This window comes from Vulpes vulpes, chromosome 4 (assembly GCF_048418805.1).
Source record: "Vulpes vulpes isolate BD-2025 chromosome 4, VulVul3, whole genome shotgun sequence".
Classification (NCBI taxonomy): domain Eukaryota; kingdom Metazoa; phylum Chordata; class Mammalia; order Carnivora; family Canidae; genus Vulpes; species Vulpes vulpes.
This window is the reverse complement of record NC_132783.1, coordinates 87689412-87760919: the sequence shown is the minus strand read 5'-3', so window position 1 is coordinate 87760919 and position 71508 is coordinate 87689412. Positions and strand designations below refer to the sequence as shown.

General features: G+C 51.5%; 1 long non-coding RNA gene across 2 annotated transcripts; it reads right to left on the bottom strand.

Annotated features, from left to right (window-relative positions):
- Positions 1 to 13294: 13294 nt before the first annotated feature.
- On the bottom strand, positions 13295 to 67420 carry LOC112928397 (uncharacterized). 2 transcript variants are annotated; one of them, XR_003236730.2, is made up of 5 exons: positions 66867 to 67309; positions 43086 to 43295; positions 29960 to 30092; positions 19261 to 19399; positions 13295 to 13375 (listed from the first exon to the last, which is right to left on the bottom strand). It is a non-coding gene; the product is annotated as an uncharacterized lncRNA (long non-coding RNA). The 2 variants fall into 2 exon arrangements; XR_012001130.1 differs by lacking the exon at positions 43086 to 43295 and having other exon boundaries at positions 66867 to 67420.
- Positions 67421 to 71508: the final 4088 nt, after the last annotated feature.

Genomic DNA, 71508 nt, shown 5'->3' with positions numbered 1-71508 from the left:
CTGGTGCGGGGTCATGTCTGCACTCACCGAGCACCAGGAGGGGACGTTCTTATGCAGCCATAGTTACATACTACTGTCCTCAGTTTCTTGCTGGGCCACGCCCAGCTAGGTTAGTTAGAAATTCAACTGGACCCTACCTTCTCAGGACACTACGCCGCCACTACACCCCCCCCCACTCCCCCATCCCTGTTTTTTTCTTTTTCCCAGCTCATCCCTGAAAGCTGCTACACACCCTGTGGGAGCCCCAGCCACTGGGGGCCCCAGTCTACGGCGAGGGCCCACTCTTGAAGCTTTATCCCTCACCACTACCTGTACGCCTACCAAACAAATTTCAAATGTCCGCGAGCAACTAGGGGGCAAATGGATACCTAAGACGACGTGTTCCTTAAATATCCTACTGTATAAGCCAGGGTGCTGCACCAGCTGCAGGGAGGGCGCCATCCGTTTACCAGACTTTTACTGAGCACCTGATGTGTACACAACACTGGGAACAGCCATTCTTTCCCCACCTTGGAAACCAGGCCACGGGGAAGGGAAATGCCCACCCTCCCCTCGCCCCCATCAGACTCAACCTGTCTTGGAGCTAAGCCTCAGTTATGAGAACAATGAGCAGCCCCCAGGGATGTGAACTGCCCCCCACAAGCATTAAAGATTTCCACTTATTAAAATAAAAAGTGAGGGCAGCCCAGGTGGCTCAGCGGTTTAGAGCTGCCTTCAGCCCAGGGCATGAACCTGGGGTCCTGGGATCAAGTACAGTGTCAGGCTCCCTGCATAGAGCCTGCTTCTCCCTCTGCCTGTGTCTCTGCTTCTCTCTCTCTCCTCTCTGTGTTTCTCATGAATAAATAAACAAAATCTTAAAAAAAAAAAAAATTGAACTCCATAAAGACAGCTTCAGTGCTCAGGCCCTGAGTAACGCACCTTGCAGCACCCCTGCATATGCTCCTCAAGACCAAGTCACCACATTATCACCCTTTCCTGCCTCCTGGGAACTTAGGAATGTCCTGGAGTTGATCACTGATGTTTTCTCCGACACTGAGCAGCCCCCAGAGTGCCTGAGGTCCCTGCCTCTCCTCGCTGTCCGATCCTGCAGCTCCTGGCAGGTTTTCTGGAAACCCCATCGATGAACCGAAATGCATCATTCCTACCATTTTCTCATTATTCAAGCTCCATATTCAGTTATTTGTTCATTCATTCAACAAAGGCTCTCTGAGCACCTTCCCCTGTGCCAGGTCCTGCGGAAGAAGTCAGAAATGCGTCCAGCCTGCTGCTAATCCCTTCCAGCCGTGTTTGCCAATCTGGGGCAAACCCACTTTACCTCCCAGACCCTCGGTGTCTTCCTCTACCAAGATGGAACAGCTAGGGTTGGAACAGCCTTTAGAGATGATCTCGTTCAAAGGTCAGCGAAACCCAGCCCCCTGGCCAGCTCTCCCTCTGTTTCTGTACAGCCTGGAACCTAAGAATAGTTTGCATATTTTTAAATGGTTGGGAGGCGGGGGGACCAAAGAATGTTTTGTGACACATGAAAATTATATATTCACATTCCAGTGCCCATAAATAAAGTTTTATTGGCACACAGCCCTGCTCGTTCACTGACTTATATCACCTATGGCCGCCTGCCTCACTGCACCCGCAGAACTGAGGAGCTGCAAGAGAAATTGCACGGCCCACAAAGCCAAGGTCATTTTCTTTACAAAGTTTGCTGACCCCTGCTATCGCCTAGCATTACGTGATTTCTCCATCTCCATCTCTTTCCAAAACACCAACTTTATCCCAAAGGACTAAAGGCAGCCCACAAAACCCAGGCAGCAGGTTCCAGGTTGGGGCTACACGGGGCGGACAGGCTTTGGAACTCAGGGACCAAAGTCCTCTCCCAAAGAGTCCAGCATGCTTGCTCAGTGACCCCTCTTCTCTACCCTGCCCAGACACTGCTTTCTACAGACCTCCTTCCAAGAGGCCCGGCTGCCCTCGGACGCAGAGCCCCAGCGGACGCAGCCCGGTCCCAAAGCAGAGCCCTGGGCTGGGCTGGGTATCAGTCAGTTGGGCCTACATGCTGCTTGGGGAGCTCCCTGGGCAGTCCCCAGCCATTCCCATGGGGCAGTGTCCTGCTGTCTTGCTTTTACCCCCTTAAAGCCTTCACACTTCCAGCTTTCTGTCACCAAGAAAAGTAAACGAGACTTAGATGATCAAAGCAAACACAGCACCCCCAGCTCCGCGGTAGCCACCTCTGCATAGCCTTCACGCCTCCTCCATGCACTTGGGGATGACAGCCTTCTTCGAGGTGGCACTGCAGTCAGGGGACAAGGAGGCAGAGGGAAGCACCATGTCTTACACCAAATGTGTTCCTGGAACCTCCCTGCTGCGGGCCCACTGCTCCTCCGTCTGCGCCTTAAATCTTAACGTCTGCCCACAGCTGGCAACTTCAACTCTGTCTTCCTGTCACCTGAGGTTACACGCTCTGCACTCTGCCTTAGTCTCACGTGCCATCCCACTCTCTGGGATACAACCGCAGCCAGAGAGACAAAGGTGAGAGGGTAGAAAGAGCATCAGGGTCCGTTATCGCAGGAATGCCCCACACAGGGTTGTTTCATGATATTGTCAAGTTAAGAAACAGCCCCTTCTCTGCCCCCAAAACACACAGGCCCCGAGTCTGAAGGGGGCTGGTGTGTGAACCTGCCGGACGCACCACAAACCCACCAGGACAGTCCTGTGTTGTAACAACTGATGAGTACACAGAACCTAAACAAACAAATGAACAGCCAGGGCATTTGCAGCCAGGAATGTGGCAGGTGGATGAGATTGCACGGCAGAGACTGTGTAAGATTTGACCATCAGAGGTGGCATCTGAGAGAGGAGCCCACTTTGAGGGCCCTTGGGGAGACACCTGCAGACCAAGGAAAGAAACAGCAAGTGCAAAGGCCCAGAGACAGCATAGTAAGTACTCATTACTTTCTTTGGAGCTCTTATTACAAGCCAGGGCTTGCTTCTATAGAACATAAAATATCAGATTTTTCTTTCATCAGCCACCCTTGCAGCTAGCACCTGGCTCACAGAAGCTCCTCGATCAAAACCACTGACCCCAGACATTGAGTCAGAGTGAGTGACCAAAAGAAGCATGGGCTGTGCCAGCTGCAGGCTGGCAAGGATGTTCCCAATGCGGTAGCCGTGCAGTCATACTTGGGAGGGTGCCTGTGGCTAGGGCTCCAGTGACAGGGCTCATGTCCCATGAACCAGCACTGTCGGTGGGGATGGCCATGGCATCTGGGCCCAAAAGCAGCATGTCAGAGGTGCTCTGCAGCATGCTTTAGGGCATGACATCCAGCTGCAGAGCTGCCAAACTCAGTCTTCTGGCCATCCCAAAGAGTCGCTGAATTCCATAATGTTCTAATTTTCTTTTCTGCTAACACCACGCAAAATCACTTTCTGTTGCTTGCTACTCAGAACCCTGACTGACACGGGCAAGTGTGGCAGAGGCGCCTTTCCTTTGCTCAGCCCTCCTTGAATTTATGTTGGGGCCACGTGACTAATTCTAACCAACAAATCATGAGTGCAAATAACAAGGGTTGCGTTGGAGCCAAATGAATTTCCTACCTTGGCCGCTTTGGAAGCTACAGACTGTGACAGCAGCAGCATGAAGTGGAGGGAGCCCAGATTCCTGGGTTGCCAGATGAAAAAGAGCCCATGTCAGTGAGGACATAAAGAAGAAACAAACACGTGGGGGCCGCATCACAGAGGTCTCGGGGCTTACTTGTTACTGCAGCATGGCTCAGTCTATCCTAACTATTGTGGCAAGTTTCTGAGGTTCAGAAAAAGAGGCAGGGGGCATGGAGCGTTGTGAATAATGGAAAGTAAAATGGAAGGGGGGATGAGGAATGGTCTGACCTAATATTGAAGTTGTTAATAATGTGGGAAAGTTTTCAGGATTTTATTCTAAGGGTGATGAAAAGCCACTGGAGGGTTTTAAGCAGAAACAGACACGGCCAAAACACCAGGGCAGATTGTCCTTCCCACGGCTCACAGACCCAGGGAGCTTGAAGGGGTCTCTGAGGACACCCACTCGTCCCTCGGCTGGTGTCCTCCACTCCCCCCACTTTGCTGTTTGCAAGGACTCACCTGACCCCTTCTCCTATGTTTCCACTGACAGAAAGTGCACTTCCTTCTGGGACCTCTCATTTTATTTTGGGATTGCTCTGAAATTTTTCATTTTCCTGCAGCCCCTCTCTACTGGCAATGCATAACAAGTCTGAACAAATTCCCCAGCCTCAGAGGCCATGCACAGGGCTTGCTGCCCTAGTTATGCTCTGCTGAATACACAGCCCCTGGATACTGGTCTCCCAAATCTGTCTCTAGCAGAACAAGATCCTGAAAGCAGGGGAGGGTATAAGATCAGGGATGCAGGATCCCTGCTCTGAGAGTGTACCCAGCCCAGCACGACAGTGTGACATGGCAGTGGTGGGTTCACAGAATCTCTTATACTCCCGTAGCCTCCACGGGGGCCCTTCGAGTCTCTGGGTGTGTTTCCTCGCCTGCCCTGCTCTGCGTCCCCAGCCTAACCTTCAGCTTCATGAGCTGATGCAGCAGGAATTTATTTACAAGCTCATTATCCCTGTGAATCATGTCCAGCTTGAGTTGGGGCACAACAAGGAGCTGAGGAGTGGTCCTGCAAGCAGCTGTGCCCATGAGGCTTAGGGAGGGCACAGGCCAGAACAAGCAGGACCTCACTGCGCCGAGAGCCAAGAGGGCAGATGGGAACAGTGGATGGGAGGTGGTTCGTGCCAGCCCTGGAGTTTGTTCCGGCTCCAGCAATTCCAGGGCTTTTCCAAACTCTGGATTCATTCCAACACAGAGGCCCCAGATGGAAGATTTGGCTGGCAATCATTCTTGACTTCGAAGTCCCACAACGTACCACAGTACTTGAGAAGGTAGAGAAGTGGAGACCAACATCCCTCCGACTTGTATCCTTCCCATCAGGGGGGCTCTTGCTCTACAGCCCCTGCTCCACCAGCCCCTAGGATGAAAGATTTTACACTACCCTGTATGCAAGTGATGACCATTATCATTCAAACTCCTCTTGGGAGTTATTTATTTGATCGCCACACATAAATTTATCAATTTTCATTTGAGAGAAAAAGGTTTAGGTCTCTGAACAGCAAAGAGATTGGCCTGATGTCAACTTGTTGTAAACGGTGCAGCCCAGGACTTAAAGCCAAACCCTTAACTTGGTGCCCACACTTAATACAAATCTCACTATCTGCCTCTGCTTTCTGAGTGCCTTCTGAAATGCAGAATGCCACATACACCTGTTCAGGTTGACTCGAGAACACAGAGATTTCCCAGCTCTTTCAAGAAGGAAGAGATTTAAAACAGGATATAGAAGCCATGGTAGGTGGTTTGCAAAATTGGCCATGACTGTTCCCCTCCCCGTGGCCATGTGAAGTGCTTTGAATTGGGGCCAGTCTTGTAGCTTAGTTTGGTCAACAGACTACAGTAAACGTTATGTCGCTCCACTTTCCCACCTACCCAAGAAACCTTGTGTCCTTCCACTGCTCTCCTGGAGCCCTGTACCATCACCATGTGTACAAGAATGAGAGACCCTCATGGAGGACAGTCGAGTCATCCCAGCCAAGGATGCTCTAGACTGTCCAGCCTATCGACCATCTTGCCGCTGATTTCCGACGCATGAGTGAGCCCAACCAAGGCCAGAAGAACTGCCCAGCTGAGCCCAGCCCAAATTCTGATCCACAACATTATGAGCTAAATATGTTACTTTATTTTAAATGACTAACTTTTTGAATGTCTGGTTATTCAGCAAAAGCTAACCGATAGAGAGCTCATAATGCTTTTATTTTTTTTATTTTTTTTTATTTTTTTTTTTAATTTTTATTTATTTACGATAGTCACAGAGAGATAGAGAGAGAGGCAGAGACACAGGCAGAGGGAGAAGCAGGCTCCATGCACCGGGAGCCCGACGTGGGATTCGATCCCGGGTCTCCAGGATCGCGCCCTGGGCCAAAGGCAGGCGCCAAACCGCTGCGCCACCCAGGGATCCCCTCATAATGCTTTTAGAATGGCTAAAAAAGGAAGGTTATTAGATATTTAGAGAATAGAGGTTCTCTGCAAACTTTCAGGAAGTAAAGAAATCGTGAGATGTGTGGGAACTGCTGCAATGTTCACAGACACCACCAACGTTGTGGACTCGCAGGAAAATTCTGAGCTTGTTTTAAAATCTCATGTCTGGGGACCTGGGTGGCTCCATCAGTTAAGCATCTGCCTTCAGCTCAGGTCATGGGCCCTGGGATCGAGCCCACATTATGCTCCCTGCTCAGCAGACAGCCTGCTTCTCCCTCTCCCTCTGCCCCTACCCCTGTTTATGTGCTCACTCTCTCTCTCTCTCTCTCCCTGTTTATCAACTAAATAAATAAAATCTTTAAAAAATAAAAAGAAAATAAAATCTCACATCTGCCAATGCCCACCAATCCACCTGCCACAGCTGATGGGACAATGGTATGGCTTCTGCTTCTTTCCCACCTTCTGAATCTCATGCAATTGCCTCTCATTAGAAGAATCTAATCCAGAACCTGCAGGAGTGGCAAGAATTCTTGGAAATGTAGTTCTCGGGCATCTAGCCCCCAGCATAGACAGGAAAGTGTGGAAGCAGAAAAGTGAGACTGAGTTGCCCACCAATGACCTCCACAGACAAGGGGTCTACCCTGCCTCAGACATTGCTTCTGAAGATGCTTCATATTGGGAAGGATGCTTGTTTCCATGTAACTCCCTCTACTGCTCCCCACCGTGACCCTTATTTCTACCTCCAAGATCACCTTGGCATTCTTAGCTCATTTCATTCTCATTGAAGGTCTACAAGGAAGGAATGGATGAACGTTCAGCTTCCCCAACTTACAGGAGGGTTTGGCCAAGTCCCCAGAAATGAGGACAATCTGGACAACTTCCCCCAGCTACCACTCGGCTGGCTCCATCTTCTTGATTCTACAGCAGCAACTTTGTGATGGAAGCAGCAGACAAAATCCAGTTCTCTCTCCATTATAGGGAAAGGAAAACTGGTCCAGGAGCACAGGCAAAGCCTAGTGATGACGAGGTAAGCCTAAAGAGCTTGGCACTGTGAGTTTTCTCCTACTGGGGACTAATCCTTAATGGCCCAGGTTTAAGATAAACTGTCAGGATTTGAGGGTAGAGGAGCTTTCCCTGGAGGAGGGAAAGCAGCTACTTTGGGAACTCGAATTTGTGAGAAATGTGGACTAAGTGCCTGCAGAACCTGTGCTCTTGCAGGAGGATTCTCTTCTCTGCTTTCCCTCAGGGTCCAGCTCCCAGGGCTGCCTTGAAGCAGACCCTCTTTGAACAACCTCATATACTCCTATGGATTCAGTTTCCATTGAAATACTGGTGACTCCCAGATCTAAATCTCCAGACCCTTATATCCAGCTGCCTGCTGTGCTTGTGCCTGGGATTGCCTGCATGGTCCTCCACTCAACATGACTCAAGCTCAGGCCCCTCCCTCTAAACCAGCACCAATTACCACCAACTCAATTGGTGGCATCAACAAGTCACCCTCACCAAGAATTTTCCCAACCCCACTCAGTTTCCATAACCAGCTCCCCATCTGGTCTCTTGGCCTCCGGTCTTGTGCCTCTCCAACCAATCTCCAAGCTGCCAGAAGGAGCGTCCTACCCACACACCTGCCGTGACACTCTCTAGATTGAAACACCTTCTTAGCTCCCTGGCACCCACAGGAAAACATCCCAGCAACTTGGTCTGGCATGCAAGGCCCTCCCCCAGCTGGTCCCTGCCAACATCTTCAACGCCACCCATTCTCACATTATTTCCTAGCCACACTGAACTGCCTGGGCCACCCAAGGAGGTCAGGCACCTTCATCCTGCCTTTAGTCTGCAACAGCCTACCTCCACGTCCCTGGGTACAAGCTAGGTGCTCTTCCTATGGGCTGTCACAGCACCACGTTCTTACAATCCCTCGGTAGTTATATCTTAACTTCATCTACCCCACAAGACTGGAGATGAGGCCAAACTTCCAGATTCATCTTCATATCTCAGTCTCCACCAGGAGTGAACACTAGTAAGTGATGGTTAGACAGGACCATGAGCTCCCCCAGACTCTGTCAAGTTCATGGCAGGAAGTGTGTTCAATCCATAGTAAAATAATAATAATAATAATAATAATAATAATAATAATAATAACAATAACAATAACAATATAATAATATAATAATAAATAGCTAAACATTTTTAGCCCTTACTATGAACCAGAGAGTGTGCAGGCATGATTAGCTCAGGTCGTTCTCACTACAAGCTCAAGAGCTATTACTGTCAGTAGCCAAGCTTCAGAGAGGTGAAATCACTTGCCCAAAGTGTTTAGCAAGAATGTGGTGGAATCAGACACTAGTTCTTTCTTTGGGATCACACAGCCGTTTAACTCATTTGATCTTCATTGAAACCCATCTGCAGCCTCCAACCCTAGTGATCCCCATGGAAATAGAAGATGACACCTATGTGCCTGCCCTTCTCCAGGCTGAAGAAGAGAAGGAAGCGAGAAGACCTGTATGTGTCACCTAGATACTGTGCCTTAGGATCTACCCCCTGCCCTCATCAGTCTAGTCTAGAATTCACAGCAAGGAAGGAAGGAACGGCTGGAAAGATTCAAAGTCAGGTGGTCCACACTCTTGATCACTAGACATACAACCCCTCTAGCATACCCCTCTGCATGGCAAAGTCTGCTCCATCACGACAGGATGAGGGCCAGGGTGACTTCCTCGATCATGCCGTTAGCAACTATACTTTGCAAATATCTGGGGGAAGTGCTTGGCTAATTAAATAAGCATTCTTGCTGCAGGACTTATCAGAGCCTTTAATATGCCAGCGTGCCTTGAGCAAAAGACGTGTGGCATTCCCCAAACTCATTGGACCACAGAGCACTTCATCTCCTCAGGCATCTGCCAGGGCTAGTGACCCACGAAACACGCTCTGGGCTTTGGCAACGTTGACTCCTACACCCCGTGCCTCCAGAGGTCTGGCTGCACTTGCCTTCATGAGATAAACCAGATTCTTTCCAAAGAATTTTCTTCCTTGCTGAAGTTAAGTCAGGTCAGTTTCCATTACTTCCAACAATAGACCTGGACTGAGACGTGCCCTCACTTGCCCTCAGAAAGGCCAAACCTCTGGAGCCTGCTGGGATTTACACGCCGGGGTAGAACACAAGAGAAGGATTTGGGGAGACCAGAACAGTCAGATGTGGTCAGGCAAGCTTGACAGAGACCTACCACGGAGGTCTCATCCTCAAAAAATCATGCTAAAGTGCTCCAAGCTCTTTTTTGTTTTCAATTTCCTTCCTGATGAGAAAATTTGCCATTTTTAGATAAAGAGAATGGCAACTTCTGTTTCTGAATCCCTGTGGGCAAGCTCATGGCCTTCTGACCTTTCTGTCACACTTCTGGCTGTCACAAAGATGGGCCCTTTCCTCCAGAACGTTGAGGCAGCGAGTCGCACATCCCTCTCCCCTCCACTCGCCCCAGCTCTGGCACATACACACACGAGCACCCTATTTCTGCTTGCTTCCCCCCAAGTTTACCGTCTAGGCTGGTGGGGGGTTTGGGCACAGGAATACCGCCCCTCTTGGGCTGGTGGATGCTCCAGACGGGCTGCAGGAGGCCTGGCCTCCAGAGTACGGCCCTCCTCCTCACCATTCCCCGCTCCCAGGTGAACCAAAGTCCTGTTCTCTTAGCCAACGCCACCTGCTAGACCGTGACTTGAGGTGGCTTGCTTGCACCAGAATGACCGCTCAGAAGCTCACCATGGAGGGCGGCAAACCTAGAATCATTCTAGATCTCTCCAACCCGCCTCCTGCAGTCTGTCCTCACTGCCCGAGCCAAGCTGCACAGCCACACCAGCACCAAAGGAGGTGCCTCGAGGACAGAGCCAGACCTGGTCCCCCACCCGGGGGGAGGACACTGCTCCCAGAGCCCTGGCCAGGGAAGATGGCAATCCCACCCCCACACACATGCCACAAGCTGAGATCGGGGTCCGTTCTCTCACTCCACGTCACCACTCACCCCATATGAGGCTCGTGCCACCTGGCTCCAAGACCACCCCTTCAACCCTCTCTGAGCCCCCCGCCAGTCTTCCAGCCCCAGCCCAGGATCATCGAAGACGTTGGCACTGGGGTCACAGCCCTCCTCTCCACCCAGACCTCACCCTGGGGACTTGAGTTTCCGCACGGATGTCCCACCCAACACCACGGATGCTCAGTTCCTTAACCTCACCCCGCAGCAACTTTCTCCTCCTCCTCTCCATGCCAGCCACCCACATCTCCAGCCACACTCTCCAACTGGCCTACTTCTGCTACCCGGAAATCCTAACTGCAGACTAGCCCCTTCTTTCCAGTTTGCGATTTTTTTTTTTTTTTACTGTGGTAAAATACCCATAGCATAAAATCAACCATCTTAACCATTTTTAAGTGAACAGTTTAGTGGCATCAAATCCATTCACATTGTTGTGCAACCATCCATCTTCAGAACTCTTTTCATCTTGCAAAACTGAAACTCTGTTCCCAATAATACTAACTCCCTGTTCCCCGCCCCACCCCCCCACCCCCACCCCCCCCCCCCCCCCCCCCCGCCGGCCCTCTAGCCTCGGCAACACCAGTGGCGGTCTCTGTGACTTTGAAGACTCTAAATGCTTCAGACTTAATAAGTGGAATCATCCATTGTTTGTCATTCTGTGATTTGCTTATTGCACCAAACATAATGTCCCCAACATCCATCCATGTTGCAGGATATGTCAGAATTTCCTACCTTTTTAAGGCTGAATTACTAATTCCGGTGTGTGTTTCTATGCTATATTTCGCTCATCCATTCATCATCAATAGGCCCCTGGGTTGCTTCCTCCTTTGGGCTCTTGTGATCCATGCTGCTACGAGCATGGGTGTGCTCAGAGCTCTCTGAGATTCCGCTTTCAGTTCTTCAGGGTATAAGGCCAGAAGTGGCATTGTTGAACCATACAGTAATTCTACTTGTAATTATTTGAGGAAACATACTGTTTCCCCAGTGGCTGCATATTCCACATTCCCACCAACAGGTCACAAGTGTTCCAATGTCTCCGCAACCTCCTAATACCAGGTGTTTTCTGTCGAATACATCAGCCACGCATCTCCAAGTCTTTACCTAAACCCTTAATGTCTTTGTGGCATTTCACACCATGAGCCACTGCGTCTTTCTCAAAATGTTCTCCTTACCTGGCTCCTCCAGGCTGCCCTCACCTGGCTTCCTCTCTAGCATCAGACGGCTTATTCTTAGTCTCCTTCATCACCACCATATCTTCTGTCCACACTCTTTGTTATTTTTTGCAGGAGCGGATGGAAGTAATATGTTTTTGACTTTCAAAAGCTGTAAAAGTGTGTACAGTGAAGAATTTCCTTTCTCACTCCTGCCTCTTAACCACAAGACTCCCGTCCCCAGAGGCAACCAATATTACCAGTTTCTCATATATTATTACACATAAACATGCAGACAACTACAAATTCTCCCCCACACAAACACACACCATACTTTTTCGCCACAAGAACGGCAGCATTCTACATGCATCAAAACTTCCCTTGTTTTCTTCACGACTGTATATCTCGAAGGTCTTTCATATCAGCACATCACAAACTTCTTTGTCCTCTCTTCCACCTCTAGCACACTTCTGCATGCACGTGCCCGGTTAATTTTATCATCTCCCTTCGGGTGCCTTTTGGGGTTGCTTTCCATCTTTTGCTATTGCAAACCTTGTCGCACGGAGCTCACTGCGATGATGCAATGTTGTAATCATCTTACGTGCATCGCTGTCCACCTGTGGGGATCTTTCCACACAAATCCTCAGAAGTGGTGAGGCCAAAAGCAGGTGTCAGCGTCAGAAGATCTTGCCCTGATCCCCCGCACTGAGCCTCACCATCTCCACTCACATCAGCAGTGATGATGTGCATGGAGGGTCTGATTCTGCAGACAACGTGCTATCAAACGTTTTGATTTTAGCCAAACTGAGAGATGAAACAATGTCTTAGCAAAGCTTTAATTATATTTCTGCTATTAGGAATAATGGGGCATCTTTATTTATTTTTTTTTTTTTTAGGTTTCAGTAAGTCTTTGCATCTTGTCCGTCTTTCTTTCGTATTGTTGATCTGTTTCATACTGATTCGTGGACATTCTTTATAAAAGAGGGAGATAAACTCTTGTCGCTGGAGTCACAATTACTTTCCAAGTGTGTCTTTTGACTTGGCCCGTGTTGGGCTTTGCCGCGCAGAAGCGTTGTTCTCACAGTTAAAATGATCAGTCTTTTCTTTTACAGCATCGTGCTTAGGAACTTTTAAAATTCTCTCATGCTTCTGGTACTTTCAAGGCTTCATTTTGTTACATTTACATCGTTGTTTCATATGGAATTTATTCTACTATAAAATATGGGGTATGGATCCAATTTTTTTTCCCAGATGTTTCTCCAGTTGTCCCAACCCCATCTGTTCAATAACATATTTTCCCACTCAGTGCAAAATACCCTATTTACCTCAGACCAAATTCTCATGTATTGTTTTTGGGATTATATTTTGTTTCACTAAGTTTTCCAGTACCATACTGTTTTATATAATAGAGCCTCACAGTACAGTTTAATTTCTGATACAGCTGGTTCTCCCTCTTTACTATTTTTTTTAGAGGCAGGAGAGGGGCGGGTGGGGGGAGAGAATCTTAAGCAGGCTCCATGTCCAGCATGGAGTCTGACACAGGGCTCCATCCCAGGACGCTGAGATCATGACCTGAGCCGAAATCAAGAGTCGGATGCTTCACCGACTGAGCCACCCAGGTGCCCCTTTACTATTCTTCCTCAAAAATGTTAAGGCTATTAATGCCGTCAAGGACTATAAAGAGTCTGAGTGAGTTTTTAGTCTTCTTGCAAGCCAAGAAGTTAACCTGCCTTGTTTCCTGGATGCTGGCAAAAGATCTGAGGCTTTAGGGTCAGGGACAAAGGACTCTGTTAATCTTGACAACAGCAACAGCCAGAGTATCAGCATTTGTGACAGTTCTACGAGCCCCAGTTCCCACAGGGTGACACGAAGAAATCCAGGGGATACCCTCACGTGGGCGAGCTGGGTCACAACCTTCTTGAGTCTGGGGAGCCCGAACCTTTTACAAGGAGCATAAGCCCGCCTGGGCTTTGCCCCAGAGGGAGACAGTATCATTATTACACCAGACAGGAAACAAACCTGTGCTTTTCTCCAGAGGGAAACACTGTCTCTACTTACCAAGCGTGTTCACTATGCAAACAGCCCGGAGGAGACAGTCTGGAACAAAGGTGGTCACTGCTTCTGCTCATCCAGAAACATCTACAGAGAAGTGGTGTTCAACACTTGCTGATTTTCCCACAGGAACTCGAGAATCAGTTAGTCTAAATAACAACAAAGTCTTCACTTTTATGGAGAAGCTTATTAAATTCTAAATTATCCGAGATAGGACAGGCAATTTTATGATGTTAGTCTTCCTATCCAAAAACATTATTCAAATGCTTTTTTGTCCCTTGGAAGCATTTTAATGCTTTCTCCACTTAGATTTTGCACATCTCTTGTTACATTTATTCTTAGGGTTTTTTTTAAATCTTTTTTGTTGCTATTATAAATGTTTTCTATTCCCATTTTGATCTCTAACAGGTTGTCATTAATTCTTGCTCTTTAAATGAATAGTTTTCCTCCAGGGTCCCTCCTCTGCCTTCCTCTCTCCTAACTGTAGGATTTCCCTGAATGAGCTCATTCTCTCCCAAAACTTCAATGAGCATCTGTCAGCCGATACCTCCTGTACTGTCATTTTCAGCCCTGGTCTCTCTCAGGAGCTCCTGACACAGATGCCACGGACACCCCATGGGCACTTCACACCCAGGCAGCATTGAAATTAAACTCCTCATCTTCTCCCTACACCAGCTCCTCCCTCGTACTCCAGCCTCTGCCAACAGCATAACCATTCCCCGAGGCTCCCTCCATCTCACTCCCGCAGAAGAGGGAGGCTTTCCCTCACCCTCTTTTCCAATCAGCCACCAGGTCCTATCCATTCTTCCTCCTCAGTTCCTCTTTACTCCATGCCCTTAACCCCATATTCACTGCTAGGGCCTGAGTCCCACACAAATGCCTAGGGAGCCCCCTGAGTGACTGCTTGCTCTTGCATCTCCTCTCTGTTACCTAATCCTATCCTCCTGCAGGAGCAGCCCACAGATTAGATCATGCCAATCCCCAGAAGCTCCAGAATAAAACAGAGGCCACCAGCATAGCACCCCTGGCCATTAGTGATCCGGCCTCTCCCACCTTCCTGGGCTTCGAGCCTTCCCCAGCCATCCCACACCCACACTTTTGCACATCTCTGTGCCTAAGCCCTGGCTTCACCTGAAATATCTCAATCCACTAGGGCCCTCTTTCCCAGCTACCTCCTACCCCTCCCTGAGAGTTCAACTCAGACACTAACTCCTCCAGAAGACTTCCCAACACCCTCTCATCTGCATGAGATGCATTCACTCTTTCATTCATTTCTCCACTTCGGCAAGCATTTATTTGGTTCTCTACTTGCCAAGCTCTCCGCTAAGTACCAAGGACACCAGGATGAATTGTGTACAAGCCACTGCCCTCTAGGGATTCACTAAATTCTTGTTATTCAAAATGTGGCCTGGGACCAGCAGCATCAGCATGTATTAGGGAACTGGCCAGAAATGCAGACATTCAGGCCTCATCCCACACCTGCTGAATCAAATCTGCACTTGGACGAGATCTCTGAGAGGTTCGTGTGCACAGTAACATTTGAGAAGCACTGATCCAGGTGACATGTAAACAGAAATAAAACAAACCGAGTAAGAGGAACCTCAGAGCCACACAAGGAGGACAGGTGAGAGCTAAGGGAACAGGAAGGGAGGACGGGAGGGAGGGGCAGGACAGGTAAGCTCAGGACAGAAAAGCGGAGCTGGAGCTGGGAGGAAGGGGCTTTCAGGCGGAGGACACAGTTGGAGCAAAGGCATGGAGGAGAGAAAGCACATGCGCCGGACTGGGGCTGCAGGAACCGCTGCCGCTCAGCATCATGAGAGAGCGCACTCCAGCTTCACTTCCTAACCCTCCACTCTAGACCCACCCACAGGCCCGTCTCTTCAACCACGCATGGTCGGGGGTAGGGGACAGGGAGCACAGCTCTGCAGGCCAGGGGTGACACCAGACCAAAGCAGAGCAGAGGCAGCCCAGGTGGAGGAGAGAGCACACATTCCAGAAAGATTTGGGAGGTCAGATTGGTGGTGGGGAGTGTGGGGAAGATGCAAGAGGAGAGCAGATTTGAGTCTCAGGACCCAGGCTTGTGCGGGTGAAATTAGAAACCAACAAGGCCGGGAGAACAGCAGGAAGAACAGGCGTGGGAGCCAAGTTGGTAAGTGCCCATGTTTATGCAGCACTTGTTCGGTGACGGGCACCAAAATCAGCACTCTGCATGGGTTTCCTCAATGAGTCCTCATCCAGCAATCCTCGAGGCGGGTATTGTTACTGTCCCCGGGTTACAGAGGAGGAAAGAGGCACCGAGAGGTTAGACTCCTTGCCCAGAGTCACACAGCAAAAAGTAGGAGAGCTGGGAGCTGAGCTCAGGCCACAGCCAGTTTGTCATACCACTTGGTGGGCTGGCTTCAGACACAGTGGGAGTTAAGAGCCTGCAGACTCCAGGTGGAGAAAAGTGAGTGGACCGGAGGCTCAGGTGAGCCACGGGAAGAGGTGCAGGCCCACAGAGGTTGCCAGAGCCCCTGGGTGGATGAGGCAATGCTGGGGGCAGCGCTGGCAGGCAGTCATCGGGGCTGACCAGTGCCCTCCGTGGGCTGCCATTTGCTGGTTTAGCCAGAACCCGGCACTAGACAGATACCTCCGGAACCTTCAGGAACCAGCCTCTTTCTCTGGGACCCAGGCTTCCATGGGGGGGCAGGGCTGCGGGGAGCCAGAGAGCCTGATCACGGCCTCAGGGAGAGAGATGTCCCAGAGGCAGGCAGACGACAGCTTCAGGAGGCACAAGGGAGAGACCACTACCTCCCCTACCTTCTCTACCTCCTCATCCTGGGAGGGAGAGCCGCAGAGGGACTCTGCTCCCACCCACCCCAGTGGGGGACGGAGCACCCTTTCTGCACTTTCTGACTACACAGCACTCCCAGCCTACCATCTTCTCAAGTGTAAGGGGGTGGCACCCCACTCCCAGAGCTCCCAGTACGATGAATGGTCCTTATGGCCAGAAGGTACCATGCAGATCGCAGAGTCTCCCCATGGCCGCAGCACATGCCAACACCCTAAGGAGGGGAGGGGCTCCTCACTATGGGCCCCAAGGGCTCCCCACTCCCTGCTCAGGCCCGAAAGGCAGGGCTGGGGGTCCAGGCTGGAACTCCTGGCTAGCTGACAAAGGCTCCAGGGAGCCGGGGCCTGCCATCTGGGGGGACAGGCTGAGGTCCCTGAGAGGGTGGGGGGCGAGCTTCAAGCATGGGCGGGAAGGGCTGCTGCTGCGCAGGCCCCGCCCCCGCCCAGTTTGGCCAGCGGGAAACAGGCCTCCACCGGCCTGCTTCCAATTTTGCAAGAGAAGGTAGAGATGCAGATCTCCATGTGAAATCTCCAGGTTCTCAAATGTAGATAACAAACTGACAGTGTAAACGTGAGGTGGCTTGGATCAGGATCCAGGGATCACCCTGCGCGCCCTGGATCAGGTCTAGGATTTGGATGAGGCCAAGGACCCAAGGACGGGGCCTGGCTGTGCCCGAGTGTGCATGGGCATGGCCCCGCGTGTTCCCACAGACGAGCGTGTAAGCAGGGCACGGCTGCAGCACCGAACAGGCCATGGAGCGTGAGCACGTGTGCGCAGTCCTCGCCCGGGCCTTTGGGAACGCGCGGCAACAAGCACAGGCACAGCGTGTGCGCTCACACGGTGCACGGGGGTTGGCGTGAGCGCGCACTTAGGTGTCCGTGCACGTGCCCGCGGGCTCCGGTCAGGCCGTGTTCGCACACACCGAGCTCCCAGCTCCAGCCGCAGGTTCCGGGGCGGGGGTGGGGGGCCGGCGGGGGTCAAGCCCACACCACATGCGCAGCAGGGCATGCGCATGCACGTGCACGGGGTGGGGGCGGTAGAGGGGAGGCGGCAGCGGCCCGGGCCTCGCAGAGGGCAGCGGTGGGGGGGGGGGGGGAGGCTGGGGGGGGCGAGGCCGGCGGAGGGGAGACCCGGGGAGGGAAGGCCCGTGGAGAGGAGGCTGGCGGAGGGGAGGCCAGCAGAGGGGAGGCCGGCAGAGGGGAGGCCCAGGGAGGGGAGGCCAGCTGGGGGTAGGCCCTGGAGGGGAGGCCAGCTGGGGGTAGGCCCGTGGAGGGGAGGCCGGCGGGGCGTGAGGCCCAGGGAGGAGAGGCCGGCAGAGGGGAGGCCCAGGGAGGGGAGGCCCACAGGGGGTGAGGCCCGGGGAGGGGAGGCCGGGAAGGGGGAGGCCTGGGGAGCGGAGGCCGGTGGAGGGGAGGCCCGGGGAGGGGAGGTCGGTGGAGGAGAGGCCCGGAGAGGAGAGGCCAGCGGAGAGGAGGCCCGCGGGGGGTGAGGCCGGCATGGCAGCAGCCCCGGGCACGGCGGGAGGAAGGAGCTCGCACGCCGCCTTGGCCATCAGTCACCAGATGTCACCTTCTGCTGCCGACGCAGCGCAGGCCACCCCCCCCCCCCCCCCACGACCCCACTGCCCTCATCCGCGCTGGGCCTCCCCAGCCCTGGGCGCCCCGCCTGGCGGCCACCCCCTCCTCCACATCCCCTCCCCTTGTCCGCTTTCAGGACAGGGCTGTCTCCTCCAGGGAGCATTTCCGGGCCTCCTTTCTCTGGTCCACCCCGTCCCCGAGCCCCCAAACTCTGGTGTTTGTGCTGGGGCCACCTCCCGGCGCGGGGCACCGGCCTCCCAGACTGCCGCTGATAGGAGACCTTCTGCCAACTAGTATCTGCAGGGAAGGGGGGGAATGGATGAATTAGGAGAGTCACCATTTTGCAAGGCACATTAATGGAAGCACCTAGGACACAGTCACAGTTCTGTGACGGTTGCACAGGAGTAGACCTTACACTAGAGGCAGCAGCCTGGCACCGTCTTGGCACCACTAAGAACGGGGCCAGACATTGTAGGCTGCATGACCAAGTATAAGAAGTCCACGCACCACCTATGCTGTCCTCTTGCCAAAATAATTAGCCTGGGATATAATCACGTGTCTGGAACGAACCACCCAGTATGGGTAGTATCATTTGGATCCTGACTCAAAGCAAAGGTAAAAAGACTTTTTCGAGATGATCAAGGCACACTGACAAGAAATAGGTATTCATGACCTTGTTAAATGGTAATGTGTTAAATCCCTCTGTGGACAGTCTAACTCTGGGAAAGGTACAAGGGGTAGTGGAAGGGGAGGTGGACGGAGGGATGGGGTGACTGGGTGACAGGCACTGAGGGGGGCACTTGACGGGATGAGCACTGGGTGTTATACTATATGTTGGCAAATCGAATCCAATAAAAATATTATAAAAAATAAAAATAACTGAATCCCTCTGTGTTAGAGATATGAGGAATTGTATTTAAGTGAAATGCGTTGCCTGTTATAAACAACTCAAGGGAAAAAAGTGGGTGAGGGAAGAGCTAAAACAAAATTTAGCAAAATGTTGACAGTTGGTGGATGGCGGTGATGGGTACATGGGACTTCCTTATACTGTTGTGTCTACTTTTGTAAATGTTTTAAGATTTCCAAAGTGAAAAAAAAAAACACAACTGTACTAAATGTCTGCAAACTTACTTGAAAATACCTACGAGTAAGAGATTGAGATTGGTGGATGGATGGAGGTATGGGCAAGATGGACAGATTCAGGAATGATGTAAAATGACAACAGCAGATCTGGGTGGTGGTATATGGATGCTCACTATATATTGCCTTTTACTTTTCTGTCTGTTTGGAATTTTCCAAATACAGTATTTGGGGAATATTTTCTTTTTTTTTTTTTCAAGATTTATTTATTTGAGTTAGAAAGGGAGAGTGAGAGGGGGGAGAGCAAGTCTTAAGGAGACTCCACCCTCAGGGTAGAGCCCATTTGGGGCTCAGTCTCACCACCCTGAGATCATGACCTGAGCTGAAACCAAGAGTTGAACATTTAACCAGATGAGCTACCCAGATGTCCCAGGTATTATTATTATTATTATTATTATTATTAAAAAAAAAAATAAAATGCTTACCTGTACCACAGCCAGTGCTTTTGGTACACAGCCCCTGCTCAGGTATGACACTGAGACTGCCAAGGGTGGACAATGAGGACGCAGGCCCAAAGAATTCTCCATGAATCTCAGGATCCTAGGCCAGACATCCACAAACGTTCTATAAAGGGCCAAGAGGTAAATATGTGAGGCTTTGTCAGCCACGTATTTCTCTGTCACATATTTTTCTTTGATTTTTTTTTTTACAATCCATCAGAAATGTAAGAACAATTCTTAGCTCAGAAGCCTACCCAAAACGGGCAGCAGGCTGCATTTGGCCCTCGTTTGCATCAGTTTGCCACACCTGCCCCAGCCCTACAAAATGTCCATAGCCAGGGAAGATCAGAAGTGTGGCAGGACACTGGGGTGAGGAGCAGGTCAGACCATCCCAGATTGGAATCCCAGTTCACCCTTTGGAGAATCACTTCGCTGGCCAGGCCTCCAAGGTAAATGGGAATGTCATTAGGATAAACCACGTGGGCTTGCCAAAAGAGAGCACGAGTTCTGACACAGGGTCTGGCACATGGACATCCAGTAACCACCCCTCTCCCCCTCCTCACCTAGTACATGTGTTTATGCACATGCACACACACACACAGCCCTCCAGGAAGAAGAAACTCACCTGTGATCTTTGGAGACCCTGCCACAAAGTCAGAAAGGCACTCAAACCAGAGACTATGGTTGGAATTCTGGCTTTGAGCTCAATTGGCTCTGTGACCTCCAGTAAATGTTGAGCCTTTCTGAGCCTCAGTTTCCCTCATTTAAAACCAATATAATATCACTACCAACTTCCTCCTGATATTGTCAGGGTGACTCGCTGAAGTTACTGATAAGGGCAGTTAACATAATGCCTGATACGGGATAAGCTGGACAAGTGGGGGCAATGTCCTTTTGGCTACTATGTTGTTCCAAAATGAGAAAGCAGCTTCCCTGAGAAGAGGTGCAGGATGCTTGGCCCAGTAGATCACAGCAGGCAAGGGACAATGACAGACCATTCAGGGAGGGCTGCCTGGATGAAATGCCAGCATGACCTCAGCCATGGTCATGCTTGGAGTCCCCTGTCTCTTTCAGTGGAGGGAGCAGTGGGAATGGGGAGGATGGGTGACTTATGGAGCCATATCTTTCCCTTGGGATTAAGAAACCCCTTCTCCATACTGATGGCCTGCTGGAGCTCCTTCTGCCCCCTAGCCTCTCCAGAGAGGACTACCCAGGCCCTGGAGATAGCAGGTCCTTCCCGAGTCCCGAAGAGACTTGGCCTTCATGATATTTGGTTTTGTTTCCTTTTTAAAATAATGCCTATTTTAAAAATTTTTTATTACAAAAGTAATGTATATGGTTTGAAACAATTTGAAAAAGAATAAGAAATTTTTCCTAAATTACCCTTTATCCCATCATCATTGAGAACTGTTATCTTGTGTAAATTTTCCAGGCTTTTTCCTCTGTAGTATACATTATCTATTTATATAGATATGTATTTTTGCAAAAATAGAAACATATGCTGTTTCTTTTTTGAAGGAAATCTTGTTTTCTTTTCACATAACACAGCTTGAGCACCTCTTCATATCCTTAACTCTGCTACATCTTTGTGTTTGATGCCTATATAGTAGTCTACAGTGCAGATAAACTCCTAGTAAACCAATCGACTATCACTAAAAGAACACAGATATTTTATTTTAAAGATTTATTTATTATCTATTTATCGGACAGAGAGAGAGCACAGACATGCGCATGAGCTGGGGGACGGGCAGAGGGAGAGGGAGAGAGAGAATCTCAAGCAGACTCCCTGCTGAGTGTGAAGCTGGACATGGGGCTGAGATCATGAGATCCACGACCCTGAGATCATGACCTAGGCCAAAACCAAGAATCAGATATTCAAGCAACTGGGCCACCCAGGTGCCCCAAGAACACAATTATTTTAAATGGCAATTAGTCAACAGCATTGCCAAGTCTCATGAGCACTTGCATCAAGGAAGATGTTTAACTCTGAGCTGAGTACTCAACCCAGAATGCAAAAGGGGCTTTGCATGGAGAGAGTGTTCATCACCTTCTCCCAAGGTTCTCGGGTTCCTCCCCACCAGAGTAGCGCGTGCTGGCCTGGATGTGCAGAGGGCCCCTGCAGCTCAGCTATTTTCTGGAGAAACTTGTTGGCCATAAACAAGAAGTCATGGTGAAAGGAAGAAGAGAAACAAGTCTCTCACCCCGGCCAGTCCTGTGCTGCCGCGGAGCCTCAGTGCTTTGCTTCCCTGATATATAAAACATAGTGCTCACCTGAGCATTTTCCCTCTAACTCAGCGAGGGGAACCCAGCTATGAACCATGTGGGAAAACACTGAGAGAAGAGAGAACAACTCTGCAAGGCCTTTAACAACTCTTCAGCCAGCTCGTGTGGCAAAGAGCAAGTGTGACGAGGAGGCTGAGGTTGGATGCAGTCTGAGGTCTCTTGCTGCTCTGGGCTCACACCAGAAAATTCTCAGCCAGAATTTGACCTGTGATCTTGGGCAAGTCAGTTCCTCTCTCAGGGTCTCTAAGAGTGACACAGAGATGTAATACCTACACAAGGTCACCATGAGGATGTATAAACACAGGAGGGACTCTGAGATGTCCCCTCCCTACCAGACTCCGACCCCATCCTGGGTCTTGACAACCAGTTGCTAGGTATCTACTGAGGCCCTGCTGTGGATGAGGTGCCTGGGAGGCAGGAACGAGCAAAACAGATGGAACACTTGCCCCCATAGCACTTAAGATTAGTGAGCAAACAACAAATAAATGATGACAAGTGTGTAGTATGGTGTGAAGAAGCACAAAGTGTCCCTAGAGTTAAAAACCTCTCACCTAAAAAAACAAAAAAAAAAAACAAAAAAAAAACCTCTCACCTAGTTGGGGGTCCTCAGGAAGAGCTTCTAAGAAACAGTCATTTCCATGAGAGGTAAGAGCTAGAAAGAAGGAAAGTCCAGGAAAGGGTGCTAGGGGCAAAAGAAACAGCCTTGAGGGGGGAAAGGAACATGCTGTGACCCAGGACTGACCACAGGCCAGCAGGGCTGGCGTGTCAAGAGTCAGGGAAATGGCTAAGGATGAGGCTTAAGGAGGTTGACCAGGGCCACCATGCAGGATCTTGTAGGCCACAGAGATCTCTCACAGGAACATGTGTGAAGTGGCCACATCTGAGGAACAACAGAGACCACCAATGGGACTGGAATGGAGGGAGTAGAGATAGACACAGGTCAGACAAAGTCTGAGGCTAGATCTTCAAGGCCTTGAGGGTCTTGTGTGGATTTCAGCTTTTAAGTGAACTGGGAGCCACTGCTGGTGAGAGCAGTTGAGAAAAAGAGTGATATGGTCTGTGAAATTTTAAAAAAGAACACTCCAGGCGTTCCACTTTCAATACAGTAGTATAAGCTCTTAACAGACCCACCCTCCCTGTAACACCTATTCGCTCTGGATATAATACCAAAATAACCACTAGAAGGCTCTAGGAAATTCCCCAAAACAGGCAGACTTTGGAAGGGTGTCAAAACTTTCAAGAAGGGGCTGGCATGTGGTAGGTTTCCCATGTTTATGGCTTTTCCCAGAGGACAGGCTGCAAACACCTAAAAGTCCAATAGAAGACACTGTTTTTCAGGACACCTGAGTGGCTCAGTGGTTGAGCATCTGCCTTTGGCACAGGGCATGATCCTGGGGTCCTGGGATCGAGTCCTACATTGGTCTCCCAGCATGGAGCCTGCTTCTCTCTCTGCTTATGTCTCTGCCTCTCTCTCTGTGTCTCTCATGAATAAGTAAATAAAATCTTTTTTTAAAAAAAGGAAAAGAAAACACTTTTTCTGGCCTGAAGAGTCAGAGGATGGAACCTCGGGCAACCAGAGCCACTGGAAGGTGAAGGGGAAATCCTGGAAAGGAAAGTACAAGGGAAGGCCCAAACTCAGTTAATACATTCTGACAAGTGTCCACTCAACTCCCAAAGCAACTCGCAGAGAAAAGCCTCAAGACAGCCTACAACTAAGACTGAGAGAAACCGAGCTGTGATTTAAGATGCCGCCCACTGCAGGCAACACAGACTGTGGTCTGACTCTAATCAAGTGAACTGCCTGCTAAGACAATGACATCAGTGGTCTTTGGAAGAATATAACATATTCCAGAATCTCTACACCACATATTTTCAATTCCAGAATGTAATCCAAAATCACCCTATAAATAACGTGGAAAATATGATCCATCCTCAAGGAGACAGATAACCCACAGAGTCCAGCCTGAGAGCATCGTGAAGTTAGAGTTACAAGGCAGGAGCTGTAAAGGAACTTCTGTAACTATGCTCTACCGGGCAACAGAAAGCACACACTTAATCAAGGAAGAGATAGTAAACTTATAAAGAGAAATAGAAAATATGAAAAGAATCAGATAGAAATTCTAGAACCAAAAAATTCATTATCTGAAATGTTTTTAAAGTTTCACACTGTATGGGCTTAAAACAGAATGCAGATGATAGTGAGCTTAAGTAGATTAAGCTAAAACCATGTCATCTAAAGAAGTCAAAGAGGGAGACAGGGCAATGGGGGTGGGGGAGAGAGAGAGAAAGAAGATTGAAAAAAATGAACAGCGTCAGGAATCTGTGGGGTAATAGCAAATGTCTAACATATTCGTAATTGGGAGTCCTAGACAGAAAAGAAGAATAGAGAAAAAATATTTTTTTTTGCTCAAAATAATCTTTTGAAGAAATAATGGCCAAAAAAACTCAAAATAAAACAGAAATAACAACAACAAAAAACACCTCATTTTCCAAATCTAATGAAAGACATAATTTCACGTATACACTCAATCTGCTAAAAAATCAAAGAGAAACAGCCACGAAAGCAGTCAGAGACAAAAGACACATTACATCAAGGAACAAAGATTCAAATAACCACAGACTCCTCATCAAAAACTTTGGAGGCCAGAAGAAACAAAACAGCATCATTAAAGAGCCTTTGAAAGGGGAAAAACAAAAACAAAAACAAAAACAAAAACCCTGTCAGCCCGTCAAGGCTCTAGAGCTAGTGAAAATGGTCTACAATAACAAAGGCAAAATGAAGACATTTTCATTTAAAAGGAAATTTAGCGAATGTGTCATCTGAGGACCCAAACTATAAGGACACTAAAGCAAGGTCTTCACATTGAAGGTAAATGACACAGAAGGGCACGTGGATCTTCAGAAAAGAGCGAACAGCCCTCGATGGTAAATATATAAAATCATAAGAGATTTTCCCTCTTAATTCCTCTACTCTGCATAGGACAGAGCAAAGCAAAATGGTGATGCTGTCCTTCTGAGGTTCACAATGTACTGGAGGTAGCACCTGCGAACACTGTAGCTTACGGGATGGGAGGATGGCAGATGTTTGCAAGAATTTTGTAATTTTCTGTAGAGTGGTAAAATAGTGACTCTCAATTGACTGTGAAAAGTTTAGGATGTATATTGTAATCGCCAGGAGGAAGGAAAAAAAATAAGACTTTTAAAAATGCAAACAGGGGCATCCGGGTGGCTCATTCCGTTGGATGTCTGCCTCTGGCTCAGCTCATGATCCCAGGGTCCAGGGACCTGAGCCCCATGTCGGGCTCCCTGCTCATTGGGGAGCCTGCTTCTCCCTCTCCCTCTGCCCCTCCCACCCCCCTGCTTGTGCTCTCTCAAATAAATGAATAAAATCTTTTTAAAAAATAAAAATGCAAAGCAGTACAGCTAAAAGGCCAAATAAGTGCATTAAGATGGAATCCAGAAACAGCCTGGAGGGGAGGAGGCTGACACCAGGACAACCGGTCAGGGTGTCAGTGACACAGGCCAGCTGAGGGGTCCTGTCGGCCAAGGCTAGGGTGGGAGCAGTGGATGTGGGGAGGGATGGCAGGTTGCGGGTGTGTGCTAAAGGCAGAGCCAAAAGGATGTGCTCATGGATGGGATCTGGTGTGGGAGAAAGCCAAGGGTGGCCCTGGGACCAGTGACCTCAGCTGCAGGGATGGAGCTGCCGTTTCCGGTGATGAGAGTGAAGGCCCCGCTGCAGCCTGCTCTCCTCCCTGCTCTGTGCTGCCTGGGACTCGCTGCAGCCCCTGCGCCTCTTGGAAGCCTTGCTGGGCTGGAGGCCAGGTGAGGAAGGAGGAGAGGACAGAGTCATATGCCACCCACCATGGCCCTCGAGTTGGAGCGGGGACAACAGAGCATGTGTGCCTCTCGGCAAGGTTCACACCAGATTAAAAAAAAAAAAATCATCCTTATGGCTTCTTCCAGCTTCCAGAGCCCCATCTCCAAGAGTTGCTTTCCAGTTGGGAAGTAATTGAGAAATAATTGCTAATATTTCACAGAGGCAGCAGAAGCCTCGGCCCCGGCCTCTGGAAACAAATTAGAGATGAGGGCGAGGCTTAGAAGCGGAGAACGGCCCTGCTTCTCATTAGCAATTGCAAATCAGATTACGGAAAAAATGTTTCTGCAGTGAGGATGGTGTCTGCCTGGAAAAAATTAAACCGGCTTTGGGGCCAAGCGGAGACCCTGAAGCAGGATTCAGAATCTGGGTCTAAGGGTAGGGCTCGAGGATCCAGTTGCCCAAAGTCAGCCAAAGAGCACACTCACCGCGGCCTGAGCCTCAGTTTCCAAGTCCATTCAACGGAAGGAGGCTGCAGGACTCAAAGGTCAAGCTGGACGGTGGTGGCTCCGTGCTGGGAGAGACCGTCTGCTGCCAGACACTGGGGCCCAGCCCAGCAGCTCCGGGAGCCGGGGTGGGCAGGGGGCGCACAGCAGAGAACACTCGCTCTGACATCTGTGCCCCGCCTTGCCCCTACGTCCTGGATCCCTCCCAAGGAGTGACGACAGACACTGACTGAGCGACAGGCCCAGTTCTAAATTATCTGGCTACATTCATTCAATCCTCATACAACCCTACGACGGAGGTACTACTATGACCCCCGTTTAACAGAGAAAGACAAGCAAGGCACAAAGGGCCCAGAGTGGGCCAAGGCCACAGAGCAAGCTGCAGAGCCAGGCTGATCTGAAATCCCGCGCGCTCATGCACCGGGCTTTCCAGCCATCCAAGGACTGTGCCTCTCCCTGACTTCACCCCCAGACTTCTAGAACCTCACAGGTTTTGGCAGTTGGCCGGCTGAAGGATACCAGGCTCGGAAGCCCCGCAGACCTGGGTGTGAATCCTAACTCCACCACTGGCAGCTGCATCACCCATGGCCCGTTTTCACTTGTGTGTTTTTAAAATATAGATTTGGCATCGATTTGCTCTAAGAAAGGAAGCAGGCCAGGGTGTGAGATACCAGACCGTATCTGAGGGCCAGCTCCTCTCCTTTTTCTGCAGCCCAGACTCGGGCCCAGGGCTAAGGGGCCCTTGGGGCTCCCTAGAAGCCTCTCTCCTCCACAGGCTTCTCCGTCCTTCCTCTGACTGAGAAGCCTCCCTGTACCCCACCCCCCGCCACCCCGCCACCCGCACCGGAGCTCCCTCCTGGGCACCTGTCGCTCCAGCTCACGGGACGCCTCCTGCATGGCCCTCCTTTGCCATCCAGAAATGCAGCATCCCGTGGTGACCTTAGGGGTCTCCCTTCCCTCATTCCCACTAGAGGTGGTGTTGGAGGGAGATGGATCCTTCAGCCTGGCATTCAAGGCCCTCCCTACCCAGGAGGCCCTTGTACTCTGGAGAAGCTGACCTCCTTTCAGTAACCTCCCCAGGCTCCGTTTTCCCTACACACACAGGAGCCTTTGTCCCAAGTCTGTTTCCCCCAGCCCCCCCTCCCCCACCTCCCATCCCCACCCCCACCCCCACCAACCCACCTCAGGGGCCAGGAGCAGGGCATGAATTCTGAAATACACAGATACTCTGGCCAGAGCTGCCCTGGGGACAAACCCCAAAAGAGAGACCAAAGCAAAAGGGTCAGGTTACTGGAGAGATAATCTGATTATATCTAGTCAAGTGGGGAGGGGGATGATGGGAGGAGGAGGGGAGCCCCGAGCCCAGAGACATGGGAAAGAGACAAGTCAGGACGCCAGAGCCAGAAGCTGGGGAAGAGCGACAAGAGGACAGAACAGAACACACAAGATACAGGCAGCCCTGGGTTCCAATTCTCACTCCACCGTACACCTCCACCTGCTGGCGAATGAGCCTGCACCTAAATTCCCCGAGGCCTTGTGTCTTATTCTTTTTTTTTAAGATTTTATTTATTTATTCATGAGAGACACAGAGAGAGAGAGACAGAGAGAGAGGCAGAGACAGAGACACAGGCAGAGGGACAGAGACACAGGGCTCCATGCAGGGAGCCTGACATGGGATTCGATCTCAGGACCCTGGGATCATGCCCTGAGCCAAAGGCAAATGCTCAACCACTGAGCAACCCAGCCGAGTGTGTTATTCTAAGGTCAGGCCAACCCACCCAGCCGCCCAAGGCTTGTTAGGCTAATTATGAGAGAAAGCACAGGACAAACAAGCCAGGGCCCGGGCCTGGCCCTGTCCGTGCATCCCAGTGTCACTTCCCCTCGTCCCCTCTGCACAGGGCAGGGCAACGTGGCCCCCCACCGCACCCTGGAAGCTGGCAAGTACCCCCACAACGCCGCTGGCAGCTGGTCTGTCAACCTGAGAGCGAATCTGCCCCCAGGGAGGCTCCTAATTTAATCAGCACACAAATCAGCTCGATGGGCTTAATTGATCTTTTTCACTCCTAATATTGTCGCTGTCACTTTCTGAGCTGTGCCTCCTCCAGCCACCCTAGACGTCATGCTCAGCCAGCTGGAGAGGGAGAGGGAACACTGGCTATGGAGCCAGGAAGCTCGCCGGGAGGGAGCCGGTACCCAGGAAGGAGCGCAGGGAGGGGTGGAGGGGGGCAGGTCAGGACCCACGCACCCCGGGGCCAGGTGTCATGGACCACGGGATTTTCACGCGAGTGTAGAGCAGAAGGGCTTCCTAGTGAGCCATCTGCTGGGGCCTCAGGCAAGTCAGTCTAAGCCCTTCTGTGCCTCAGTTTCCCCACCTATAAAGGCCATAGCAGGTACTCTGCCCCTAACGATCTACAAGTGCTTCTGGCACACCTACTATGATCCAGGCACAGTGCAAGGCATAGGGGATGGTGGCAAGCAAAAACTAACCTGTTCCGCCCTCATAGGGCACTCTAGACATGCCCCCCACCCCATGGAGCACAGCGACCAGTGGGGTACACTGACATTGACCCAATACACACATGACCAAATGGCAAACGTCAACTGTGAGAAGTATTGGAAGAGAAGGTTCACGGTGGCATGAGGGAGATAACGGGGCGGGGGGGGGTGCTCGAGTTGAGGTATGAGGAGGAGGTGGTGTTATCTAAGTGAAGAGGCAAAAAGGACATTCCAGGAGAAAGGTCTCTGTCTTTGGTTAAAAGAACGAAGGAGCGTGGGCAAGATGACGCTAGACCAGAGCCTCCTCACCAGTGGCTTGGCAAGTTTTTGACAAGGTTGTAAGAAATACATTTTGCATGGTGACCGGGAACACAGAACATACCCATGTGTTCATATGTCTAATTACCTGCATACACCAATTTTAAAAGATGGGTTAAAAATTACTCTTGGGACACCTGGGTGGCTCAGGGGTTGAGGGTCTGTCTTCGGCTCAGGGGATGACCCCAGGGTCCTGGGGTCGAGTTCCACATCGCCTGCTTTTTCCTCTGCCTGTGTCTCTGCCTCTCTCTCTCTCTCTCTCTCTCTTTGTTTTTCATGAATAAACAAAATCTTTAAAAAAAAAAAAAAAGTTACTCTTGCCACCTTAAATGTGATCAGCTCTGAGAATTTCTATTTCTATTCTAGCCTGTCCTATTATTGCTTTAAGAAAATGCAGTTTACCAACCACTCTGTTGATTTCCCAGCCGCCTTGTGGGTCATGGCTGCAGGTTAAAATAAAAGAAAATTAAAATTAAGAAACTGAAAGAAAGGGAGACATTGTGCTTTGCGGGGCCCTGTGGGCTGCATTCAGGAGCTGTGCTTTTTCCCCACGAGTGACGGGAAGTCCCAGTTCTCTTCTGCGGGGCAAACTAAGGAGACTTGCATTTTGAAAAGGTCACCCTGGCTGCTGCCTGGAGGAGAGGGAGTGGAGGCAGAGAGACCAGAATCGAGGCTGCTACCATGGCGAGCCAAGAGACAGCAAGGCAGGGGATCTGTGGGTGGCTCAGAGGTTTAGCGCCTGCCTTCAGCCCAGGGTGTGATCCTGGAATCCCAGGATTGAGTCCCGCATCGGGGTCCCTGCATGGAGCCTGTTTCTCCCTCTGCCTGTGTCTCTGCCTCTCTCACGAATAAATAAACAAAATCTTCTTTAAAAAAAAGAGAGAGGGGATCCCTGGGTGGCGCAGCGGTTTGGCGCCTGCCTTTGGCCCAGGGCGCGATCCTGGAAACTCGGGATCGAATCCCACATCAGGCTCCCGGTGCATGGAGCCTGCTTCTCCCTCTGCCTGTGTCTCTGCCTCTCTCTCTCTCTCTCTCACTGTGTGCCTATCATAAATAAATAAAAATAAAAAATTAAAAAAAAAAAGAGAGAGAGAGATAGCACAGCGGCTTGGAGTTCAGTCTTGCAAAGCAAATGAGCTAATGGGTTTGAAACATTTCGTGCCAATTAAAAATATATGTATGTTTTATGAAAAGTCGCAAGGTGCAACCGCAAGATCTCCAAATATAGATTTGGGCAACAGCGCACAATCAGGTTTCCCAGCCGTACCATCTTGGGAGAATCACTTTGCCCCACTTGGTCTCAGTCTCATCCCTGTAAAATGGGTCCCAAGAGTTCGTTCCTTCTGGAGCCATTGCCAGGTTTGGGCACAATGGTGCGGATCCTCAGTCAAATCCCAGACCTGTAGCGAGAACCCAATAGATCACGGTTATTTAATACGAACAGAAATGTTAGAATGTATCAGCCATCCGTGTGCGCTCAGCGCCTGTTTGGTGTCAGGCATGGGGGACACGACGGAAGATAAAATCACAGAGCCCCTGCCCTGTGGCAACGCCTGGCCCAAGAGGAAATTTCCAGAGCCATGACCGATTTAGCCAGGTTGACCCTGAGCCTCGGTCTGTGACCGCGCCACACAGCTCACCTGATCCAGCTCTCCCATTTGCAGGCGAAGCAAAGGAGGCTGCAGCCCGCAAAGGCTCATTTTTAAACAGGTCGAATCTTCCTATGAGCATTTACCTGAGCTCAGTGCATTTCTGCAGGGAACTGTGCCAGGCCTGGTGGATCTGCTTGCCTGTGGGGTGGCTCTTGCACATCCAGCCTCCCACACTCGCCCCCTCCCTCTCGGAAGCTTCCACGGTGCAGATTTATGAAGAAGCCAGAGCAACAGCAGTCTGTGCAGCCGGAGCTGGCACCATGAGGTAGGCCGTGCATTCCCCGAAAGCCAAGCTGGAGCAGCAGATAGGGACGGTGGCCGGGGGCGCTCTGCTGGTGAGCACCACCGCCTCTCTTGGCACCTCTGAGCCCCAGTGAGGTGGCCACGGGCAGCTGCGCTCAGGTCCGTACTGCCCACCCCGCACTGGCTTCTGGACCCCCCGGCACCCATGCAGATGGGAGGTGCGTCCTCCCTTTAGCACCTTCACTGCAGTCAAGACTCACTGGCCCTGATTTCGGAGCCACGGGGCCCCTGACCATCAGCTGATTCTTCCAGAGCCTGCCAGGTCTTCATCCAACAAAACACTTTCTCCACTCCTTGGCCCACTGGAAGTGGGGGAATGACCCTCAGGTCTGCGTGGCTGGCTCTGCAGCCCTGTTCTGCCGTATCCACTCCTCCATATCTATGAGGAATGTCCCTCCTATGTCTCCAGATTCGTCTCTCTGGCCTATTTCTCATCTGTGTCTCTCAGTCTGGGCAGATCTCTCGGGCTCTGTCTGTCTCGGGGTGTTTCTCTCCACATCTCTGGCCTGCATGTCTGCAGATGTCTGGGAATGCTCCTCTTGGTTGTGTCGGGTGCCTCTCTCTCTCTCTCTCTCTCTCTCCTCTCTCCCTCTCTCTCTCTCTCTCTCTCTCTCTCTCTCTGCGTCTGGGGTCGCCTGTCACTTTCCTTTCCATGTTTGCCCGTCTCTGCCCACATCCTTCTTTGGCTTCGTGTCACTGAGAGAGCGTCTTTCTGGTACCTCCCTGGGGCGAGGGAGTAGGAGATGTCTCTTTCCTGGGCCTCAAAGCACCAGCCTTCTGGTTCTTAGAGTGAGCCAATCAGACTGCAAAAGTCACCTCTCCGCCAGCCGGCCCTCCAGCCCCCACCAACTCATACACAGACTCAACCACTTCCCTAAGCTTTATGCCAGCAAAAGGTCCAGGGGACCTCGACTCTGCTGGCAAGTTATCCCATCCACACTCCTCGCAGTCAAAATGCTAATTCTGTTGCCCTCCATTGGCCCTCAAATGCTCCTCCCACACTTCTCTGCTGTGTGACTTCCCACAAGTCACTTAACCTCTCTATGCCATCCCCACCCCCCACGCCCAGGGGTTATCTACACAGACTCATGCTGCCTTCTCAACTGATCCCTCCTGTAGAGGATAAACAGGACTAATCACTCTTGGAAGGTCTCTCTATTAAAGAAGAAAAACCTGAGTTTGCCAGTGTGTGAATCTCCATGTTGGGACAACAGCTGCACTCTCTGCATCAGGTGTGGGATCAGCCACTCTACCTGGAGGAGAACCAAGCTGTCTCCTCGCTCCTTACTAGGCAAGAGAGAAAGAGACCTGTTCCCTATGAGGCTGTTGCTCCATGAAAAATAAAACTAAATGCAGCCATAGGGAGCCCACTGACGGTGGGAAGATCTTATTTGATCACCCTGATGCTGTGCCTTTTCAAGGGTAGGAGGCAAATGCAAGTACTAGCTGGGACTAGGCCTCTACTGATTTTCAAACGTCCCCAACAAGGCTCACGAGACAGTGAGCAATGATGCGAATGGTTTGTCCGGGCAGGATTTCTGGGCAAGGGGGCCCGGACCGTGCAGCCTGCTGAGCTGCAGCGAGGTGTTTATAGACCCCACGCTCTGGATCAGGAGCTGCAGTGGGGCCAGAGACAGACAAGCTCCCTTCCTCCAGCCGCAGCAGGGAAAGCTTTTAGGTCACAGGCTCACACCAGACACTAACATATGGTGCTGCATTAGCCAACCTCCAGTGAGATAGGGTGCTGGTCGTCGCTCCCATTCTATAAATGGACAAGGTGAGGCCCAGCAAGGGTAAGTAACTGGCCCAGAGCCACCCAGTCACCCTGGGTAGTCTGGTTCCCCAGTCTTGCTCTTAACCTCCTGTGTAGTTCTAAAGACCAGAGGGTACAGAAGACCAGTGAGCCACTAAATTCCCCGCATGTGGTGCATGCACCTATCAGGACTTTTCAGGGATAAAGACAGGACCTCACTGTCCTCATGTTTTGGTTCTCCTAACCATGTTTTCTTCTTTGTGTCAAAACAGAGTTACCAACACTGTGGATAGTTTCACATGTTTATATTTCACAAATTAATGCCTTTAGTCCTCAAAGTGCAATGCAGTAAAAATTATACTTCTTCCAAGATAGTTAGTTACATTATTTACAAAGATGATTTGTGATTTCATAGTGCTCCACACAATGTGCGCTGGTGACATAAGCTAGAGCTGATCATTTCTTTTGGGGTGTTGCTTCGAGGTGACAAAAGTAACCTCTTTAGGGGGGTAGTATCCTAAGTTCGAGGTGGGAGCCATCCACCCAGGGCTGCTAGGTTCAAAGATGGAGGGAGGAGGCCGTGAGCCAAGGAATGGATTTCTGATGGACAGAAAGAACTGTGCAAGGTAATAAATGTGTTGTTTTAAGCCAAAAAGAAAGAGTCTAACCTGGACACTTCTCCTGAACCTGAGGCCCTTTTGCCCACCCCCACCTACCCCCCAGCTCCCTTAGGAGGTACTAAATATTAACAAGAACAGAAGTAGTGTGAGGAGGAGATGTGATCAATTCTCTCAGGGGTGAGAGTCAGGCACCAATCAGGATGGCTTCACAGAGGTAATGACCACCAAGCAGGGGTTCTGCAGGATGAGTGGCAACTCATGAAGCAGAAAAAAGGAGCAGGAGCATTTCACGTGGAGCGAAAAGCCTGTGTAAAGGCTCAGACTCAGTGAACAGTCTGTGTAGAAACACCATCCCAGGGCTCCGGGCTACCTGGATTCAAGTGCAGAGGAAAACTGTGGGTAACGGTGAAGATAAAGCCAGAAAGGTAGGTCCAGATCATGCAGGGGCTGCAGAGGTAAGACCTTCTCTGCAGGGAAGAGAAAGAAAGGGAAGAGCCTGGAGTTCATGTTCTTGGAGGAAGTTTCAAATATGCTGGAAATGTTTAGCCTGGAGATGAAAGAATTACAGCCTGGAAAGGCAAGAATGTGACAATGTCTATGGGACAACTTCCCCATGCTTGTCAAATCCTTTTACTCCACACCCCAGGCACAGGGTTTAGGACACACCTGGACATTAGGAAGTGACTGGTACAGCTTAGAGGTAAAGATGAATAACCAAAGGGGCCCGAGAGAGGAGTGGGCCACGGAGGTGAGAATGAATTCCCCATCACTAAAGGTATTTAGGCAGAAGCCAAGGGGCCACCTGGCAGAGATGCTAACAGGAGGTTCTAAGATCAGGTAAGAGCTGGACTAGTTAATTTCTGAGTTTTCTTCCAGCCCTAAAAATCTCAGATACTATTTTGTCTTGCATTAGAATAGATTCAAGACATTGCCTTTGGGGGGAAAATAGTAATCAAAATGTAAATACCATGGGAATAATAGATTTGGCCTAATTATCAGCGATTACTCAGAGTTTGTCATTATTTCCGTACAATATATCCCAAAGTTCCGGAAAACAAATCAAAGAAAGTACCACGGCCGGTGCCATTAATAGAAGCAAAACACTTCAAGACGAGAATTTAATTTACTGGGTGAGTTCTTGAGGCACGTTTTTGTTGATGAATATTTATAAAAGTGGGTTAGGCTGGACCTGGTAATGATTGCGAAAAATTTTAATGCTGTCCCCTCATTAATTTACTTTTAATGAATGACTTGGTAAAGCGTAACCATTTGTACGTAATGATTTCATTAATGGCTATGGCATAGGCAACCGTTTTTCACACGTTCGAATGTCACTTGAATAAAATGATACCTTAAATTATACAGTATAATAAAGTATGTTTGTTGAAACATGACAAGCTTCTGCCTCTTTGTACTTGGGCTCCAAGAATTCCTTGCATTTGGAATAGCAACAGTTTAATGGGACTACAGTGATGGATTTCTTCCATTTCTGAGGTTTCTCTCAAAACTAGTCCCTGGGCTTCCACCATGTGAACTCTGTACATGGAGACTTGGAGCCAGAGAACGCAGTGAGGTGAACCCCACCTAGCCCCCACCCCGACTTTCCTTCCCCCACCCTGGGGGCTCCCTTAACTGGACCTGAGCAGAGGCCCAGCCCGATTACCCTGCCTCAAGAGGACTCCTCGGGGCAGGACCAAGCCAAGGGTGAGGTCAGCCCAGGGCCGAGGCCGGCCTGGGGAGGAGCCAGGGGAGGAGCCAGGGGAGGGGGGGTTTGGCCGGGGGAGGAGCCAAGGGAGGGAGCAGCCTAGTGGGGGAGGGGCCCAGCGAGGGGGAGGAGCCAAGGGAGGGAGCAGCCCAAGAGGCGGGGGGGGGGGGGGCGGGGGGCCTGGCTGGGGGGGAGCCAGAGGGGGGAGCAGCCTAGTGGGGGGGGGGGGGGCAGTGAGGGGGAGGAGCCAAGGGAGGGAGCAGCCCAGGGGCGGGGGTGGGGGTGGGGCCTGGCTGGGGGAGGAGCCAGGGGAGGGAGCAGCCCGGGGGGTGGGGGGCGGCCTGGCTGGAGGAGGAGCCAGAGGGGGGGCAGCCTAGTGGGGGGGGGCCAGCGAGGGGGAGGAGCCAAGGGAGGGAGCAGCCCAAGAGGTGGGGGGGGCCTGGCTGGGGGAAGAGCCAGAGGGGGGAGCAGCCTAGTGGGGGGGGGCCCAGCGAGGGGGAGGAGCCAGAGGAGGGAGCAGCCCAGTGGGCGGGGCCTGGCTGGGGGAGGAGCCAGAGGGGGGAGCAGTCCAGTGGGCGGGGCCTGGCTGGGGGAGGAGCCAGAGGGGGGAGCAGCCCAGTGGGGGGGCCTGGCTGGGGGAGGAGCCAGAGGGGGGAGCAGCCCAGGGGTGGGGGGTCAGGGGGACCTGGCTGGGGGAGAAGCCAGAGGGGGGAGCAGCCCAGTGGGGGTGCCCAACGAGGGGGAGGAGCCAGAGGAGGGAGCAGCCCAGTGTGGAGGCCCGGCCAGGGGGAGGAGGCAGGGGAGGGGCAGCGTGTGGCCAGGGGTGGGGCCCACCAGGGGGAGGGAGCAGCCCAGGGGTGGAGCCCGGCCAGGGGAGGAGCCAGGGGAGGGGCGGGGCCTGGTAGGGGGCGGGGTCTGGGCCACCGCCTGGTCAGGGAAGAAGCACAAAAGATGTCCTGCTTGGATTCCTTTCTGCTCCTCCCGTTGTCTGGGTCTCACCTGCTGCCTCTCAGCGTTTTCCAGCTTTGGGCATAAGGGCTGCCATGACAACACACTTCCTTAAGCTTTTCTGAAACCGTTTTGAGAGAACACAGAGGCCTCATCCTATTTTAAATAGGTCCCCTTGACAAACAAACAAGAACAGAAAGGGAATCATAAATACAGAGAACAAATTGATGGTTGCCAGAGGGTGGGAGGATGGGCGAGACAGGTGAAGGAGGTTAAGAGGTACAAACTTTCTGTAATAAAATAATTAAATCACAGGGATGAAAAGTACAGCATAGGGAATATAGCCAATAAGATTGTAATAACGTTGTATGGTGACAGATGGTAACTATGCTTATCGTAGTGAGCACAGCATAATGTATAGAATTGTCGAATCACTGTGTTGTATACCTGAAACTAATATAACATGTATGTCAACTGTATTTCAATAAGAAATATATATTAACAGTGAGCTTCAAGAAAAAAATTCCAGGAAAAGTGCCATGACTGCTTATTGATGCATGCTCCAGAATAAAGACTGTATTAATATTGTTCAAAAAAATAGATCCCCAACTGCAAAGTGCTTATCTGGTTTGTAACAATCTTATTTGTCTGTTGTTTGTTTAGTGCAAGGGCCATGCCGCTGGTGCTCACAACGGAGTCTCCACCCCTGGAACATTAACAAATGACCAGAAAATACTTATTGGCAGAGACAGAGAAAGGAGGAGGAAGAAAGGAGGGAGAAAGACCAATTGAATGAGATCTGAAGCATAAAGCAAAGCAAGCCACCCGCCTCAAAAAGAAATGTCGAGATCAATGTCATTGGCTCTGTAGAGCAGCCACTTCCCTTCCCGTCACCCACCACCCCTCCCAGCAGGCCTATGCCCCTGCCCCGGGTCTCATCACCCCTGCTCCCCATAGTTACTTATTACCTCCTGGCATGAAAGTGCTCCTGGAAATGAATCAGGTGTTTGGACAACAATGAGAACAATATTCCTCAGCAGGTGTACGGTTATAGGAGCTTTTCAAAGTGTTTTCCTATCTCTGATCTCCTCAAATTCTTGCGGGCCCAGTCTCTCTCACAGGCTTGTTTCATCATTCCCGTTTTCTTCCAGGGGAAACCAACTCCATGGAACGAAATGCCGGCTCAAGGTCACAGAGCCAGGAAATGCCGAAGCTAAGAAGACTTCAACTCAGGTCCTGGATTATGTGGCCAAACAGCTTTTCATGTTTCTCAGGTCCTTAAGAGGATACCTCTCCCAAGGGTGTTTGCATCGTAAAAGAGAACTACAAAGACAGCGGAATGAATTGCAAACAGCAAAATGCCCTGTCAAAAGTATGTGCCCAGGGAAGAGGAGCGCTGGGGCTGGAGGGACAAGGTGGTCCCGGAAGACTCTCATCACACAGACACCCAATCTCAAACAGATCTGGGTCCATATCTCTTCCATTCCATTGACTAATAACCCTGCAATCTTGAGCTACTGGTTTCCATCTTTTGAGTCTTTCTCAATCGGTGAAATGGGGATGATAATCTCACCTCAAAAAATTTATGCCAGACTAGCATGCCTAGAAATTTGCACAGGTGACCAGCATAGATTAGCAGAATTACATGGAACGCCCCCTCCACAGTTGGCCCAGGCAGGAATCAGGCGCTGAATGGAGCCTGTCCTCATCCCCAGAACCCCTCCAGTCCTTGCTGTGTAGGGGAAGGGGTGGGGAAGATGGGACTGTGAGCCCAGACCTCATGCTCCAGACTCATCACTGCCCTGCGCTAGAGACTGGACTCAGGCTTCAGGATCCAGCCCAAATAGGAAGGGCGGGGGTTCCTCTGGCTACACTGCAGCCCTCATCTCTTCTGAGTCTTTCCCCACCTCCTCGGAAAAGATTTATGGAAAGATTAAGGGGCCTTTTTTTCAATATCTATTAATATTCATGGCAGTCTTCACAGCCATCTGCTTTTAACGATTTTGTTTGCAAAGACCTGAGATTAAAATATGGCCTGCTAGTGCTCTGAAGCATCTGAACTGAAGGCGATAAAACAAAGGCCTTTTCAGGAGCTCCGAGCTGGCCTGTCACTCTACCTGCAGCGGGGGAGACTAATGACTAGTGGGAAGGAGGGGCGGAGGAGGGGGCACCCAGACCTGGCTGAGATTAGATCCCGGGGCCAGTGCTCCCCCTCAGCTGGCAGGGTTAATTGGGGGGGAATGAAGGGGATGAGGAGCCCCAGCTCCCTCCCAACCACCTTGCACAGGGGCCCTGGCATGAAGGGGCTTGCATAGGGCAAGAGGAAGGCACTAGCTGCACCTCAGGGGAAACCCAGTGCTTTGAGGGCTCCCAGCCCTTGGGACTGCATACTAAAAAGAGGGCCGACAATGCCAGAAATGTCCCAGGGTCCAGAAAGGGCAGGGGGAGCCTTCACGGTGATGCCGTGACCCAAAGCCACCACCGTGGCACCCCTTTTATGCCTCCATGATGTGCACTTGGAAGCCCAGGGTCTTTGTCCAGATTTTCAGTCAGTTACTCTAGTACACTTCTGCCTTGGGTGGAACCCTCATTCTCCTGCCAATATCCTGGGGTGCCTTTGGCCAAGCTGGTGTCCCTCTCTTGACCTCATCTGGAAAGGGAGTTTTCAGTGAGGTCCCAGAAGGTGATTTGGGGACAAGGGGGGGGGGGGGGCAGGCTAGTACATGTGGCAGTGCAGACAGTGCTCTGCACAACCCCAGGGGCACCTGTCCTAGCCTCTGCAGCAGCCCCGAGCCTCCTACCAGAGCTCATCTGACTACAAGCACCTGCTGTCAGAAAACCAACAGAATCCAGTCACTTCTCCCATCAGACAGGCCCCTCCCTTTTCTGGCTCCCCTAGATTCTAGGTTCCATGCTCCCCAGCCACCTCCAGGGGGGCAAACGCCTGGGTCTCCTCGTGCCTGCCCAGCCTCCCCCTCCTGCCAACAGGGCTGCCACCGCGTCTGAGTCAAACTTGCCGTCCCAGGCTCCCACCCTCGGGGAGTGGAAAGGCACCATCTGTATCTACCCTGGGCCTCTGGGGGCCAAGACCCCACACGCAAATACCAGGGAACCCTGCCTTGCAGCTCTGCTGCAGGAAAGAAATATTTTACAACAGGACCCCCAACCAAGGCTCCCACCTGACTGCATCAGGCCAAAGGGAAATGATTCGGTCTGAAATCTCCCAGGTTTGGGAAATCTTCCTTTCACTTCCACGCCCCTAGAGCTGCTTATGATTCTAGAGTAGGGCAGCCTTCCCTAAAGGCAGCAGACTCCACCCGCTGTGGCTGCCCGTGGCCCACCCACGTATGAATGCTGTTACCTGCTGGACCCTCAAGCCCCAAGCGAGGGAGAGAGGTGGCCGGCCACACCATATCCCTTCTCCGAGGACCACCGGGCACCCACTGTCCTGGGAAGGAGTGGGTCAAGCCTTGCCCACTGTGGGACCTCACCTAGCCTGTCCCTGGCTTTCCTGATGTAACCTCAGTGGCCTCAGCTTCTACAGGAAAACTCTACCCCCTCAGGGGCTGTCACCGTCAGGCCCTGCCTACCTTTCTAGAACCTTCTCCTACCTAATCCTCCTCCTGCTACCCCCACACTATCGTCCAGTCACGCCCAATGCCCGGCATTCATGGCGTGTGATGCTGTTCTCCCCGCCTGGGATGTGTGCTCCTTATTTTCTTCCAAACTTCAAGGCTCCCAACTCAAACATCACCTCCTCTGTGAAGCCATCCCCTAAACACCAGGCCAGCTCAGCAGCTCCACACCCGTAAAGAGCAGCTAGCATGTGGGGGAACCCTTCTCCCGCATTATCTCATGGAGTCCTCACATCCCTTTACAGGATGTCCTACAACTGTCCCCATGTCACAGACCAGGGCATCGCAGCACAGAGGCAAGTGCTCGCCCGAGCTCACAGAGCCACCGTACGCTACTGCCGGGTCCCAAACCCCGGTGTTCTGGCCCCCGAGCCTGAGCGCCGGCCCTGCTGCTCCACGTGCAAGTCTCCCCCAAGCACAGCCTGTCGCATGCCTGAACCCCAGTGCTGCGCACGGGGCCTGACACGATGGGGTGCACGCAGCAGGTGCTCGGGTGGGAGTCTGTGAAGGAGTGTGAATGTGGGGCTCTGAATGGGGCATGGGAGAGGGGTGTGTCGCAGGGACTGTGAGTGTGAACATATGTGATGCTGCGGTATGACGTGCGAAGGCGTGCGCTGCGTGTGGGGGGGTGTGCACGTGGGGGATCGTGTGAAGGAGTCCGTGCAGTGGCATGCACGGCATGGGAAGGCCTCAGCGTGTGAGAGAGGATCCATGCGTGTGTGTACAGCGCGTGTGTGAGAGCAAGGGTGGGGGGGGGCGGGAGTGCAAGAGCAAGTGTGTGTGTGCACAGGCAGCCTCAGACACTCCCCGGGCCCCGCACGGGTGGGTAGAGGCCTGATCTCAGCTGCATGAATAGTTAAAGCCCTTAAACTGTGCCTCTTCATCACTGATATTTTTACAAAGTTGTCACAGAGAAATATCATTTTTCTTCCTCCTTTATTTCATTTTCTTTGGGATATAGTAATTAACAAAAGCCGTTAGATGCCAGCAAAACTGTTTCTTTTGAAGTTTCTACATGGCTGTCACCCGGGAGATAAAGGCAGATTATTCAATCTTGACATTATAATTGTGGATGTGCCAGATAAAAGCCTGGATGAGACACTTCACAGCCCCACTCAGAGGGGAGGATGAGATCACCAGGAGGGAGCCGTCCCGAAGCTGCGAGGGCAGGAGGACTGGCGGGACGGGTGCCACCGCCAGGGGCAGGGGGCGGCCGGCCACAGGGCTGGCCTCTTTCATTCTGAGTCGGACTGTCCCCAAATCACACGATGTCAGGCGGAAAGGGAGCATCTTCCATACTGAGGTGAGACAACCCAGAAGTCAGGAGCTAAGCTGCAGAGCCCCATAGCTCTCCCTCCCGGGGCTCCTCTGCTCAGCTCATTCCCCCTTGACCTGCAGGACGCTCCATGCCCGCTGGATCAGTGCCCAGCTCCCCAGTGGTGAGTCTGGGTCTTCCCAGTGGCGACATCTCCAGCATCTGGCACCAAGCGGGGTGCACGGGTGGCCGCCCAGGGAAGGATCCCCGGGCTCTGGTCCTGACCTGCACTCTTGCGCCATGGGCCTGGGTGTTGAAGGCAGGTATAAGGGTGCAGGCAAAGTCACGTGCCTGCTTGGAGCCCACCCAGGCCTTCTCTCAGGCCGCCGGGCAGCAATGCCAGCTTGTTGCCAAGAGGGCGTACCGACCAGGGGCTGGGCCGGGCAGGGCCAGAAGAGGCCCCAGTGTGAAGAGCAAGAGGCCAGCTGTTTAGGGGAGGCAGATGGACCAGAATCCATATGCCCTGGAGAACATGTTTGCTCTGAAGAGTAAAGGTTCCTAAAATACAAGGGCTGATAGTATCGGATTTCCCAGGTCCATTCTGAACCAAGTCACAACCCTGAAATTCAGCTTACCCAAACCAGTCACGCACCGGTGCTCTCCACACTCCACCCAGCCCACAGACAAGCCGTCACTGTGTTAAGTAATAATAATAATCATAATCATAATATTAACTGTATCAGTCAGAGTCCAACCAAGAACCTATAAACCCCTCCAGGTATTTAAAGCAGAGGCAATTTAATAGAAACACAGGACATGACATATCAGCAAGGCTACGCAGAGATTAGCAACAGCAACAAGCCCCCCAGGGACAAAGGCAGGAGGTATCACCAGAGCCCAGAGGCCTCAGTGACCCAGCCGGCCTGGAACTCCAACTGGTGCCAGAGACACGGGCCTCGCCAGAGATGATGCCCAAGGCAGGGAGATAAGGGAAACACCAGGCTTAGCCCTGCCTCCCAGCCACTCACCTTCCTGTCAACATCCAGAACCCGCACCTCTGACAACTCAAGGCACCCAAGCCAGGACCCTTAAGGGGAGACCCCCCTAAGACACAGAGCAAAACAGCGGCAGCAGCGGCAGGGCGAGAAGGGGCTCTGAGAGCAAATTAACCCAAGGGCCGACCCCCTTGCCAACGTTACAAACCCTTGAGCTGGGCATCCAGCTTGTCCTGGAAAGGGCAACGTGGGGCCTGCTCTCCCAGGTGACCGTGAACATCCAGAGGTGACAGAGGCTGTCCCCTTCAGAAGGGACATGCTCCTGGCCAGTCTCCACTGTTCCCACCGGACCTGCCCGATGTGTTAATGGTACCAGGAAGGCTTTCAATTTGCAGCTCCCCATCTAAATCAATGTACCCATGTTGCAGAGAAACGGGGTGGGGCCCAACCAAGGAGAGGCGGCTCACGCCGGGTTACACACGATGAATCAAGAGCAGAGGCCAAACCAGAGTTTAGATGCCTTAGGTTACACTCCCTAAGTAAGTGTTGAGCCGGTTAGCAAGGACGGAAAAGCATCTGTGACATGAGCGTGCCTGTTAGTGGGGAAACAAGTGCTATTTCCTAGCCCAGCGTCGGCAAAACAGCAGGGCATGTGCTCATACATCGTCGGGAGGACGGCAGGAGAGGCGCCAGCAGTCATGACAAGGACAGGACCTGGGCAGCAGAGGCTGTTCTGAGCCTGGCACTGCCACTCGATTGCTATGTGACCAGAGCAAAGTCCCTCTCGGCGCTCTACGCCACAGAGGCAAGCCCAGATGCCTTCCTGGCACCGTCCCCACTCCACCGGGCTAGGACTCTATTTCCTGGGCAGAGGTAGGAGGAAACCATCCTCCCACAGAAGGCAGATTGAGTGCACGAGGGTCCTTAAAAAGGAAGGTCGAGGGGAGACACTGGGAAACATAAATCTGCCGGCACGGCTCTCTCAGAAAGGGTTTTAATTAATTGTTTTTATACGACATAAGAGCAACTCATTACTGAACAGCTTTGATTTGTGACACCTGCATTATAGATGATTTTTAAATTAACATTTCCCCAATAAAAGGTGTCAGTAGAGAGCGGAAGGCGCCCAGAGAAGTATAAAAGGATAATAATATGAAAATACAAATAAACACCAGCCCAGACTAACAAAGGGGGCCGCTTCATCAATTTTACAATTAATTAAGGCTGCCTAAGGTAGCTGGGGCTCCGGAGGCCATTGGAGGCACCCGGTTGAGGCTCAGGCATCCAATACTAGGAGGCGGGGAAGGGTCTGAGGCTTAAGAAAGAAATGCTATGAGGGTGAGAGGCCATCTGGCAGGCTCCCCCTAAGGGCAGAGAAGTAGGGGGCAGATCTGTTCTGGGGCATAGTCCCGCTTCCTCCATGCTGATGGACGGGTCATCCATCAACTCAGGGAGGGTGTATAGAGCCCCTGCCACATGTGCCAGGTGGAGTGATGAGCTCCAAAGTGAGAGAGAGGGAGGGGCTACCTGGAGATGCTGGGAGCTCTGTGCATCCGGTCCAGAGGGAGTGAAGGGCAAAGTGGCAGAGATAACTGGGCAGGTGAGTGGGGGCTAGACGCCAGGCCTCTGGAAAGTGTCACCCCACCATTGGAGTTTTTCCAGATGGCCTTTGAAGAGTCCCAGGTAAAATAGCCTCAGGAGAAGATGTCTGCTTAGACAGAGGCAGGTGGATGGTACCTGCAAGAGCAGAAGAAGGAGGAAAACGTGAGCCACACACACCCTGCTGGAGGACAGAGCTCAGATAGAAATGGCTGAGGGAGAGGAGTGGGTGATTGCAGGGTGACTTCAACGCCAGCATCCCCAGCTCTTGCTCCGGGGATTGGGGATCGTGCTGGGAGAGGCCGAAGCGGAGGCCAAGGAGACCTCCAGCCAACAAGAAGGCTGGAGGAGCCGCTGTCCACCATGCATGGACAAGGTCCTGCCCACAGGGGTCTTGCACTCTGGCCAGGAGAAAACAGGAAGAAGGGACACAAATGGTTGGAGAAAGGACTTCAGAGTGTGCCAGGGAAGGGAGCCCTGAAAGACATGGAACCGCATACTCTGGCTGGCACTGTTGGCCGGTGCGGTCTGGGACTGAGTGGTCAGGGAAGGCCTCTCGGAGGAGGCAACATGTCCAGGGGGCCCAAAGTGGGGCAAAGAAAGTGCAGAGGCCCCAAGGCTCCAAAGCTGGGAGGGGAAAGGGTGCCAGGACTGCCCTCACCGACCTGCATGTTCTACTGCTCTATGATCCATCTCCACCCTTCCTCAGGTTGACGGAGAGGGGGGGTTATGGGATTATGACTGGTAAGTGAGGATGGGTTTCACCTGTGAATGGAGGCCATGGAGCATCGGGAAGGGTTTCTTGTGCCCTTCCCAGGCCTTTACAAAGCTCTCCTCCCGACATTTCCAGGGAAGTCAGTCTCCATCTCCAGGCCAGGCTCCTCTCATTTTTAGTGATACCCCAGAAATCTCTCCTAAACTCCAGAACCACTTGGGTATCTTCAAGGCACCCCACAACACATCCATCATCTTCTTCCCAATCTCAATGAAAGAAGCCACCATCTGTCCAGTTGCTCAAAACAGAGACCTAAGAATTGCCTCGATGCTCCCTCTCCTTCTCCCCCGCAGCCAAGTCCTGGTGGCTCTTCCTCCTTATAGGTCCTGATCCCATCTCCCACCCGCAGCACTCCATTCTACCTGCCCTAGCTCTACGCATGTCTTACCTGCGTGACTACCACAGTCCCCACCCCCATGCTCCTCCTAGCCACACAGCAGCTAGAGAAATCCTCCTGAAATGAAAGCCTGTCCAAAAATCTTCAAGGACACCTGTGCGCTTCAAGGCTTCCTGTGCGCTCAGGCTAAAGTCCAAACCAAGTCATCATGCTTATCAAAGGCCCCTAGAATCTAGCCTCTGCCCATCTCCATAGCACCATGTTGTCTTCCCCTCATCCAAGCTTTGCTGTCCAGACGAAGGGATTCCCCTCCCCAGACCTACCACTGCTTCTCTCACCTGTCTTCTTTCACACTTGCTGACCCTTTGCTCAGAACATTCCAGGTGCTCTGCCCTGTACCAACACACTGTTGTCTGGCCACCTTCAACTCCACAGACCAGGCTGCATGTTCTTTTTTAAATTTTTTTTTAAGATTTTATTTATTTATCCATGAGAGACACAGGCAGAGGGAGAAGCAGGCTCCCTGCAGGGGAGCCCTATGTGGGACTCGATCCCAGGACCCTGAGATCACGCCCTGAGCCAAAGGGAGATCACAACCACTGAGCCACCCAGGTGTCCCCAGACTGCATGTTCATCCAATACTTTTGCAGTTGTTTGCTTTGTTGTATAGATTTCCCCCCACCCAGGGTTGCAAGCTCCACAAAACCAGGAACTATTTTCACCTTGTTCACCCCTGTACTCCCAGCACCTGGGGGGCACATTGCTAAATGAACAGGAAGATAAATAAATTAATGGATGCCTCAAATGATGTCACATAACACATGCCACATGCTTACTAGAAATTTAGATGTTCAGTGAGACCAACAAGGACCAACATCTTTAACTTGGTACCATACATTTTGCTAGCTGGCCAGGCTCCCATGATGGGCAACAGTATTGTAATGGGAGTAGAGATGGACCTCCACTTGAGATGGTGCATCACCTGCTTCTATGAAGCCAGTATGGGTCATGAGCCCAACAGAATGTCCATATGGTCTTGGGCTCGCTGGCCCCAGGATGCAAGAGGATGTGGCTATCAACAGGGGCTCCTGGCTGGGGAGTCTGGGTGCTTCTGATACCCTCTGCCTGATAGGAATGTGAAACCGGTGGATCCTGGTAGGCTGGCCTCACAACAGAGCATCCCCAGCCCATATCGACGCACTGGATTCATTCATAGACTCAGAGATGGGGTTAGGCACTAAGGCTAGGGTCTGTACGTGCTGTTAGCACGTACACCATCAAACATCCCAGGCAGACCACCAAGTACAGAAAAAAGGCTGGGATGGAGACCAAGGTTAAACACCCTTCAGAAAGGGTGAGATGGCCTATGCCTGAAGGAATCCAAGAGGGCCTCCTGGAAGAAGGGGTTTGGGCTGTGCCAGAAAGGATGGGGCCGGTCAGAGAGCAATAAGTTCCTAATCAAACCCCTACTTCCTGCATCTTCAAAACCTCCTGCCACGAGGAAGCACCTCTGAAGGCCAGCTTTCTCCTTCTACTTAGTCATAGACTCCACCCGCCACCCGTGGTGATACAATTCCTTAATGTCAGGACTTGAAGGAGCCATGGGTCCAACCCATCTATTTTACAAGAGGAAAGAAAAGGAGGCCCAGAGAAAGAAGCAAAAATCACCCTTTGCATTTGAACAAATTCATCCTTTGCATTTCAAATGGGCTTCTGGCAACCTAGGCAGTCTTCTCCTCCATCTAACAGTTGGGGGTGGGGGGGTAGGTGCTGAGGCCCAGAGCGGCCACAAGGCTGGTGAAGGTCACACAGAAGCTGACAGAGCCAGGACTCAAACTCAGGTGGCTCTGATTCCACATCTAACACCCTCAGGGGAGTTTTCCCATCTTCGGTTCTGATTTTCCTGAGACAGAAAGAATAACTGGCAGTTGATGTCAAAAATATATGCAACTGTTCTGATTGACAGTACAAGCTCTAGGATGTACAAACACGGAATGATTCTATTTTTCTCAATAACTGCTATCAGCTCTGCTCTGCAAGCCCCAACCCCACAAGCTGGTAGTTGAGGGAGAAGAAGGAGGGATGGAAGAAAACAAACTTGCCAAGTAATAGTATCTTCATTCTCTTTGACAATTTTCCTGGTCTCATTTAATATCTGCAGCTTCCACTTTGCAATTACTAATAAAGTGTCACTGTCCAGTTCAGAACCACCTCCTGCCCAGCTCCTATGAGCTCCAGCAGCATGGATAGGAGCATCCTTCTGCTGAGTGACTGATTGTTGCCCCCAGGTGAGGGCCTGGGTACTGCCCCCTGTCTAACGCTGGCCACTGGCGTCCTCATCCCAAATGGCTTCTAGCGCTGGAGGAAGCCAGCAGCCAGCTCCTTGTGTGACAACATAACCCTCTCTATAACCGCTGACACTGGGGATCTTCCAGGGCCTGGCTGCTTCCTCTTGCTCCTGGCCAGTTTGGAGAGAGGCACTAACTCAAAGAGAGTCCGTATAAGGAGAGTTCGGTCCAAATCAGATCATCGTCAGAATCCTGAAACAGAAGCCCAGCAGCAGCCAGGCTCCATGGGAACCAGGCCGGTGAGGCCATCAGGGACCAAGGCACCCCTCCATAACTAGCAGTCTCCCTCGTGGCATCCATACACCTTTCCATCCTCCTTCTCAGTTGGCCAGTTCCCTGTGGTCACTCACAGCTGATGACCATCACGGGTTTCTAGCCCTAAGTCAACCTCATCAGCTCTTCCCACTCCCAGGCTCATCTTCTTTCAGGGAGGAGTCAGAGAGGAGTCAGACCAGCCCAGTTCATGCTTTTGAGCCAGGTCACCCAAAACATATAATGTGGGGCAGCCTCTTCTTCAAGTGCCCACCTCAGATTAATCAGCTGAGGTCTGGAGGATACAAACACAGCTGCTACCCAGGTTGGGTGCACCAGGGGGGCAGGGGTTTCCCTTAGCCAGGAAATCGACCTCTCTAAGAGGCTGAACCAGTTCTACAACACTGGGTTCAGCAACCCCTCCTTTTTGGGTACCACCGGCAAGTTCAGTACATTCATTTCCACTTCTATGAAATAGGAATCAACAAAAACACCTACCTCAGAGGGTCATCAAGAGAATAACATGAATTAATCCACGTAAAGCACTCAGAACAGTACCCTCTGACATGCAGTGAGCTTACAGGAAAGGTTAGTGATTCGAATTATTACTATCATTATCTCTAAAACAAGATGGAAATAGGAAGTCAAGGCTCTCTGTTCCTTTGCTGTAAAACATCTCAGTGTGGGCTCAGTGAGCAAGTCAAGTCAGCTTGAGAAAAGCACAGGGACTGAGTCAGATACACCTTCCTAAGGAGCACAGGGTACAATGGGTACCATCCGTCGAGGACTCACTCTACTCAATCTTTGCTCAGCCCTCTACATACATGGTCCAACACACATGCGATCCACCAGGATCAAGTTCTAAAAGGATTGATAAATCATCCAAATTCACACACTTTAATCTTGATCAAGCTGGGTGCTCATCCCAGCTCCAGCCTCCCCGTCCCTATGTGACCTTGAGAATGTGGCCCTGTCCCTCTCCCAGCCACAGCAGACATACGTGGTAGACCAGATGACTCTAAAGCACTGCTGACTCTAGTCCCACTCTAGTAATTTTGTAGCTTCTGTTGTGTTCTTGGGGGGGAAACCCTGAGCAAAGACCACCCTGTGACTGACATCCGACCCCAGGACCATGGTGTTTTACTTCCCCATTTATTTATTGTATTCCTAAAAGTCATGGGAAAAAAAAAAAAAAACTATTATCCTCAAAACCCCATAGGTCTCTTAATGACTACTCCACTAATTAGTAGCAGCTGTTAATGAAGTGTGCAGGTACAAGCATAGCCTCATCAATTAATCCATACATGCTCCTGGGCTGCAGTAATATTTAAAGGAAAAATCAATACCTGGCAGCTGAACCTGGGGAGGTCAGTCCGGGTGGGCAAGGAAGGTGTAGCATTTCAAGAAATTTGTAACTAAAATAGCTTATGCCTGAAGCACAGTACAGGAGAGCAGAAACCAGGACAGCCCTTAAGGGGCACAGGGATCCAGGCTTGCCTGCAGTGTCAACACAGGAGGGGCTGGGTAGGGAGGGCAAACAGGCACCTGGTCCTTCCATGGGTGGGCGGAGAACACTGTGCAAGGCCAGCAGGGGTGCTCCTTCTCCAATTCATCCTATCACAAAATCCACTTATTCCTGTGGGGTATGGAGGCTGAGGGGCCTCCTATTACCTCCTCCTGGTAGATACAGAGATCAAGGCTCCTGGTGAGACACTGTCTAGCCCAATGTTGCAAAACAAGTCACAGTAACAATTGCTTTCCTGGCCTACACTGTGCCAAACACCCGGCATGCATCATCTCATTTAATCCTTACACTATCCTAATGACATAAGAACCACTATTCCCCCATCCTGGAGATGGAAATACTGCAGCTTTGAGAAGTTAAAACCACTGGCTTAACAAAGCTGATCATCCACAAGCCTGGTACTCAAACCAGGCGGCCTGACTCCAGAGTTCATACGCTTAGCACACCCGGACTCCTGAGCAGTGATAAGCCTTCACTCCCGTAGAATAAGATCCAAACTCCATTGTGTGATTTACGGCATCTTAAATTCTCACTCCTATATCAGTTTCCCTCTGCTGTTATAATAAAGTACCACAAACTTACTGGCTTAACACAACATAAATCCACTATCTTGCAGTTGCAGAGGTCAAAAGTCTGACATGGTTTTCACTGGGCTAACACCAAGGCGTCGGTGGGCTGAGTTCCTTCTGAGGCTCTAGGGAGGATGTGTTCCCTTGTCTTCTTCGGCATCTGGAGGCGGCCTGCATTCCTCCATCTGTGGCCCTTCTCTGGTCCCGAAGCCAGCAATCCAACCACTATTTCCCACATCACACCTCCCTCCCTGACTCTCCCTCCCTGCCTCCCTCTCACAGAGGCCCTGCGCTTCCAGGCCCCCCCTCCTCAGATAATCCAAGATAATTTCGTGGATAACCAAGGACAATCCGGTGCCTTGTGCCACATGAGGCAACACACAGGCTCCGGAGAGTGGGACATGGGCGTCTCAGGGGAGATACTAGTCTGCCTACCATGCCCCCTTGCTTTCTAGATGTTCCACCCTCGTCAAACATCTGTATCAGTCAGCATCTGGTCAGAAAAACAAAAGCACCTTCGGTATCTCTGACAGAGGGAATTTATTAATAAATATACGGCATTAGTGACATCAGCGATGAAAGAGAAGCCAGAACAGAGCTGTGGAAGCAACCTAGAAGTTAGCAGAGACAGCAAGGAGCCTTTTCTAACCTTCTCCACTCTGCTCACAGATATCGCAGTCAAGGTCAACGGCGCCCACCTCCGAGCTCTAGTGACCTAAGTGCCAAACACATGGCTGGGTCCCCGGCACTGAGCCCAGGGCGTTGCTCAGAGAAAGCTCACCTGGGCCAGGGTTCCTTCCTCCACAGCCGAGGTGAGGGCACAGCCCTAGCCCAGGGCTCCCACAAGAGGTCATGGTGCGGGTGACGCAGGTGGATAAGATGCAGCTGATCAACAGCTGACTATCGGCCCCTGAGACCAGGGTGCATGTTACCTGCACTTTGCTGCCAACACAGACTTAGGCAACACAGGTCTTGCCTACTTGGAGAAAACATTGAGGGGCAGACAGATCACCCCCATCAGGAAGAGACTGGGTACGTGCTCTGGAAGGTCCAGCAGGAAATCTGTGGTCCACAAGCTGCCCGGCTGCTGGTGCGAAGTGAACTTGCTTCTAGCTAAGCTATGGAGTCTGGCTTCTCACCATGTGGGAGGCATGGGGAGATGGGAGAGGCCTTGGTTATAATCTCGGGATGGTGACCTTTCCCTGATTGGGCATACTCCACAGCTCCCCTTCCCCAGCTGCTCATCCTGAGATGACCGGAAGGGAGGACATTGGAGAAACATCCCGGGGAGGAAGGGAAGAAAAGAAGAGAAAGGAGGGGAGCAAGAATCCCAAGAAGCAGCCCTTCCCAAGTGAGTCTGGCTCAAGCTGGAGCACAACACAGGATGTACAAGATACAATTTTACCTCCCAAGCACCCAGGGATGCGAAACAGCCCCGTCCCCAGCCCCCAGATGTGGTCTAGCTCCAGGGGGCCCGATCCCGGGGAGTGACACCACTGGCCTCCTCCCAGAGCCTGCAGGCTCCACATCCTGGGGCGGTTTGGGGGAGGGTGGCCCAGACTGGCTTCTTGCACTAGGCCTCCTCCTTGCCCAAGCATCTGTCAGTCACCAGGCCCTGGCCAGTCCACCTGTCCCGTCCTTGTCCTTGTCCTTGTCCTTGTCCTCAGCCACAGGCTGGATGGGGCTCCTACCACTCCCTCTCCTTCGTTCATTCAGCAGCCTCCCAAGCCCCGCCTCTGGCCTCACCCCCTCCTTTATCCTTTACTCTGCTACCAGGGCTGCTCTTCCTGAAAGAGATCTGGCCAAGTCACTCCCTTACCCAAAGCCATCAGCGACTGGTCACCATGGCTGGGGGAGCCAAGGCCTTCACAAGTGAGGCTGGGCCTCCCCTCCCACACAGCACCTTCTCCTGCCACCTCCTTCCCTTCTCCCTCTCAGCACCTTCCAGGAAGCCACCTGTAGCCACCCCCCCAACACACACACACACACACACACACACACACATACACACACACTTGCTGGTCTCTCTGCCTAGAATTCTCCATCCCAACCCTGCAAATAAGCTCATAGACTCAGGAATCTTTACAATCCTGTTCTAAATCTTGGAATTTTGTTCAGGAGTCACCTCGCCCCTGATGACCCCACACCGTGTGCCATCCCCACCCAAACCCCACCTCCTCCCGCTCCCCCGTTCTGCTTCTCCGTCTCATCTGTGCCTGGTCCTGGCTGTAGCAGCTGTCCTGCCATGTGTGCCTCCCCACCCGGAGCCCACCTCCAGGGCTGGCACAGGGCAGACTTGGGCTTTTGGGGGAAGGGAGGGCAAGGCAGTCACCCCAGCATGCCCACAGATGTGCTGGGAGTAGGAATCAGGCTAACAGCAGTTTGTATCCATTGATGTTCTGCTCCACTTTGTATGGGGACCCTCCCTCCTCTGCACACCCCCAGCCCACGGGGACCTGAGTAACACAGAAGATGGAATCCAGTCTGGCTGCCTGCTGAAGACAAGGAAATACGGTCAACATCATGACACCGACCAACACCGTGGGGAAGAGGATACGTCCCTTCTCGATGCCATTTTGTAGGACCTCATTCAAATCAAGGCTGTCAGTAAGTCAAAACCCCATTCTGTCTTTGTGGTGTTCCCACTGCCGTCCAGCTCACCCCCGCTGTCACCGTGACCATTGGTACCCCAGATGAGCCATGACTACCTAGAGAGGTGAGAGACATCGCCTGCCAGTAGCCCTTTGCATGACTTCAGGATTGTTCTATCATCTCCTTGGGAGCCCGGAGCAGCGTCCTGTAATGTCTACCACTCACGAGTGAGCACTGCAACGGTTTGGGGGAATTACTCAGGATCTTGCCACACGAACGTGCTCTATGACAGGTGATCAAAGAACCATCAACCCAATTGCTGTCCACTCAAGGATTCCCTCAACCATGCACCCAAAGCCTCCTGGTTAGAGCAGCCCCCTTGAGGGCTGGGGGTAGAGTAGCAAGCCAATCAGCCCAGGTCCCTGCCCTCACAGAGCCAAGACTCTAGCGTTGGGAGCTGCAGCCAAACTAGTCCGCGTGGGGCTTGTGGGACAGACAGAGTGCTGTGGAGAACTGCAGGCCGAAGAGGAGACAGCAGGAGGGCTGGGGTGGGGTGGTTACTCTTTTGCAAGAAGAAAGGGCAAATTATTCCAAGACCAAGTGAATGGCAGTGTTCCATCGACTTCTGAGCTAAGGAAGAGAACAGAGGACGGAAACTGGGACTAGTTGAGTCCAGTGTCTAGTACTAGAGAATAAAGCAGAAGGAAACGGGTGCCCGTGTGGCTCCATGGCTGAGCACCTGCCTCTGGCTCAGGGCGTGATCCCAGGGTCCCGGGATCGAGTCCCGCATCAGCTCCCTTGCGAGGAGCCTGCTTCTCCAGAACTCTGCCTGTGTCTCTGCCTCTCTTTCTGTCTCTCTCATGAATAAATAGATAAAATCTTTGAAAAGGGATGGGGAGGAAACACTCCCCAAGACTGCCGTCCTGCAAGTGTGGGGCCTGGGAGAGCACCTCCAGGTGTGCACTCTCCACACTGGGTGGTCCGGGTGCCCCTCCCCCAGGGCCTGTACAGAAGCACCACCTCGCACAGCGTGCTCGCCTTCCCACACCCCAGCACCCAGGCTTCCCTCTCCCCCTCATCCCCCTCACATTCTGTGGCTCCCTAAGATAACTCCAACTGCTTCCTGCCCCCCACCCCATGACCCTTCTCCCCTCTCCTCCAAATGATGACCCACTCCAGACTCAACCCTGTGCCATCCCATGAAACGGCTTCTGGTCACACACCTCAGTCAGTCTTGTGTCCCCAGACTGTGGGGCTCTGGTCCCTATGCTGTATCAGTGGTATTTCTGGCCAGGCATCTGGCTGCCCCACTGCAGAGCTGCAGGACTTATGGACAGTGGAGCTTCTGAATGGCCTCAGCATCTTCCAGGATGCCAGGCCGGTTGCCATGCGTGCAGAGGACGGAGAAGGGGATGGCCTGTGGTGACAGCCACTCCAAGGCAGGAATGCCACCTTGGCTCATCCTCCCACAAGTGACAAAGGCAGGCAGAGGACACAGCCACATCCAAGGGGCCAGGAGCTGTCTGTCCAGGTCCCGCGTGAGCAGGAGGCGAAGCCCCATATAACACAGACGTCATTCCACTCTCCCATGCGGCCTGATGACAGGAGGCACCAATAAATACGTGATGCGCACAAGAGCATCTGAACGAAGGAACATACACACCGTCCCCTCCTCGGCCTCCCTCCCACTGCACACACAAACGAGGCTGGGCATTGAGCTGCCAGGAGGAGAAGCTCTTCTGGGGTCTGGAGCAGCATCGTATCATGAGGGAGGGTCTTTATCCACCTGCTAATCTGGCTCCTTCACTCAGTTTTCTAGAGAACTTTCTAGACCCTGCCTCTAACATTGAAACTGTTGGATCCCAGGTTTCTTTTATTTTTAAAAATGTTATTAGTTTCAGAGGTAGAGGTCAGGGATCCATCAGTCTTATACAACAACCAGTGCTCGTCACATCACAGGCCCCCCTAACGCCCATCCCCCAGTTACCCTCTCCTCCTACCCCCTTCCCCTCCAGCCACCCTCAATTTGTTTCCCAGAGTTAAGAGTCTCTCATGGTTTGTCTCCCTCTCAATTTTCATCTTTTTTCATTTTTCCTTCCCTTCCCCAATGTTCATCTGCTTTGTTTCTTAAATCCCACATGAGTGAAATCATATGGTATTTGTCTTTCTCTGAACGACTTATTTCACTCAGCATTAGACCCTCTAGTTCCATCCATGTCATTGCAAGTGGCAAGGTTTCATTCTTTTTCATAGCTGAGTAATATCCCATCGTGTGTGCCCATGTATACACACAACGTGTGTGTGTGTGCACGCACGTATGTGTGGTAGACATATATATACCACATCTTCTTGATCCAGTTATCTGTCGACGGACATCCAGGTGGAGTCCAGTTTTTATGAGGTTCTAAGCTCATGCTCAGTGACAGCCTGGAATCAGCAAGCATCAGACTCAAAAGCCCTTCTAGATGGAATGGGGCAGCCGTCTCCTCGCACAGAGGGAAGGGACTCTGTCCCAAAGGTGAGCAAGCAGCAGGCTGGCCCCAGGCCGCCCAGCACTCTCCCGGCTGTTCCTATGCACAGCCTCCCCCTTCACTGCCAACACTGCTGGGCACGTACTTGACTAGAACTTCTCCCCGACCCTGTCCCCCACCAGGACAAATGTGGGCTTATCTTTGCATTACAGAGAAAGGACAGACGTGGGACCGTTCATTTGCCAGTTAAGGCAAGTGAGCTGTTGTCATGCTGCCCAGGGCAGGCAGGTGGGGATCCTCCCCACGCATAATCAGACCGGGGTCTTCATCTCACAAGGAACGGGGTCACGCTCATGTTAATAGGAGGCACAGGCATTTCTCACCTACCTGAAGGGGAGCTTGAGAAGGGAATTAATTCTGACAGTGGTGAGGCGCACTTGATTGCTGCCGGGTTAGAAGTAATCAGCCCCAGCCCAGAATGAGAGCCTCTCTGCTCCTCCCCACTCCCCTCTCCCTGGTGCTCCCCACCTCAGCCCTCCTCAGAGCAGGGCCTCACCTGCCCTCTGCAGAGCCAGCAGAAAATGGGCAGAGATGAAAGCCACCTACAGTCAGAGTCAGGAGATGGAGGAGACAATGGAATTTGCACAACACGGGATGGAAGGGTGACAGGGAGCCCTTCCAAAGATGGAGGGTGCGTCCTCACACCACGTGCAGCTCGAGGGAGCAAGGTGCCTCAGCCTGGGCATGAGGCCTGACCCTACCTTCTCCTGCGCCCTCCTTCCCCAGGACTCTTTGATACGGAGACAAATGAACTATAGACACGGTCAGAAGTCATCCTTCATTAGGGGACAGTGGCCAAAGTCAAATTTGGGACAGGGAGTGGTGATTTTCTTTCTTTTTCTTTTTTCTTTTTTTTGGGGGGGAGAGGTGATTTTTATTCCCACTGTTCCCTAGTGAGCACCGAAGCCCCCTCACTGCGATTTCTGAGTGGTGGCAGAAACAACTGGGAATAATACCCACCCCATCCCCAGCCCCAACTGTCCTTCCCCAGAGGCATGAAACAGGAACAAAATGGACCGGCCTTGTGGGGTTCAGCACTAGTTTGCTGCAGGACTAGCGGATCTAGAGGAGGCCTCTCGTGAAGGGCACAACACAACCTTGAAGGAAAGAAGCCTTGTGAGAACCCACCAACTCTTCCACCGCTGCCAGGGGCAGATGACGCACTGGGCCCCAGCCCTGCAGAGACTCACTCGGAGGGCAATGGAGGCGGCAGGCCATGGGGGCTTGCTTTCCTGGGCTAATTGCCAAGTCTTGGATCATGGGACCTCGTCTCCAGGGGCTCCTGGGCGGCTCAGTCGGTTAGGTGTCTGCCTTTGGCTCAGGTCATGATCCTGGGGTCCTGGAATCGAGCCCCAAGTCGGGTTCCCTGCTTAGTGGGGATCCTGCTTCTCCCTCTGCCTCTGCCTCTCCCCTACTCGGGTGCACTCTCTCTCTCTCTCTCTCACTCTCTCAAATAAATAAAAGCAGGAGGTGGGGGACCTGATCTCCAGGGTCAGCTGCCACATTTACCAGGCCCTCCTGATCCAAAGAGCTCATGAGTACAACTCCAGTACAAGCGGAGCTCCCTTACAGTGGCCTGTCTCAACTCCTTTCAAGTCAGAAGCCCCAGCCTCAGGGGCTCCTCCCTCCCTCCTCACCAGCCCCTTCCCACGACCCCCCATGTAACAACTGCATTCATTTGCTATTGGGAACCTACTCTACTTGGAACTGTTCTAGACACTGGAGATAAGAGCATGAACCAGCCATGGCCCCAACTCCTGGGCTCACAGCCCCGTGAGGGGGCCCAATGTAGAACCCACCAGTGACCTCTCGGCTGGAGAGCGCTGTGATGGGGGGCATGCAGAGCACTGCAGGAGCACAGCAGAGGGCCCGAGGGTTCCTCAGGTGGAGGTGAGGAAAGGCAGAGTGTCTTCCAGGCCATGAGGAGGGCATGGACCAGATCCTGACATGTGGAACTTAAAGTTCAGGGTGCCAACTGGTTAGTGTTTGGGCTAGGGAGCCACAGGAGGCAGGAAGTGGCCAGAGCTCGTCAAGCCTCCTAAGTGATTTTAAAGAGCCTGAATTTATCCCAAGAGCAGCACAGAGCCTTCCAAGGCAGTGACCTAATCAGATGTGTGACTGAGGAGGAGAGTTGTCTGTAGATGGGAGACGAAGGGGCCATCCAGGAGGCCAGTTCCCAAGGAGGCAGGGGCAGGAGGCACTGAAGAGACAGTGATGAAGGGGCAGGAAGGACTACATCTGTACACATCGTAGCACACGGCAATGAGTCACCACAGGGAATGGCAGGCAGCCGGGACCAAGCACCCTTGCTGATAATTACTGAGCACTTACTGTGTGCTAGCCACCGGGACAAGCACTACTGCAACATCTCACTTAATCCTACAACAATCTGGGAAACACATATTGTTCTGATCGCCACCCTACACGTGCACATACTGAGGCTCGGAGCATCTAATCCCTCGGATTTACCCTAAGTCAAAGGGCCAGCAAGTAAGAGGACCAGAATGATTCCGTTTCTGGGCAACCGGGTGGGTGTGGGTGCCATTGTCCTGAGAGGCGAGCCAGCAGAGGAACAGATCTGGAGGGGCAAAGAAGAGGTCAGTGACAGGCACGTAGTTTGAGGACCTGGAGCACATTGAGGGGGCAATATCAATCTGGGGGGCAGCGGACTATGTGGGTCTGAAACCCAAGGGTGTGAGCTATGGACACAGGAGACTTTTATGTTTAGAGACCAGAAGCCACAGGCTTGGAGAAAGAGATCCTCTGGGGCACACGTGTAGAAGAAGCACGGAGGCCAAGGACGGAGCTCTGGGAAACACCAACAGGCCGGAGGTGGGCTGAGCAGGACTGGGTAGGAAAACAGGAGTCAGAGCAGGCCACCGCCACCTTGACTGCGGAAGAAAGAACGATGACCCGGTCAAATCCCCGCATAATCACGCTAGTGACAGAGACCCTGGCAACACACTGATGATTCAGGCCAGCAGAAGAGTTCTTATCTATGGAATGCTTTTAGCACGATGTACCCTATCTGTCTAGGACTACTTATGGTAAACAAACCTGGACCCTGTGGATTTATGGGGCACGACTCCCTGGGAAATGTTGTGTAAGCCAGGTAACTATCAGAGAATAAAATGGAGATATGTCATGGCCAAATAGCTCCCTTTTTAGCAAGAGATGCCTTGCACGTATCACATAGAGACCTCTTTTGACAAATCCAAGGCAGAGCACTTCCTAATGTAGCAAGAAAGGCCCTGGGGAGCAGTATTGGTGGTTCTAGACCTCATGCTTTACCTGTGCCTCACAATTATTTGTATCCTCGCAATGATTAGTAAAGCTTAACACTAGGTAAGAGCTCTGATTCCAAGGAGCTTGGTTTGACAATCTGACCCTTTGTATTTTATCTCCAGCACAGAAACTTACTAACATTTGTCATGATCTTTCAAATTTTCTGGGACTGAGCCAGGCTTGAGAAGTGGCTACTTGATCTTGCTGATGAGTGAGTATCTAGAGACAGGAGAGGAGCAACGAAGGGCTTTGTGTGCTGGCCTAAGATTTTGTTCAAGCAGAAGCAAGAGGACAACAGGCCTGAATGTAGGGGAGTGGTACCCAGGAGCCTAACCTTAGACGGAAGCTCTGAAGAGGCTCCTGGGTGACTGTGCAGAAACCAGATGGAGAAAGCAAGCTTGGCAGCAGAGAACCCACGTAGGGGCTCATCTGGAAAAAAAAATCATGGAGCCCTGGACAGCACAGTGGCAGTGGGAATGAAGAGCAACTGGAGAATTTGAGACCCATTTAGGAGTTAAGAAAATATAGAACTTAGAAATTGCTTGGGTCTTTGGCAGCAGCAAGAAAAGGTGTGTGTGTGGTGGGGGGGAGTCAAAGCTTCTCATTTGGATAAGTGGGTGGTTAATGGTGCCAGTGACAGGGAAGGGGAACATGGGGACAGGCAAGCTGGGAGAAGATGAGAGGTTCTGCTCTGAACATTTTAAGTGTCTCTGGCACAGCTTCGTGGAGCTGTCTTGTAGGTAGATGGGTATGTGGTTCTGAAGCTCAAAAGCAAGGACTGGGGTGGAGAGAGTGGCCTCTAGGTGACAGCTGATGCCTTGAACCAGATGAGATTTCAAAAGAAATGTGAATGGTGAGGAGTGAAAAGGCCCAAGCCAAGGACCGCTGATGGTTATGGCAAGATTTCATAAAACGTGCTCGAAAACCATGTGTGTTATTAGATGCCCATGAAGACTGGTAAATGTAGATTCCTGGGGCTGCAGGAAAACCACAAATCAAAAAGTCTGGTGTGTGGGCCTGAGAATCTGATCTGCCTTTTAACAACCCCTCCCCCACTACCGATTCCTAGGTGCCCTGAAGTCTGGAAATCACAGAGGTGAGGCAAAGGAGATGGAGAAAGAGGAAGAAAATAGGATAATTCAGTGTCCCAAAAATTAAGGGAAGAGGTTTTGCAGGAGGGAGACGATGAGTGTGTCAAATGTTTCTGTAAGTGTAAGGTAAGGGATGAAAAGCGTCCCTCAGATCTGGTGACATGGAGGCCATGGGTGACTTTGTCCAGAGCACCCTGGGAAGAATATGGGAGCAGAGGCTCTCTTGAAATGGACTATGGGGTAGGTGAGAGGTGAGGATGGAGGGAGGGAGGGTGCAGACCATCCTCTCAACAGGCCCAGCTTTCAACAGAAGTGAGCAAGATTAAGACAGGAACTGAGTGGGAGGAGGGGCAGAGGAAGTGGAAGGAAAGAACTCCATTTAAAGATGAAGATAGAAACTTAACTCAATGCTGACGGGACTCTTTAGTCAAGGTGGGGGGGCATGAAGATAGAGCAAGGAGAGGTCCTTATGAAGGCAGCAAGTGGTAGCATTAGCCTTGCTCCAATAGAGCCTGGGGAAGAGGACAGGATGGCGGATGGTGTCTTTATATTTGGAAGTGTGATGGCAGGAGACTGGCATTCCCATCTGACGTGTTCTGTTTTCTCTGCAAAGCAGGACCCGAGGTCGAGTGCAGAGAGACTGAGGTGGAGGTGATAGCAGAGATTTGTTGAGGGAACAAGCAAGGGAAATGAGGTCATGCTAATGATGTCCACTGTTCCGATGGTGAATGTGCTTTGGCTCAAAATGTATCACAGAGCTGTGATGATTTTGTCCAGGTCAACAGAGCCTGGCCAGAAAAATGTCCTGCTCTCTACAGTCACCATACTTATTGCTCTTCTAAGTCACATAAAGTAATACAGCCAGCAGTGAGTAGAAGCCAAGCACTTCTCTGAGTGGCTCCTCAGAGCAGCCAGATGAGGATGACCACTCCTGACTGCAGCCTTGGACAGGGACCAGGGGAAGACTCGCCCACCTCTCTGGAGCACAGGAGTGGGGGGCTGCTGCTTCTGTGCTCAGCCCTCATTGCTCAGAAATGCTTTGGGAGACAGCTCACAACCCCCCTAGTCCTAAAAAGCCCACTCACTGCAAAGTGGGGGGGTCATCTCAGCCAAACCCTGCCATACGGAGGGTCATGATTACACATCTACGCTGAATCAGGCTCACCCAGGGAGAGCAAAGCCCAGATGAGACAAGACCCAACTCTGAGTCCAGAGGTTGAAGCTTCAGAGGAATTATAATTGCTGGCACATCTTTTTCCTTTGTGTTCAGAACTTCCAAATAAAGAGGCCATTTTTCCTTCTCGAGAGTGTCTGCTGTCTCATGTTCAGTGCCATCAAAGCCTGCAGGGGGTCTCAGGGGAATTAAAATGGGCTCTGTGCAAATTACTCAAGTGAGCCCTGAAGCCAATCAGCAGCACCCAGTGTAGAGGTTCAACAGAGGCAGGAAAGGAGGCCGACAGGCGGCCTGGTGGTGCAGTCATTGTGTCCCGGCAGTGGGTCTCCCCTTGCTTGTGCTCAGTGCCTGCTGAGGTGTTATTTAACGGGAGGGCCTGCCCCCACCCCAATCTCGTCAATCAGAATCTCTGGGGTAGGCCCACCAGTTACACCAATACCCTCCCAACCTCAAGAGCCCAGGGCCAGGGCCTGACCCCGTCCTACAAACCAGAACGCCGAGTCATCGGTACCCAGACTTAGACAGGCTCCAGGATGCTGACTCACAGCTCACAAGCTTGATGAGCAAAACCCAAATGCCAGCATATTCATCACAGACAGTCCTGCTGTGACTGGCAACACAGGAAGCCCAAGCACTAGAGCTGGGGAGCTGGGGGCATCAGGCTACCAGGCTGTGACATGTCCTCCTTCATGACAGACAGAGGCCTGGGCCAGTCATTCAGAGCCCCTGCCAGTGTGCGCCTCTGGGCCACCCGATGTCCTCTGTTCCTATTAAGGGCTGACAAGACTGCGTTCTGATGTGCTCAGACTTCATGTACATTCAGCCAGTGATTTCTGAGCTATCTTGACCTCCTCACTCTTGAAGGTGGCTTTGTGCCTTTGTTCTGCTCCATTTTATGGGTTATTGTTGTTGTTGAGTGCCCAGGGGACTAGTGATTTCCCTTCACACTCAAATCCTTGGGGGCACTTCATATTTTTAGGGTACTGCCTCATGCCCACGCACAGGCAAGGAAACTGAGGCCACTGAAATGAGGTGTCAGATCCAGGGCCATGTGGCTTCCTCCTGCAAAAGGCTGAGGTCTATGCCAAGCAAGTGGGAGTGAGGATGGAAAAGTAACAATGGGGGCTTTGTCTCCTTGCTCTCCTTCATAGGCACCCCATATTAAGGAGAGCAAGGAGGCAAAGCCTCTAGCTTGGAGAGTGGGTAGGTGGAATGATACTAAGGAGACTGGGATGGCATGAGAATGTTCGGGTGACTGGATAGTGGAGGAGAGCCATGCTACCCGTCAACCAGCCAGACAATCAACACATTTACTGAGGACCATGCTCGCTACCGCAAGAGAGGCAGGGACAGGAATGGACCAGAACACAAAAGGCCTATGCTTAACCCTGTTGTGATGAACTATTTTGTACCTGTCTGGTGAGCACTAATCTGAGCTCTTCTTTTAAGACAAGGAGGGGCTCACAGGGGCCTGGGTATAGTCTGCCTGCAGCTCAGGCATTCCTGCTAAGGGACCCACCCTGCCACTATCAAGGAAACTATCAATCAAGATGCTACATGTCAGCTCAAATTGAATTGGTTTAATCCAAAAAGAGAATGTGAGACTCCTATAGCAGAAAAAAAGACTTATAAGTAGGTCTTCTGGCTTCAGGTCCAGCTGGATCCCGGGACTGGAACCACACCCTCTGGACCAGTGTTTGCTCTCTTTTTGGCTCTCTGGTTCTTTCTCTGCTCTACCCCCTGCTGTACTCCCCTCTGTGCTATAGTCATGCTCAAGCACACTCTCCCTACTTGTGGGACTCCAAAAGCTCCAGGTTGATAGCATCACAACCTCAAATCCAGAACAAGAGTTCTCTTCACTACCCCACACAAGTGCCAACATTGAACTAACTTTGCCCATTGACCCACCTATCCCCGGGCCAATTACTGTGCCAGGGGAATGTGATGCACTGATTTGCCAGGCCTGGGTCATATCCCCACTCTGGAGACATCATACACAATCCACACGGATTCAGAGTGGGGAGAGAATGGATTCCCAGAGAAAAGGATGTTCTAGTGCCAGAAAGAGGAGATGAATATCGGGCAGACCACAGATGCCTACTACCGTGATAAGCAAAGCTCCCCGTCTGGGTCCAAGGCCAGAGCAGTGAGAACTAGAGACCTCTAGGGCCAGGGCATCCTAGGAGCATTAGCGCTGTCTCATCCTTAGGGCTAAAACTGCTCTGCTAGCACCTACAGAGTGCACCCTCCCCGCTGCCACACCAGAACAGACCCCAAAGGTTTTAGGGTGTCTTTTCGAGAAAAAAACATGGAAAGGGAGAGATGGGAGAGAACCACCTCCAGAGTTCTTGGTTTTACTAAAAATTATAGCAAGAAGGGGCTGAGTTTGCCAGAACATGGTCAGTACTAGAAGGATGCACAGGTGGGTGTCACTTGGGACACAGGAGAAAGGGGCATTGTGGGAAAGTGGGGCTGGAAGGGAGCAGGACACATTTGCAAGGGGAAGGACAGGCTCAGAGGGAAGCGAGAGGAATGAGGCTGAGGCATGGGTGTGGCCCCCTTCGGAAGGATGAAAACAGAAAGCTGTTCACCTGGACTTTTCATCACCTCTTCTCTTGGCTAGTTAGGAGCCAAGACTGACAGGTAGAAAACGTCACATCAGTACTGTGGCAGCTCAGACTGCCCTTCAGGGCACCGTGAGCCCTCCTCCAGGAAGCCTGCCCTGCATACACACTCATACACACTCTCCCTTAGCCCTGGGGATCCCCTCCCTCCCCGCAGCTCCCAAGCCTGCCCTCTCTCACCTGTTGCTTCCCTGGGCCACTTCATGTTGGAGGGTCTTGTCTCCTTGACTGCATCTTGGACCAGGTCACAACAGGCCCAGGTCGGAATCACCTAGGGCCCAGACCCCAGGCCATCCCTGCACATTCTGATTTGGAAGTCTGGGCTGGGTCCCAAGCATCCGTGTTCTCCGTAGGCTCCTTGGGGTATTCGGAAGCAGAGGCAAGTGGAAGAACCAGTCAGAGCGCGTGGACTGCTACGGGGGACCTTCTGTCCTAGGACGTGAGAGCAATCAACTGGCACAGGAGCCAGCACCCTGTGACCCAAAGGCTCCATCCAGCCCTGCTGCTGGTTTTCGGGAATAAAGCTTGATTTCATGTACATATGGGCCACCGCTGCTTTCAAGGCATCGGGGCGAAGCTGAGCAGTTGTGGCAGAAGCCACATGGCCTGGAAAGTCAAAAATAGTTCCCGGCTGGTCTTTGCCAGCCCTGCAAGCAGGGGACAACCTCTGAGGCCCACAACCAGGTCTCTTGGTTGAAGATTCAGAGCCAGAAAAACCTGCTTCTTCCTCTCTTTGCCCAGCGGTCGCGCCACCTCCCCCACGACGCCCCCCGCCCCGCGAGGCCTGCACGGTGCCCCGGGGTCTGGAGAAACCCCAACGCAGGACCCAGGGCCCGCCTTCTGCAGCCCCCGCCTCCTTCGGGGAGCGCCTCGCCCTCATTGGATGAACGCCCTCGTAGTCCAAAGTCAATCAAGACGCCCCGCCTCCTCCGCGGGCACGTGACCCGCGCTGAGCCAATCCCTGCAGCCTGGACCTCGCGCGGAGCTGGGAACCGGGCCCGGGGTTCCAGGGTCTCCCCACTGACGTCGCGGAGCCTAAAGCAATGGTCCGGGGGGTAGGGGGGGGTCCCGGCTCGCTGGTCCAGGGGCGCAGGGGCCCTGCCCTGCTCGGCCCCGCTCAGAGCTGGTTTCTGTGACGCCGTGGGCGGCCCTGACTCCTCCCCAAATATTCCTTTTATCTTGAGTTTAAACCACCTGCTTATTGTGCCCCAAGAGCCCCAATTAGCCCCAAACGCGGGAGTTGGACGAGGCCTTGGGTACGATATACCCCTTCCACAGACGGACGCTGGGCCTCCAGGGAGGACAGTGACCGGGGCAAGAGGGGCGGTGCAGCCCTCTGCCCACGGTCCTCACACCTCCCATCACAGTGTCACCTCCCCTGCATCAGCACCAGTGCGTCCATCCCGACACACTGAGATCCTTTATAGAAGTTAATAAACCTACAACAGGGAGCACTCCTCACACGGAGAGCAAGAATGACAACTCTATAGAAAGAACGATCCCCGACCAGAGCTGTGTGTGTGTGTGTGTGTGTGTGTGGTGTAATATCAGGAATTAAAAAGCGTCAAAAGATCAAGTGGGAGGAACATGAAATATGAATGGGATGAAAGACATATTTCTGTGCACGGAATAATAACTCTAATGAGTTTCCTCATCAGAGTCCCGCACCATAAAGTACAAAAGCAGGGCAAGGGACTGAGAAGGGAAACTGGGGTGCAGGGGGAGGCTTTGTGTGTGAAAGCGAGCTTAGCAGGTGGGCAAGGGAGGAAAAGACAAGAGCAGAAAGAACTGCCAGTGCAGGTCTGAGAGCCCTGACACAAGTCATTGCCCACCCCCCCAGGAGGTGCCTCCTGGGCACAGGGACAGCAGGACCCTCTGGCCCCAGGGCACCTGGCAGGCCCCAGCAGGCAACCCCCATCCCTCCCCAATCCCCTCACCCCCCTACTCCCCCAACAACGGCAGTGAAGTTGCCACTGAGCTGGCAAAGAGCCTCTGCTGACTCTGGTCACCCAGATGGGGAGCCCGTGTTGCTGATTCTTAGACGCTATGGAGTCTCCCCAAGGGCCAGGAGTACCTACATATGCAGGGACACGGCCTCTGTGAGCTGCAAAGGCAGACAGACCCATGGCCACCAACTCTAGGACTGCCACCTCCTAGGAGAGGCTCGGAGCAGGGGACCCATGACTACACCACAGCTTCCTCACTGCTAAGATCAGGACGCTCCATCCTCCTGAGCATTACTGGAGGGTTGAATGAGATGACGCACAAAAGCCTCCTAGCCCAGTCTCGAAGGGGGTGTCCGAGACCCATCAGTCCCCCTCAACCCCGTCAGACACACAGGAAGCCATCCAGGCAATAGTCGCTACCAACGCTATTCGGACCCCATCACCGCATGAGATGTTCACAGGGCCCTGGGATACAGGAGAAGCCCAGGCTGCGCTTCACACGGGACAGAGAGGCAGCTGTAGCACAAGAGCAGAGACAAAGGACAGCTGTCTCTGTCCGTCGTCCCCCCGAACCAGTGGTGAGGCGGAGACCCAGGGCCAGCCCAGGGCACCCAGGTTGCCATAACCCAAACAGGTGCATTTCCATGACAACCCTCTGCTTCCACTGTCACTGTCATCTTCCTCCTACACACGGAAGCCCTCCAAATGCCCAAGCAGTGGGGATCCCTGGGTGGCTCAGCAGTTTAGCGCCGCCTTTGGCCTAGGTCGTGACCTCAGGACCCCAGGATCGAGTCCCACGTCAGGCTCCCTGCATGGAGCCTGCTTCTCCCTCTGCCTGTGTCTCTGCCTCTCTCTCTCTCTCTCTCTCTCTCTCTCTCTCTCATGAATAGGTGAAATCTTTTTTTGAAAAAAAAAAAAAAAGGCCCAAGCAGAGCACCCATTAGCCTCAGCAGCCAGCCCTCCCAAGGTGCACCACGGAAAGACCTGTGGCACTTCAGGCCTGGCTGAGCCCTGTGGAGACAAGCACGTGGCCACAAGGGGCAGAGCCAGAAGTTTCTGCATTGCCAGGCCAACCTGCAGGGAAACTAGTTACTGACAATATGAGTAACAAAATGTAAATAGCGCTTACTGTGAATCAAGAACGCCACATCTATGAGCTCATTTAATCCTCATGATAACCAGAGGAGACAGATATCACCATTATCTCTGTTTTGCAGAAAAAGAAACCCCAGGTGAACAGAGAGGGTAAGGAACTTGTCCAAAGTCACAGCGAGGGGGGCGGGGGGGGGGGGGCGGATTCAAAGCCCAGGTGTCTGGTTCTAAAGTCAGTGTCCCTAAGCCTGGAGGACTGCCTGGTATTGAATAAGCTGTCAGAGGAGGGGGCTGGGATCGAGGGAAGCTGGGCAATGCAGCTCGGTCAGTCCCACCTGGAAAGAGAGCAGAGGGTGGAGTCAGAGAAGGACTTTGTTTGCCATCCCAGATGCCATTCAGGCAGGGACTGGGGCTTCAGAAGACGACAGAGCCCTAGAACTTTTGTGACATCGTGGGGTAGTTATTGGCCTCTAACTGTGCTCCCATCATGACCAGCCACAAAGCAGGTACACCAGGAAAGCCGTGGCCTGTCCAGGAAGGAAGCTGTGGGACTGATGGCCACCTGCCCTGCGTGTGGCCATGGGGGGAACACAATGGATGTCCATACCCATGGAAGCCAAAACAGGTTGGGCTGAGCTGCGAGTCTAGCCTCAGACCTGGGGTGGGAGATCCAGGCTAAATCAGGATACTGGCTGTACTTAAATAATTCAGTTGTGTCATTAATTGTTTAATGTCACCCAGTTGGCTTCAAGTGGGCAGACGTGTGTCTGTCCTGCTTGGCTTATGACCCCAGGTTTTGGCTTAGAGAATGGTGCATAGGAGGTGCTCAGTAAACATTTAGGGAATGAATGGGCAAAGAGAAGAAGTGGGTGTTTCTCAGCCTCCAGGGGCAGAGCTCTCGGAGGATTTGCAAGAACAGAGACCCCATTGCCTTCTCTGTTGTGAGCCACAGGGGGCGGTGATCCCTGCTGACTTGGACACACAGAATCAGGGCAGACTGGGGAGAGGAGGGGATGGCAGTGGCCAGGGGGAGCGGGAGGCCGACTGAGACCGGACACTGGAATGAGGACTGAAATGGCCCTAGATGTGGGCTCAGGACCAGACTGGGCAGCAGAAATCCCCAAGCAGTTTCCCGACAAGGGGCCTCTGACAGATGGCCTTGCAACAGAGACCCTCTCTTGTCTGCGCTTTGAAGGCTGCCCTGTGAAACGTGGCCTCGCACCCAGGAGGCCCATGGATCAAGATGGTCTCGTCAGATCTACTCGGGGGGATTAGCCGGTGACATGACCGTGACACAATGGCCTCCTTATTATTACACACACCCTCTCCCTGTCTACGCTTCCAAACCCTGATTTGTTTATTCCTGAAAACTGTTTCCACCAAGACACCAAGCTAGGCTACAAGAGATAGCACTGACTCAGCCATTTCCCCATCCTCGGCATAAAAGGGTCTAAAAAGAATAATTTAAGCTTCTCTGGAGTGAGATCATTTAATGAATCTTCTCGATGCTAAGAGGTTTTATATGCCTTTTTAAAAACCCTTCCCCAAGCACAGGGCTATGATATTACCTTGGAGAGCGGAGAGATGAAGTGATCCACGTATGTGCAGCACACGGGGAGGAAGGAGGTGGTTTCCTTGGCAACAGCATCCATGTTCTGGCTTCCCTTGGCTAAATTGGAATATATTGAAATCTCTGCTTTGGGCACCTCTCTTGCGAAGGGAAACGAGTGGTTTTCTGTTCAGGCACTCGCAGGAACCCCGGACCTGCAGCTGGGGAGCAATGTTCTGTGAGTCTGACACATCTGACAGGGGGCAAGGCAGTTAGCAAGCTGGCAGACGTCCTCAGCCTTCGTTTGCAGAACCAAACCATCCCTTCCCGAGCCAAAGGAAAATGAAAGCAAACACAAGAGGCTTGACTGGCCCAGCAGATAGGACTTCATCTCATGCGATCTTTGTACATTCGCTGTTCTACAGCTTTTCCAAATATGCCCAGATCAGTGGCTCAGACTCCAAAAGTCAACACACGATGTGCTTAAAATGAAGAACGGCTCTAAGAAAAAGACCTACCAAAAAAAAAAAAAAATGTCCACAGCTGATCCACTCAGCTGCGGAGCCAAAACTCGGTGCCTGGCACGCAGTAGGATGCCAGCCTCACATTCATGGACTTGAACCTGGAGTTAGGACAGACCTGGATTGTAGCCCTGGCTTTGCAGTTAACATGCCGCATGACTTAATACAAGTTCCAAAGCCCTGCGGACTCCGTTTCCTTATCTGTACCATGAGCATAAGCATCGCTTCCTATAGGATTGCTGCGGAGATGAAATAAGGTGCTCTCTAGAATGCCTGGTGCAGAGGAGGCATTCGGTTATGCCTTCTCACCACCAAGAAACAAGTAGCATCCTGTTTCTTTAGGATAGTTAAAATATACCAAAAAGAGCAGTGTCTGAGGGCCAGAAGCAACTTCACCAAAGAAACTCATTTCTTTCCTTGTTTTATATCTCTGTTCCTGGGATGCTTCTGCAGAGCTGAGTTGGCCCAGCTGGGGAGGGTCTGGATAGGGAGAACAGAAAAGTTGACTCAGGGATGACCAGAGAACCAGCCACAAACCTAAGAGGAAGTAGGCTAAGGAGACCATAAGGGGTTGAGGCCCAGGCAGGCCCGTGGCAGGCAACATGACAGAGGCCAGCAGTGGCCGCTAAGGGAGCATCCACCATCAGCAGGGCCCAAGGTGGGGGTGGAGGAGACTAAAAGAGTGGAGAGGGGGGCACTGGCTGTGTGTGTCAGGGACACAGTCTTTAGAACCAGTCTCTCTATTTAAAGACCCTCATAGAAGATGCTCCACTATTTTCTGTTCTAATAATCTCATACATCTCACTCCTAGGCAGATCCTTTTGGAGCTCAGTGAAAATTATGCTTCAATGGAAACATACCAGGACCAAAGATTTCCCATTAGAAGCAAAGACTTCTGGGGCAACTGGGTGTCTTAGTGGTTGAGCATCTACCTTCAGATTGGGTCGTGATCCCAGGGAGGGTCCTGGGATCGAGTCTTGCATTGGGCTCCCCACAGGGAGCCTGCTCCTTCCTCTGCCTGTGTCTCTGCCTCTGTGTGTCCCATAAATAAATAAATAAATAAAATCTCAAAAAAAAAAAAAAAAGAAGAAGAAGAAGAAGAAGAAGAAGAAGCAAAGACTTCCATCCTGATTCCTGGACTGATGCTCTTTCTAGTGAGCCTTCTGAATACAAAACTGTGATTTTGTTATGTTCTAGTACTCACGGTGTGACCTTAGCCAAAACCTTTCTGAGCCTTGTACTTGTGGTTTACGGAATGGTCATCCCTTCCTAAAGTCCTGGGACTGCTGTGAAGGTAAAATTAACAGGCAGGCAGCATAGTGAGTGAGAATACACCATCTGCATCTTTATACTCTTTGCTTTTACATCTTCTGGCCATCTGTGAAACAAGGGTTTGCTGCCTAACTGAAGAATATACGAGCACAGAGCTCTCCCCACCAGGGGAAGGTGAAAGGGAATTTTAAAATGTGATGACTCAAAAGTTCCTCTAGAAAAATAAACTACTACCAGTCATTGATACATCTCTAAAAAAAAGAACTTTACTAAAAGGATATTTGCTTTGCAGATATTAAAATGCATTCTAAAGCTGCACTAATTAAAGCAGTATGGTACCAGCAAAGAAGTTGGCAGGCAGAGGATTAAATCAGACTCAATACTGAAATGTTAATATACTTTGAAGATATAATTTCATATGGTTGTGGAAAAAAATATAGATTCAGTGAACCATGGTTTGGGGATAACTACCCAACCCACCAGGAAACAAATTTAAACTCTATCCCTACCTCACACTACACTTAAGGAGTGAGTGCCTGGGTGGCTCAGTTGGTTAAGTGTCTGACTCTTGATTTCAGCTCAGGTCATGACCTCAGGGTTATGAGATTGAGCCCCACATTGGGCTCCATGCTCAGCACAGGGTCTGCTTGTGCTCTCCCAGCTCCTCTCCCTGCCTGTGCTCTTTCTCTCTCTCAAATAAATAATCTTTTTTTGAAAACTATACTTCAAAATAAAATTCTGGTAGGTCAAATATTAAAATTTAAAAATGTGTTAATAGAAAATGCAGATTAACATTGGTATTACCTTCAGGTTGTATATGCGACACCTTCATGCCCCTTCATATGGCTTCCCAGCTATGGCTGTAGAAATCACTGCCCTAGGTGTGGTCTGCCAACCTGTTGCCCCAGTTACACCATCTCTGTCTCTCTGTCTCTCCTCCTGACTTCTCTGGCACAGCTCTATAGCACATCTGCAGTAGCCCACTCAGCCATTCTGGTGTGAACACAAATGCCAAAGTACAAGGATTTAACACTCCCTAGGACAACCCCAAGCCTTAGGAGATAAAGCTGGAGGGTGAGTATCTCTCTCTTCCATCTGTCAGGGAGATGACTCTGAGGCACACTGCGCACAGCTCCTGATAAGGCCCCCAGCAGGACTAAACCCTATTTTTCTTGTAGTGGCCTCCCCTCCCTCCCTCTTTCACTCTTCCCAGCCCCTGCTTCTCTTCCCTAGGATCATTCACCACAATAAACTGTATACAAGCCCTTGTCACAGGTTCTGCTTTGGAGGGAACTCAGGCTACAATGACTGGGTAAGGCCTAAGTATAACCCTAAATTGAGGAAACATACAAAAATATCTGATAGAATCACTTTCTTTAAAACGTAAACCGTCTCTACATCTAAATACACCATATACATTTTTCCCTTCCCTTCCGGTCTACTCTGGGCCAAAAACCATTAGGTGGGGCCCGTCAAGACAGGCAGGGCTAGGATGGGAGCAACATGGGTGTCAGAGCCTGACCAGGGCAAAGGGAGCATACATGTGGGCATAAAGTGGCCTAGTATGGGTATCAGAGCCCATGTGCACTGAAAGGGCATATATGTGAGTGCAGGAGCCCATGTGGGGGGCGGGGGACAGCCCAGAACAGGGTATCAGAACCTCGGCAGAGAGAAGAGATACCCAGCATGGGGTCTTGGAGCCTGAATAAGATGAGAAGGACACATCCTTCTCATCCTGGATGGTGTCCCTAGGACACTAGCAGTGATGATGGGTTGACAATATACAAGTGATTAATCAAACAACTAAATATATTATGGATGATGGTGTGGGAGCCAGGTTTTTCACTGCCATAGAAGACAGTTATCCAAATGGAAAGAAAGAAAGCTAGAATATATCACATGGTATATGATTAGAATAAGCATTAAAAACTCAGAGTTTTATAAACATATATATGCCTTCAATATAACTAGATATATAGAGAATGAATAGAGTTGTAAACATGTGAATGCATGCATATATGTGTGTGTCCGCAAAGAGGGTGGAAGCAGTGACACCCCAAGAGCAATGAGCACACCTAGTACTCAGCTTTTGGTTTCTAACTGCTATTCTTCACTAAAAGGAACCAGGGATCCTTGGAGAAGTGGCTGATTCCAGAGCTGAGGAGGAACACCTTGATTTGTCGAAAAACAAGGAAGTGTTCAAAAAAATAATGGGGACAAGCTCAAAAAGATACAGAAGTCCTCTCAAAGAGCTTCTACTGACCAAACCTAGGGCCAATCAAGCATCAAAATAGATAATGATATTAATGGAATCTAATAAAATAGAAATCTAGGAGCTTATACAGATAAAATATGGAAATGAAGAAAGTGAAAGCTTGAAGAGGAGCAAGGTATTCATTAAATAGTCTCAAAGTACCTCCCCCAAAATAGGTATTAATTACAAAGAAGTAAGGTAACTTGACAGTGGAAAAATCTGGCGGGCTCTACCTTAATGAGGTGTTTAAAGCTTTGCCCTCCATAATGAGACCAGTCCAAACCACACATGAGCTGGTGGGATGCAAGGAGAAGAGCTGAGCATCACTTCTGCTATCCTGCCAAATATGGATAAGCTGAGGCAAATCATGAGGAAACATCAGAAGGAACACTTCAGTAGACATTCAACCAAAAAAAAAAAAAAAACTGGCCTGTGCTCTTCAAAACTGTCAAGGTCATGAAAGTCAAGGAAAGATTGAGGAACTGTTCCAGATTGAAGGAGAATAAAGAGACATGACCAGTGCAACACGTGGTTCTCAACTCGATCCTTTCACTACAGACGGCATTGTTGGGACAACTGGCAAAGGTTGGACTGGGTCTCAGGAACAGCTGGTA